The 65,101-nt window shown below is 58.7% G+C and overlaps 2 protein-coding genes and 1 pseudogene across 2 annotated transcripts in view; 2 read left to right on the top strand and 1 right to left on the bottom strand.

Moving 5' to 3' along the window:
• Window positions 1-8,265: 8,265 nt before the first annotated feature.
• LOC119089774 (serine/threonine-protein kinase NLK-like) lies at window positions 8,266-47,338 on the bottom strand. The gene is given in 13 exon segments (XM_037212588.1): window positions 8,266-8,341; window positions 8,891-8,984; window positions 9,523-9,724; window positions 12,074-12,283; window positions 12,588-12,632; window positions 12,634-12,708; window positions 12,711-12,779; window positions 14,739-14,824; window positions 22,880-22,986; window positions 32,152-32,207; window positions 34,292-34,421; window positions 42,907-43,103; window positions 47,017-47,338. Coding segments are annotated over 12 exon segments (1,320 nt in total). The 5' UTR covers window positions 43,077-43,103; window positions 47,017-47,338.
• Window positions 47,339-57,080: 9,742 nt separating this feature from the next.
• LOC119090738 (uncharacterized) lies at window positions 57,081-57,234 on the top strand (annotated as a pseudogene).
• Window positions 57,235-59,143: 1,909 nt separating this feature from the next.
• LOC119089408 (MPN domain-containing protein) overlaps window positions 59,144-65,101 on the top strand; it is a 9,375-nt gene continuing 3,417 nt past the window's right edge. Inside the window, exons 1-6 of the mRNA XM_037212074.1 lie at window positions 59,144-59,181; window positions 60,402-60,624; window positions 62,216-62,362; window positions 62,931-63,036; window positions 63,555-63,654; window positions 64,331-64,503. Coding sequence (XP_037067969.1) covers window positions 60,409-60,624; window positions 62,216-62,362; window positions 62,931-63,036; window positions 63,555-63,654; window positions 64,331-64,503 — 742 coding nt within the window. The 5' untranslated portion in view covers window positions 59,144-59,181; window positions 60,402-60,408. The remainder of the gene's footprint in view (window positions 59,182-60,401; window positions 60,625-62,215; window positions 62,363-62,930; window positions 63,037-63,554; window positions 63,655-64,330; window positions 64,504-65,101) is intronic.

Below are 65,101 nucleotides of genomic sequence, written 5' to 3'. Positions count from 1 at the left end.
TGGTCCGCCCCTGATCTTGGGCCATGCCCTGCCCCAGCGTTTGGTATGTCAGCCGGCATCAGTACACAGACGAACCCGTGCAGGTCCACCCAGAGCCCCACGAACCCCAGCGTTCAGTATGTCAGCCGGCATCAGTACACAGACGAACCCGGTGCAGGTCCACCCGAGCCCCACGAACCTCAGCGTTTGGTATGTCACCGGCATCAACACACAGCGAACCCGGTGCAGGCCACCCGGAGCCCCACGAAATCATGGTGCGCACCAGTCTTCAAATGGGTGACGGACAAATCACACAACACGCTTATAAAATGGATAGGATATCACATGGAAACTAGAGCGATTTGTGATGCTTTTTACGGTTCCCGAATCGAGGATTGCGAGGGAGAACGACGCAGTCAATAGCACGCACTAACAGTAATCAGTTATAATCAAATTCAAGCTGGCAAAAGCCCACTCCAAAGCTTGCGTTGTAGGAGTTGCATTCACGTGAACCCCACTCACACTGAACACACGTTATTTCTCCAAGAATACACCCCAACAGGCTCTCACGTTCCCGTTGAAAGTACTCGACAACGATCCCACCATCACCGCGAATCACTTTACTTCCACCCGAGCATTCATCACGGGAGCCCCCCGGCGGCCGTGACGTGACCGTGACCCGTCCCACACGGTCGGCGGCCGGCTCACCTGCGGGGTGGGTGCGCATGGCCACAGAAGTGGTGGCCACAGACGCCTTGGTCCGACTCGACGCGCAGCAGGAGGCGGCCGGCATGGCTGGCCGACACGGTCAGGCGTGGGCCGAGCGCGCGCATGCGCTCGACCACGGGTCGCAGCAGGCGCAGCGGCGGCAGGTCGCAGCTGACCTGGAACTGCGGCATGCGCGCTCGGCGTAGGAGGCCCAGAGCCGGCGCGGCAGCACTGCCACCGGGATTCGTGCGTGCAGAGGCACCAGAGACGTCTGCGACGCTGCCCGCGCGCGCCGCCGCAGGTCAGCCGCGTTCGGGCACCTGGGGGTGCAGGTGCACGGTACGGCCACACGGCTCGGGGGACCGAGCGGTCACGGGACGTGGCTGGGGTGACGGCTCAACGGCGCCGTCCAGCTCGGCCGGCCGGCCCCATCTCCATCCGACCATCGGCGAAGATCGGAGAGAGGCACGACTGGACGGCCTGGCCGGAGGCTCCGCCGAATAAAGAAGCTGAGAGCCCACAATAACACTGGAGCACTGACTGCTCTAACTCATAGTTAAATGCCCCAAAAGGAACACAATATATATAATAATAAACACACTGATCAAATGAATCAGCATGGCATACAACTGCTCCAAAAAGGCTTGTGCACTAACAGCACTACCAGAGCATCATATGTAAAAACAGGGAAATAACAGGAATATGAAGATGACTGCAGATGTAAGATCAACAGGCCAGTTCCACACCATATATATATATATCTATATATATATATATATATATATATATATATATATATATATATTATATATATATAGCAGGCTATAAGCTATGTGCTTATATATGTAGCATACCATATATTGGATAATAATATACATACATATCTATATATAAATATATATATATATATATATAATATTATATCTATATATATATATATGCAAAATGCACATGATATACACAAGCCAAACATTTAGTTGATTTTACTCACAGACTCTATTTCAAAAGTTAGACATGCAGAGTGTTTCCTGTGAGCTTGATCTTGAGAGATCTGACAGCAGTGCTGGATTTTAAAATGCTGAGTGTTTTTGCCAGGTTGTCTGAAAAAGGTACAGCTTGGTAAAGATAATATTTAATATCAATGCCTCAGAACAAGCAATCAAAGGCAGAAAAGACACATGATATGCAATACTTCAAACTTGCTAAAATTTAAAACGAAGCTACTAGCCATGATTCATCACTTCATACTTAAAAGCTCATCAGACAACCCAATTTACACATGGTGAATATGTCAGTTCACACTAACACAACTCTTACCTGCTTTAATTCTAGATAGATTTTCATTAAACTCTGCAGATACTCCTTCCATATTATACTCATTGAAGAAGTGACCTTGTTGCAATTCACACCACAAACCTGAAAGAACAGACCTTTGACTCAAAAAGACTGATATACTTTTTTGTACATGCAAACTCAATCCACTAACATGTTACCTAAAGGCTATGATCAATTACTGAATGCAACACATGCTACCAGATAATAATCTATTTCAATTTACCTGAGACAGATGTGACAAATTGTTACACCTTAAAGCATTAACCAGAAAGCATGTAAATAACTGATACAACATGCCCAACAATCTACCATACAACAAAGTTACCAAAATGTAAAGCCTCTGCTTTCATATCATATAACAAACCTGGTGTGGAGCTCAGGCTGGATGCTTCCATCACTACAAAATGAGATGAGAAGGAGTAATCCGAAAGGTGCATACCTTTGCAGCTTTGCCAAAGTACTGATAACAGCTGAAATAAGATAAATCATATTACATCGATGGCATCACAACACCCCAAATGGCTTGGATATATGGTTTTAAATGGGTAAAGAGCAGCTAACACTGCTATCCTATGTTCATCACATATCCCATTCTATGTTGTTAGTGCTATCTGCCCATCATTTATTCTATCATCATTACATCATCTTGCTATCAATTTTTCCAGAGACTGTGAGTTAATCGGTACTATATACCTGTTCCTGTTTGGCTGTTCCTGTTAGGCTGTTATTTGCTGGTTTAGCAGTTCATGTAATTGAGCAAGCATCAAACAATGCAGTGTGATTTTTGTTATAATTAAACTTCATGTAATCTATGACTGATTTTGTTTGCAGCTTTTTGCAAGTTTCATTTGCTAGGTTGTCAGGACAAAATTTCCTGTCACCTATACATTAACTCATTAGCTTATTTCCATAAATTACTTTCATTGCAATGGCCATTCAAGCATTCTGCATCATTGAAAAGTCCTAACATTGTAAGCAGCTCCTCACTTGTAGTTTTTCAGTGTTAGCAGCAGGCACTGTGACAGTTTGATGCTAAAAAGTTGTATTCCTTGTTTAAATCATGCTATATGGTGATATATATATATATATATATGTGTATATATATATGTATATATATATATATATGTATGCATAAACATATACATGTACATACATATATATGGTCATGATACCATGTTATATGCTTATCATGCATGCTAACCTATTTGAGAGAACAACATCACATGATGGGCTGGACAGTCCATTCACAGGCATAAATATCACAGGTGCCTTTTATACAAAAATAAGCTATGAGAAAGCTCCTACAATTGTCTTTTTACCATGTATGATCCACAAACAACAACTAATTTGCTTAATTTCCTGTGGTCCACACTTCTTGCCCAGGTGAGCAGCAGGCAATGATATACAACCTCCATCTCCGAATAAGGAACAGAGCCCCATGACAGCAACAAGCATAACTTACAGGTGAACTGCTTGATGCATACTGGCTCAGAAATTTTCCCCCGAAACTTCATTTGCAAAGTTAATCAGAAATTGACGGGTCCCCACGGAGTTATTTGCTTGTCACCAACAAGTCAGCATCACCGCCTTGCTGAGCTTCAATGCCGCAAGGGCATTACACTTAGTATGGGGCTAGGAAGGTTGGTTAGCTCGAACCGTGGATTCGGTCCAGTAATGTAAATAGAAACGAAGATATCTGAGATCGCGAGCGACCCGCAGAACCGAAAACACCCGTATTGCGTTTGTCTGCGCCAGTCTATTTCATTTTTGCGCCAGTTTGGGAAATAGTGGGCAGCGCTACCACATTCTTACGTAGTGCTCCCATTTTTAAAATGTATTCATTGCCCGTCATCATTGAGAGAAAACACACCAGATTAAAAATCACCTTTGCCATTGTCGCGAAGCCATTCATATAGGAACGGGGAGGGGGGGGGGCTATAGTGTTGTTGCAAAACGTGGACCGACAGAGCTGCGACGGCAATAGTTCTACGCGACAACGCTTCAATTGTACTTCAACTGCGAAAACTTCCGCAGCCTTTACCTACAAACGGCACTACTACTGCAGACTTAAAAACAGGGTCAAACTTTGCGCTTTCAGGGTGCGGGGGGGGGGCAAATTCATGGGCCTTATCCATTATACTTTCCAGACTCATCTCTTCGCGGATATCTTTCACTTGATTCGGTGTCATGGTTTGAACCTAATGTCAGAAAAACACTCAGCTCCGGGTTTTTTGGGTGCCACCAGTCCAACGTTCTTATGCTGTGTGAACAACCTACGATATGCCACGAGATACTGGTGAAACGACGTTGTAATGGTGAATAACAGTTATATTAAGCACTGCCAATATAATCATTATTTAGTACTGCTCGCCCACTACGGTGCATTGATGTCCATCAACTGATATTGTGGGAAATAAGAGCTGTGCCACAGTCCGACCCAGCGACCGACAACTTTCACCAAGCCACCGGACAAGGCAGGCCGTCGGACCGGCCCGTCCCGAAAACCTGCGCTCAAGGTCTACGCTCGGACGCCATCGGAAGTGTCGCCGAACCGGCCCGTCCCGGGGGCCGGCGCTCAGGGCTAACGACTGTCCACCCGGAGGGCGGAGGCCTGCCGGGGGGAGGGGGGACCGCGTTCGATGTTACGAGACCCACGCAACTTGCAGCTCAGCACGACCACCGCGTCGCCTCCGTCGGACGTCACAGCGTCCCTGGTAGCAACACGGCCACCGCGTGGCCACTGCCGGACGTCACGGCGTCCCCTGCGGCTTGACACGGCCGCCGCGTCGTGTCATGCGCTGCAGCGTCCGAAGCCACGCGAAGGCGGGCACAGGAGCAGGGCGTCACCACTGAACGGTGGCCCAGCACAGCAACTGCGTCACTCACGCCTGGCGAACAACTGCTCTTCAGCGTCGGGTGGGCTGACACTACCCAACCGTTACCGACCACTCTCCGGCGGTATAAAATGTTTGGTTATAGAATTCGAGTCACTCGCTCTGGCCAGGATTGGCGAGGGCCAGCGCTACATGTGCTGCTGAGACTCCGTGCCTCTTCTAGCATGTAAGGACTTAGGCCTTGCATCCCGGGTTAGACGGGATGAAATGTGACTGTCGATGGACAGTCGGTCTTTGTAGTTTTCCAGTGCTAGTACCAGTGTGTAGGTGTTGATTATATCCCTGAGTGTTGTGAGTGCTACATCTTGTTCTTTATGGCCTGCACAGCACGCTACCATTTCTATCAGCAGTCTTCATCAAATGAAAATACATGATAAGTCGTGTACCAGTATTTCAAGGAGAAAACCGGCTGGGTGTCGAACCACCCTGAGCGTATGACTAAGGGAGTAAGGAAAAGGTTTAAAGGATAACGGAACGATACAGGAAAAAAATTCAAACGCCATTGTGTTCGTGTTCGAATTGAGCGTTGAGTTCAGCTCTCCAACAGCTGTCTTCCCAAGTCAATTCATTGAGCTACTCACGCTTCTGTAATCCTTTCTTCTCTATGTCACTTAGCTTGGACTCTACAGGTTAATAAAAGGTTAAAACTTGAGTAACCTCGCCTTCGTTTATCTGAGAAATCCAAAAAATGAGCATCACACCGATCCCCGCGATATTCACCTTCGTCACAACCACACAAGCTCAATTTCTTGATAAAAAATCATGCTTACATAAAAATGGGATCCAGTGACATTTCTTCGCTCATAAAGGAAGTGCAACAAAAGGGATGTCAGTTTTTGCTCGTGATATCCTCTTTCGTCATATCTGCATTAAAATAACTTCAAAGGTCAAGGTCAAACAAAGCGCACTACACTACCATTTCTTTGTTAACGAAGAAATGCGACAAAAATGTGTCGAACTGATACGACACCCCAGAATTTATTAGTTTACCTAAGATCAACAAAAGTGTTTAACTGGATATGCTCGTTGGTGCCTGGTTTCGCGTCACACGTGCAAAAAAATCAACTTTCAAGGTGAGAGGTCAAGGTGGCACAAACCGCCGTACCGACCTACCATTTATTTGTTTAGTAAGGAGATACAACAATCGTGCGAATATTCATACTCATGGTGTCAGCGTTTGTTGCACTTGCACTTTTTCTAGATGTGACGTAAAAAGACAATCACGAGCACAACTATGATAGACATGTTGTCCTGTGGTCTTTTAACGAACAAAAATGATACCAACGAAGTAACCCAGAACGCGTTTGTGTGAGCTCAACATTTCACATTGACTTTTGAGCTGGTTTTACCAAGGGGAAACGAAGACGGACATCATATTGATCATTTTATGGCCTATGTTGTTGCATATCTTTATAGATAAATGAATATCAGGAATGCGCGTTTTGTGTGACCTTGACCTTCATATTTTCCCAGTAGACAAAAGCAGGGCTAGCTGGAGCATCAATATGATACCGTTTAAATGAATTTTAAGTTAGCGAATACTGTGCCAGAATGCCGTATTTTGAGTGACTTAGTAATACACCCCTGACCTTAGGCTTGTTTTCCACATGTGACGAAGGCAGACATCACTTATATCAATAGACATTATTTTCTTGTATTTCTTGGTAACAAATGCATGCTGGAGTATCGTTTTTGTTACTTGACATTTGACCTTGAAAGCTGTTTTTGAAGTGTGACAAAAGTGAACATCATGAGCATCACTATGCTTATCCAACTTGCTTAGAATGTCCTTTGTAAACGAATACATGCCAGGATACCCCGCGTTTTGTGACCCCGTACCTTTGGACCTTGGGTTTGTTTGCACATGTTCTTGAAGTGGGACATCACGAGCACCAATGTGAAACCCATTTGTCGCATCTGTTTTGCAAATGAACCAACCCCAAGGTGCCACGCTCTTGTGTTACCTTGGCATTAAAGTTACTTTTCTCTAGGTGTCACGAAAGTCAACCTAACAATTTCGCTATGGTTACCTCGCTTTGTTGTATTCATTTCTTTTAAAAAATGTCAATGTACTGCCGTTTTAAGATGGCCTTCATCTTCGACCCCCCCCCACCCCACCCCAGAGTTTTTCCAAGTGTTACGAAAGCGGACATCGTGAGGATCAAAAGGCGGAAGCCCTCAGCTTCCGCCCTTTCCATAGCTCATACCGGCGTCAAACGCATTGTCCGGGCGGATACAAAAGTGTATTAATATACAATGTTTTACATTCGATGGGCGGGTCACTGTGTATCATTAGTCGACAATTGCATCACTTAGCCGTATAAGTGAAGTAACATCCACCGTACTCGTGTGTCCGGTCGAGGATCGTGCAACCCACATAAAACCGTCTAGCCATTTTGAAGCATTTCATCAGACACTATCGGGAGGTTCGCCTCGAGATATTCGGCACCTAGAAGCGGTAATGCACACAATGTACAGCATTTGATTGTAAATTACATCACAGACAATCGTGAAAGTCGCACTTGGGGTCGGGCGTGGAAGCAACTAAACCATTCACACACATAACCCTAGTGGGGAGCGGCGGGGAGCACTCCGAGCGTCCCGTATTCTAAAACCGGCCAGTCGCTACACACAGCTAAAATAAGTAGAAACGACGAAGACGCTTACTACGGAGCACCTACCACGGCGACTAAAAAACGCGCGAGCCCGCGCGGAGTCAAGTCAGGTCAGGTCGGGCTGTGTCGGGTCAGAGGGGCACCGCGGCACGTCCGAGCGACCTATGTACAGATGAGAGGGGGCGCGGCGGCGGCTAAGGCCGGACCGGGCTGACGACTGCCGGACGCCGGGCCGGGCAGCCAGCCGACCGCGGCCCCGACTAGAGGCAGGCTGACTGATATGAGGCGGCCGAGGGCGCGGCCGGCGGAGGGGAGCTGCTACGCGAGTGAAAGACAGACACATCGGCTTCACTGCGCCCGGCGGGCCAGCGCGCGCACACAACACAGATCCACGCGCGCGCGGCGAGGCGCACCATTCGCCCGCGCGCGCGGCGCTGGTCCCAGTTCAACGGCATCATTCACGAGATCCTGGGCCGGCGATCGCGGCCGTGGCGGCGGGGACGACGGCAGCGGCAGAGGCGGGGGCGGCGGCGGCCGCCATTGAGATCGGAGCGCCGAGTCGGCCGGCGCGCGGCGTGGCGCGGCGCGGCGCGGCGAGCCGGTGCGCGCCCGCTCAGCGCACCGGCGCTTATCACCTAACGGCAGTGGAGGCGGCGCTGCCTCGGCCCGTGCTGTCCGGTCCGGGGGAGGGGGCAGGCGGCGAGACAATGCCCGGTCGAGGTCAGAGAGCGGGGCTAGGTCACCAGCGCCGTCAACGCGTCCCACTGGTGAGGCGACGGCGGCAGTTCGCTCGGGTGCGCCACCGTCGAGCTGCAAAGGAGCGACCGGTCAGAACGCGGGTAAAATATTGAAACGAAAATCACAAGGCGCTGCCCTCGGTGCCAGTCCCATGTGCGCTACTTCCAAATAATACATTATCACGATATCCGCTAAGGTGCGTTTGTGCCTTGTGATGACCCAAACAAGCCTGCCACTGTGCTGTTCCACTGTCCAGCAGCCAAGGCAAGACAGAAACAGGGCTGCTGCTGCGTGCGGCCGACTCGAAGTTCAGCCAACATGCTAAACAAACAGCCAAGACAGCGCGCATCTCAACAAACGTCCGCGTTCTCCGACGAGAACGCATTCTCTGTACGGGTTACCTTACCTTACCATTGCCTCATCTTTTTCAAACTGTCTATCTCAAACATAACTTTGGCCGGACGCGGATCCAACGAAAATGTGACACCCGGACGCCTCTCGCACCGCACAACGCGGCACCAGAAAGGCCAACACCTTGCGCAACATTGGAGAGAGGAATGAGCGCAGCGGCCCAACCACAGCACCTGCCAGCGGCCTCGTAACAGAGCATCGCACACTCACCTGGCGAAGCTCTTGTAGGCGGCCGACTGGGGGTTGATGCAGAGCGGAACCTTCTCAGGGCTCATGTGGTTCACGATGAACTTACGCATCCGGTCTGTCGGGAGGGAGGCAGTCAGCCGAGAGCAGAGGACAGACTGAGCGGCGAGACACGGAGATGGGCGCGGCCGCCGACACAGGCGGTCAGTGGTCACACTAGACGAGCAGACATAAAAACCCGGCACCCGCTTGCCGGTAGCGACAGGGCAGCGACGAAAAAAAGACAGAAAGGAGATGCTAGAGCATCGCCATTTTTTCGAATTAAGCCGCACCACTTCATGCGACATTCGTTTGTCAAGCATGTTTGTGCCTTTCAAGCCGCTGCCCTTCCAGAATACCAACAGTGTTTCATCACCAAGAGCGCACAATAGCGCGAACTATCCGAACTAAGGTAGCGCTTATTTGAAATGCAGACGAAATTATCTGCAACGCTGTCAAGAATCAGTTGCGATGCAACATAGTCAAGCGGTGCCTACACATTGCATCCCGCTGCTTCCCAGTTCCACCCACACGCCAACGAACACCGACCAGTGTTCTGCCGCTCGCAGCGCCGCCCGGCGTCGGGCGAGCAGCGCCGCGCGCGCCCCCTTGCCCACCTTTGACCTGGACGACCGAGGTGAGCTCGCGCTCCCAGGTGTCGTCGAACGGCTGATGGGCGGCCGGCTCGTAGTCGGTGGTGTACTGCCGCTGCGGCCCGGACGACCAGCAGCAGCGGCACATGCACGCGTGGTAGCGCAGCCGGCCCTCGTCCAGGTACGGGTGACTCAGGGCGTCTGTCACACGCAGCAGCCGCTTCCCCTGGGAACGACGCGCCGGTCAGCCCGGCACGGCACGGCACGGCACGGCACAGAGTGCAACACAACGCAGCGCAGCGTGGAAAAGCCGTCTCCCTCACGGACTGAGTGCCGACCAGCACAGTATAGCACAACACAGCGCAGTACAGTGCACCAGGAACGCTTAACCCGGAGACAGGGCGCCAGTCTGCATGGCATATCATAGCACGATATCGCATGACATAACATGGCAATGCCAAACACAACACAGCACAGCACAGCGTGGCACGACACTGCGCAGCACGGCAACCGAGAAGCAGTTGAGTCCGCGGCGGGCTGAAGAGTGACAGGAGGAACGGCAGGACGGACGGCCCGGACGGCGGGACGGACGGCCCGGACGGACGGTCCGGCGCCGGCGGGCGGCAGCCACGACCGCCGCTCGACAAACCGTCGCACGGCGGTCCGGCGCACCGGCCGCCGTGTACTGCCAGCACGCCGATCCGCACGGGTCATAAATAACGCACACCGGAACAGCATAAGCGCCTGTCGGGCACGTGTGCACGGAGTAAGCGTAACGGAGCCCACACGGATGCCGCGCAAGGCGTGCTTTGGCTTGACGTCAGTGCGGTGCGGCGTAGTTTTGAAGTGTGACGCGGGCGGTCGGAGAGCTGTCCTGTCCCAACTGCTCTCTGTGCGGGCCCGGTCACGGGTGGTCCCCGAGGCCTTACGGAATCAGATAAGCCCGCCGGTTAAGGCACGTGAAGCGGGTTACGTGAGGCCCTGGCGGCTACATCGGCAGAAGTCGCCTCTCACCGAACGGGCGCACGAGCGGGCCGTTGTGGAGCGGTTGCGCTGGGCCGGCTCCCAGCAACAGAGGAGGCCTTGTGACCTGTCCCGATTGCCTCACGGCCGCGGAGGTGGTCGGGCGGGCCGGCCGCTCCCTGGCGCCCCACCGGCCGACCCCTGGCCAGTCCAGTGCCACGCCGCGGCCGGCCCGGTCCGTCCTTCAGCGGCGCGGTCGTTGCCCACATTGGAAAGTCACGGTCCTTGAGTTGGACGTCCGCTTCCGGAACCGACAAGAACACGATGTTATCTATCGGGTAATCCGTCCGCCAACATCAGCCGGCGGCCGGGCCCGCGCCCGCCGAAGCCTCAGTGTTTTTGTTGCCGCCATCCGCTGCGATCCGAGGTTTCACTCGTCTGGCAGTGTGCGGACGTCACCGGCGTCCCACCTCCGGCCGACCGCGACACGTGCGCGCACGAGGCGTCATTATAGGAGACGGCTCGGTGGCCAGATAGTCCGCACGAAGCGAGCCGGCTAGCCGACCGTAAAGCATTCGCACACAACACACGGCGCGCGTCGGAAGGCACGCCACCTGCCCACCCGTACGGCCGGGACAGGCGCGGCGTCGGCAGCCGCCGGCACAGAGCGCCGCTGGGGGAGGGGTGTCGGGAGGCGACGCCGGCGCGCCCGGACGGCTATCTGACCCGACCCCGGCGGCGGCGCACGGCCGCGCCCCGTCTGGCGTGCGCCGCCGTGCGCGAGAGCTGATCGTTCTCGGTCGGGGCACGGATGGCAAGCTACGCACCGGTGGCCGTCGCCGGCCTCACGCGGGTGGGGAAACACTGGGCAGATGTCGCTAGGACGGTGAGTCACACCACAGAGCCCCGGTCCACCCACTGGACGGGGATGCGTTGTGTCTCGGCCCAGCTGTACAGACTGGGACGAGGCGTAAGCCGTGATATCAAGACAAACGACACACCTGAAGATGAACACACGCACGTGTGGACCTCGCCCACACACATGTGCCCCCCCCCCCCTCGTTATCATATCGACTGGAGTTCAGTTGTCCCCAGAGGGTAATCACTAGTTGAGGTAGCCGGCTTAGCTCCCTCCCGCTCCCCTCACCGGACGCATCGGCTCCCCTGTACCGCTGGCCCCTATGGTCAGCGTGCCATCCCCCACCCCCATCGCATTTGGAGGGGCTGTCGGCACTACCGCGGTATGGCAGCCGCCTGGCCGACTCGGCCTCATCCCCGAGCCGACCGTGCCATCCCCCATCGCATTTGGAGGGGCTGTCGGCACTACCGCGGTATGGCAGCCGCCTGGCCGACTCGGCCTCATCCCCGAGCCGACCGTACGGCGCGCCGCGCAGCGGATGTTCTCGCGGCGGCCACGACAGGCTGACCGCAGGGCAGGCTGCAGTGGGGCCACGCGAACAGGCACGACGACACGCGAACGGGAGCTGGCCACGGCAGAGGATCGTACGCCCCCCGGCCGGAGCTGAGGCGGCACAGCCGGGCGCGCAGGCGAGCGAGACCAACGCGCGGTCACACGGCGCTGGGTAAATAAACATCACCGGTCGCCACTGACCGGGTTGAAGGCGAGCATCTGCGCCAGCAGGTGGACGGCGTCCGGACTTGTCTGGCTGGAGAGGCTGTAGAGCACGTGCAGCGAGGCCGGCTTGTAGGGCCGACGCAGCATGTGCTGGCGCGCGCCCTGGCACACCGTCAGCATGTCGTCGGCGCCCGGCGAGCCCAGCAGGTCTGTGATGAGCTCCAGCTGCTGGATGGGCGTTGACGCCTGCCGATGCCGGGTCACGTTAGGTCAGATCACATTCGTTGCTGATAGAGTCGCTGTCAGGCCCAGTGTCTTCTAGCGCGGACCGATACTAGACGCACGACTAAGTAACGCACCGAAACACGAGTCAACTGAACACAGCCCTGAAACTGTGGGCAAGACCAGCCCCAACAGGGCCCGCATGGGCGTGAGTGTGACGGGGTGGGCGTGGCTTGGCAACCTTCAATGAACACGTGACGCAGGACCTCAGGGACCGCCTCCCACCGTCCGTGTCCGCGGTCCGACAGCAGCGCTGTGCGACGCCCACCTGGAACAGTATCCGGCGGCCGAGCAGCTCGGCGAAGATGCAGCCCTACCGACCACATGTCAACGGCCGCGTCGTAGTGGGTGGCGCCCATCAGGATCTCGGGCGCCCGGTAGTACTGGCGTCACCACCATCCTGGGTCATGTGGCGGCGCCGGTTCGGCTCCTCCACCCGCGCCAGCCCAAAGTCGCAGATCTGCGGCGGACGGGACGGGTCAGGTGCGTCACAGGGGGGGGGGGGGGGGGGGGCGTGACAGGTGGGCAGACTGCTGCGGCGGACATGGGCGCCGCCAGAAACATCACAGGGATGAACACTGGTCATCAACAGCCGCATCGCGAGAGGCGGCCAGGTGCGCGGCTGGATCGTCAACACACCAGCAGCGAGAGCCAGTCACCTGAACAGCGCAGACGAGTCTTTGTTCAGGAGCAGGCCGAGTACGTTTATAGAAAACCGTTCGAAGCCTAGCGTCGCACGTCAGCGCTCTATCACAACTAGCTGAATGGCTTCGTGGTTGATGTAAGGGTATTACGCTCCAGCGCGATATTTGATATGATACATCCCGCCCACCGCAGCGGCATGCACCTAGCCTTTGTTTCTGACAGCACGAGCTCCACGCGGCTTTCTCCGAGCGCCGGCAAATCCCAGCACTGTCAGTAACGGGGAAACGGCGCCCGGCCCGCGACAGCCAGCCGGCCGGCCGTTGACATCAGCGAGGAAACTGCAGGCCGCCCGCTCCGTGGATGACGAGATACCGGCGGCCGCGTTTGGAAAGCGGGCACCGGCGCGCTATCGGGCCCGCTATCGCCGCCGCGGCCGGCCATCCGACCGGAGGCCGCTGCAGAGGCCACGGCGCTCGGCGCGCTCCGAGCGCGGCGCCGACAGAGCGCCGCTCGTCCGCCGTTTTAATAAATCAGCGCCGCTGCAGCAACACGGCCGCCGGCCGTCGCGCGGCCACGCGCGCAATGCAGCCCTTTGTCCACGTGGCGACGGTGCACGCCTCTTTGTGCGGACCGGCGCGACGGAGGCGGTCAGGAGCGGCGCCCGCTGCTTCGTCGGTCGCCGGCGGTCGGCCGGGCTTTGTTCGGTCCGCTCCATTCCCGGTCCGATGCCATCTAAATCTCGGCCATCCTCGCTCCTGCGCCCCGTTGAGTGGTTCGCATGAGCCGATCCAATCAGTCCGACTTGCCGACAAAGACCGGCTGGCGGCAGCTGGACCGACAGCCACGTGCGCTACCTGTCGATCCCATTTCCGAGCATGTCTCGAATTTCCCGGAAGGGCGCCGCGTGAGCACGGTCCATTTCCTGGTGAACGGACAGCCATGGAGCAGGCACGGCTCGTCAGCTGCTGCTGCTGGATCGCCCGGCGGCGTTCACCGAGCCGCCTGAGTCAAAGCTGCCGCTGGCGGAAGGCCCGGCGCCTGACTCAGACCTCGGGCTGTCCCGACCATGACCTAACACCAGACCGTTACACGTGCGCCGGACGCTACACGTGAGTCACGTGACCCGCGTGACGTCACCCCGGCGCGTCATCGAGCCCTACTGCGGACGAACGGGTGACGGAAGATCGGCGAGCGACTTTGCAGTGCGCGTCATAATCGTCAGTGGGGGCAGCTGAGCTCGGCGCCCGCCGACGGAACCGCCGCGCTCGGCGCCCGCTCGTGTATCTCAGTGCGTCCCGTCCCGCTCCCACCCAGTCCGAAGCCAGTTCCCACTGGCGGGCGCCGGAGCCGGCCCCCCGCCGGGGCCGGCCCTGAAACCTGCGGGCGACGCGGCTGGAAACGGCCGGCCGCGAGGACACGGCCGCCTGAGAACCCCTCAAGGGTGACGCCGCCGACCAGCGCCCGGCGCACAATGCGTCGACGGCCGGCCGGCCAGTGAAAGTGCCGCCGACCGACGCGAGCGCACCAAGGCTCGCCGCCGCCTGCCCCAGTTACCGGCCGGCGGAGGGCAAACAGATCGCGGCCTGCGCCGGTCGCGCCGGCCGGCGCAGGCCGACCCGCCGCACCACAAAGGCGGACCGTTTTTGCGCGCGCTTCTTGCACGACCGCGTGGGGCGGGAGAGTGGGTCGCTGCCGGTGTCGGGCGGCCGGGGGCGGCCGGGGCTGCCTGCCGCCGCGCCGCCGCTGAGGCGGCCGGGACGAGTCGGGAGCTCACCTTCAGTACACAGTTAGAGTTGACCAGCAGGTTACCCGGCTTGATATCTCTATGAAGTATTTTGGCGGAGTGCAGGTACTTGAGGCCTGCAAGGCGAGACCGGGGTCAGCGCAGGCGCACGGGGCACCGACGGCGACGTGCGAACACGCCCGTACACATTCGAACGAACACCCGCTGGACAGGCGGCCGTAACAACAAACGCACACCACGCACTCCCGAGAGCCGACAAGGGAGCCGCACCATTATCGAAACGTGCCACGAGTACACCCGCTGTGAACAATCGCCCTCATCACATGTTCGCTTTCGGAAAAAATATGTCAGTACGTCACACGAGAGCACACCCACACCCACACGCACACGCACACACACACACAAGCCCGCAAGAGCCGGCGCACGGCTCCCAGCGTCCCCTGAGCGTGACCAGTGACAGCGCGCATTACGGTGGTGCCCATTCGTTACGATGTCCCAATACACCCGCCCGCATGGCCGCAAACGCAAACAAAGGCGCACGGACAATGCCCGTGCTACCGAGGCGGGGCCGGGCGGGGCGAGGGTGCGTGAGCCGGCCAGGGCGGGCACTCAGCTGGGCGGGGGCCGGCGACGGGCGGCTGGCCGCTGCTATTTCCAACTATTGATCGCCGCCCGCCCTCTCGCCGTGCGGCTGGCGGCCGGGCGGCCAGGCCGCGCAAGGCCACACTACGGCGGTGCGGGGCCGGCGCGGCTCGCCCGAGCGTGTCCGGCGCCCTCACGACCCTCCCTTTCACAAGTCCCACGCCGGCGCGGCCGTGCTCGCCGCCGCCCAGCCGCCGCGGCCCGCCGCCCGCCGGCGTCAGCGGACGCGCGCCTCCGCTGACGCCAACCCGCACGCTGCCCTGGGGAGCTGGGGGATGGGTCGGACGCGGTGGGCGGGACTGGCGTGGGCGGTTGGGGCCTGGTGGCTGGTATGGTTTGGTCCTATTGACTGGTGTGGTTGGGTCCTGGTGACTGGTGTGGTTGGTCCTGGTGACTGGTTGCGGTTGGTCAGGACGGGGAGTTCAGTCCTAACGGGAAAACTGCCGTAATCTGGTGACTAATCAGCGGGTTCCATGAGCGCAAGCGTGCGTCATGTTGGCGTTGGCACTGTCACCCTGGCGCGTGTGTCACGTAAAGCACTGTCATCCCAGTCAGCCCAAAAGACGGAAATACTCCTCAGCTATGTCTTGCGGAAATGGCGATAATGCAAGGAAGCATTCAGTGCATAGAGAGGCAGTCTACTTCTTCCCTTCGGAGAAGCATTCTATACACCGCAACTGATGCAAGTGGGTGCAGCATGAGGACAAGGGCTATTGAAGTTACAACACTTGCCTTCAGAGCTTCCTTACACTTTCCCTCTCACTCCTGCTGGTGCATATCAAATGTGTCCGCATCTCATTGCGGGCAGCTGATCGCAACGGCAACCAGCTTAACCGATCGCCCAAAGCAGGAGATGGGCACATCCTCCTTGACCACCAGATAGAGGGAGAGCGCTAGAGAGAGAGCGAGAGAGAGAGAGAGAGAGAGAGAGAGAGAGAGAGAGAGAGGAGAGAGAGAGAGCGAGAGCGAGAGAGAGAGAGAGAGAGAGGAGAGAGAGAGAGGAGAGAGCGGAGAGGAGAGAGAGAGAGAGAGAGCGAGAGCGAGAGAGAGAGAGAGGAGAGAGGAGAGAGAGAGAGAGAGAGGAGAGAGAGAGAGAGGAGAGAGAGAGAGAGAGGAGAAGAAGAGAGAGAGATAGAGGAGAGAGAGAGCGAAGAGAGAGAGAAGAGAGAGAGAGAGAGGAGAGATAGAGAGAGAGAGAGAGAGAAGAGGAGAGAGAAGAGAGAGAGATAGAGAGAGAGAGAGAGAGAGAGAGAGAGAGAGAGAGAGGAGAGAGAGAGAGAGAGAGAGAGAGAGAGAGAGAAGAGAGAGGAGAGGAGAGAGAGAGAGAGAGAGAGAGAGAGAGAGAGAGAGAGAGAGAGAGAGATAAGAGAGAGAGAGAGAGAGAGAGAGAGAGAGAGAGAGAGAGAGAGATAGAGGAGAGAGAGAGAGAGAGAGGATGAGAGAGAGAGAAGAGAGAGAGAGAGAGAGAGAGAGAAGAGAGAGATAGACACCATCTGACTCGGTCAGCAGTCGTTGCGCCAGCAGCTCCGCCGCACGCGGCCGACGCCGCCAGTTTGAAAGGACCACCGGCGGCGGCGGCGGCGGCGGCCATACCACTTCACCACTGGCATCTCCGCCGCGTCCGGGGCGCCGCCGGCCCGGCAAGGTCAGCGGCGCGTAGATCCGCCTGACCTCCGGCGGTTAGCGACAACAGCCCCACTGTCAGCGGCCGTCGCTGATCCCCAGACGACTGGAGGAGGCTGCTCTGCTCTGGCCGACACGTTGCCCCGACGGACACCTTTCCCGCCGCAGCCGGCCGGCGGTCTTACAAGCGGCCGGCGGACGTAGATGCGGCGCCATTCTGCGGTCGCCGAGCCAGGCCGCGACACCAGCACCACTAGCCCGGACCGGCGCGGGGACAGTCGGCACCACCCGGCGCGGCCGACCGACCGACCCGGCCGAACGCCCAGCGCCGCGCCGCCAGGTCTTCCTGTCATCACATGTGACGCCGCAGCTGGGCTCGAGTGCCGTCCGAGGCCGGCGCTCAAGGAACGTCCGGCCGGCGGCGGGCGCCGTCCCACGCGCGAGCCTGGCGCCCCGCCGCCGGCCGTGAGAAGCCGCGCTGACGAAAGTCAACCGAGGCGGCGCCACTCGGCGCACGCTGACCAACGCGGCGGCGCGTTCTGCCCACACGTTACAACAGCCGGCGGCGAAGGGGGCGGCCCGCGCACCAGCGCTCAGCCGGTTAGGGTCTCGGTCCGCGGTCCGCGGAGGGGAACGGGCGCTCCCTTGACAGGAGGCGCCACCAAGGTCACAAGTCCCGCACAGCGAGAAGACATACACAAGACCGGCCCTGTGGCAGACACTGCAGAGGCCATGATAGCCGACACAGTGAGGAACGCTGCGCGCCGCGACGCCAGCACCTCTACAACAAAGGAGCCCTCGTGCAGTCTACGGACGCCACCAGCGGCCGAGCGTCGGGCCGGCCGGACGCTGCCGGCGTCGGCGGCCGGCCGGTTTCTCTGCTGTCGACGCCAGGACGCGCCGCATTGTTTCCCGCACGAAAGCGGAGTTCGGTGGCGACAATGGCGGAGACGGTCTTGTGCTGCCGCGCGTACATCTGTCACAACAGCCGCCATGTGAATTCGCGGCTCACGGTCGTCGCTGCCCGGTTTCTCTGCTGCCACGCACTTTCCACGGCCGGCGGAAAGCAGGCCGAACGGGCGCCGGGCCGGGCGCGCGGGGCGCCGGGCGCGCGGCCGCCGACGGGCAGCGTCCCCTCCGCGGAGAGCGTCCCCGCGAGACCCGATCCGGCGGCCGGCGACGCAGAGGGCAGCACGGGTCGCGTGCGCCCACCTGCTGCCCAGAGCCAAAACAAGACGCCGGTACGCGGGGGAGCCGGGCCACATGTCGCGCATCGGCGCGGGTTCGGTTCGGTTCGCCACAGCGGACCCTGGCTGCGTAGCCGGCCCACTGACCACCGATCGGATTACCAAAAGGCGGCGCGTCGTCGAGTCACAGGTCTCGCGACCAAAACAGCACCAAACCCAACGTTTCAGAACGGGCCCTTACGTGACACTCGCCCGTCCAAAGCGTCCCGTCCGGGGACAGTCCCCAGCAAATCCACGTGGCACGGCCCCAGTAGCACACGTAACACATGACCTGTTTCCCCGAGTTTAGTAGGTAAAGTTCAGGGCCGGGCCGGCCATGGGCGAAGCGAGGTGGGCGGCGCGACGGTGGCGCCGCCGGCGGCCGGCAGCGCAAGCGGCCGGTGAAAGAGAGTGAAGCCCACACGCGGCTGGATGTGGGTCAAGTTCTCGCGCTGCCTGAACGCACGTCGGGTTTACGAAACCGGCGATTGCCTGTGAGAGCGGGCGGCGATTGGGCGCAGCAGTCTGTCGCCGCAGCCGGCCGTGTCCCCAGGACGCACCAAAGCGCGCGCCCGGCCTCACGCCGGCCCTCCGGCACGGCCTCAACCCACTGACGATACCCTGCCCCCCTCCCCACTGACCGGCGTCACGCACCGGCGTCCGGCACGGAGCGGGCCCGACCGGCCGCGGGTGCAACATCCGGGTCAGAGCGGCGAACCTTCGCCAGCCCGACCGCGGTCCAGCGCCGCAAGGCCTGGTGTGCCGTCCACGCCTCGGAGAGCGCCGCAGAACACCGCGCATGAGCGCTCTGCCGCGCGTCCCAACGGGCGAGGATTCGCAAGAGGACTCCGCCAAGGCGGCAGGAATGCTACTCGAACAGGGCGACCGATCCCACCAAAGCAGAAGTGATTCTACCACAGCCGAACGATCACTCCCGCCAAGGGAGGGTTCCAACCACGCCCGGCGTGCCGAGGACATCGAGAAGAGGGTTCCAACCACGCCCGACGTGCCCAGTACATCGAGAAGAGGGTTCCAACCACGTCCGACGTGCTCAGTACATCGAGAAGAGGGTTCCAACCACGTCCGACGTGCCCAGTACATCGAAAAGAGGGTTCCAACCCCGTCCGACGTGCCGAGCACATCGAGAGGCGGCCGATTCCCGTGTGGTGGCCAGCCTGGCCGACACAGGAGCGGCGACTCGGCTCGCACCGCCGGCAGACGCTCGCCGCCGCTGGGCCGACGGCCAACTGCCCGACACGGTCGGCGGAGCATGCGGCGAAGGCCGCCGGGCGGCGACAGGGGCCGGCCGCACCGCAGCGCGTGTTGTGTGGTCACCCGCCGCCGGCACACGCAACCGCGCGCCGCCCGGCGCCGCGGGGCCGCGCGCCGAGGCGCCGGTCGCCGTCGCCGAGCCCGGCCTCGACCGGGCCGCAAGAAGCCGGCGGTCGGCCGCGCGGTGACGGCGCCTGTCAGCGTCTCGCAACAGAGCTGTCAGCGCGTCGCCGGACGGACCCGTCCCTGTCCCGCGCGGCGAAAGGCGGCGGCGAGGACGGGCCGGCGCCGGCCGCCCAGACAAAGCCGGACCAGGTGACACCAGACGTGACGTCACTCCTGACAGCCGGGTGCCGATACGTTTGGCAACTTGACCCACATTGTGAAGACAGTTGCATGTTGAGGCACAGTCCAAAACTCGTCTCGACTATTCCAGCACCGTGGAAACTTGCAAAAGCCGGTCAGCCGGCGATAAGTCATCCCTTGCACAATAAAAATGACACTGCTGAAAGCTGTCGAGAAATACAGGACGGCAGCCTGGCTATTGCAATGGACACAATGGTTTCCCAGCATGTGGGAACCTGGCGCCCTCGTTTCATGTCGTCAGATGGATCTGTCTTCACGCAGAACAGTCCGCGGGTCGAAAACCGGCGGTCGGCACTCGCCGGAATGTGTTCACCCTTTAAAGAAGGCGCCGTGCTGACCTGACAAGGGTACCGTAAGCACTCCTCCAACCATGCACGCCAAACATGCGAGTCTCCATTACGGCATCCGACTGCGGGCCAGTTCGGACGACTCGGACTGGTGCACGAGCCAGTTCGGATGAGTCGGACTGGTGCATGAGCCAGTTCGGATGACTCGGACTGGTGCACGAGCCAGTTCGGATGACTGGGACTGGTGCTCAAAAGCGGCCAGATCGCAGGCCAGCCACAGGGTCAAGCACAGACAGGTGGGCACACACCTGGAACGACCAGCGTTCGCTGTTGGAAGACCGCGACCAACGCCAGAGGACGGAACAATGCAGTTCTTGAGATTTGAATGTTGCAAACCAGAGCTGGCCTCCTCATGGAACTACGTGTCAATTTGGAAAGACTGGCCTGTTAAAGCGTGCTGAAGTCATGTGAGAGAGCGATATCATTTATCTCTTACAACTCATGATTGCATCCAATTAACGGCAACCAAGCAATTATGCCGCATCATAAAGGTCCCTTTAGGGAGAAACAGCCGAAGGAAAACAATTTACCCGTTCCGCATCGACCAGCCTTGACACAAATAGGTGGCGAAATGCTGGCCAGCTTTGCGCCAGAGTGTGCCGCGCCAGCGCACACGCCGCCCGCCTGAACCCGACCGGCCGCCACGGTCGTCACCACGTGCCGGGTACAGGCCCACGGCGCGTGTCGGTAGGTCTGTGACGACAGCACCCACCACGCGCGCGGCGCCGATGAGCTCACAGCAATGGAGCGCACACTGCTGGGGGTGCAGAGGAACCTATGGCGTCACGGGCTGACGTCGTGCGTTTATCTCGCGTAACGTGCGAGAACGGCAAGACAGCCCTCGTTTACCGAGGAGCCCAGCACCGAACAACACTGCCGCCAACAGTCGCCAAGCAGCAGCTGGCCCCACTCGTGTGACCATGTCTGCAACCAGCCGTGTCACACACACTGGTCACACGGGTGACCGCCGAGCTGGCAAACGGCGACCGGCGAGCGCCGCAGCCGCCGGTTTTCCCCGACGCGAGGAGACAATCCCGCCTTCACCGCGAGCGGCCGGCTGGTAACGCCTGGCCCGCCGGAGGTCTCTCAACGCTGCCGGGATGGCAGACGGGAGCGGAGCGTGCCGCCGTTGGGACCACGCGCGTGGCGAGGTCGGTGATGACCGAACGGGACTGTCTAGCGACGATTCGGATGCTGATCCCAAGGTTCCCCGTCAAATTGGACGCCCGACTAAGACAAAAACTAACACAAACAAGGGTGCTATTTGGCAGCCCATGTCGGGACAGCCATAGCAGACATTCCTTTGCAATGGTTCATTACAATTGCCGCCTAAAGCACGACCGCACCGCACATGCCGCCTTTCCAGCGTTTCGCGTATCTCGGCATCAGTAGACATTGTACAACCATCAGTTTACACGACACATCCCGCGAGTCCAGCGCCGTCGGAACGCCAGATCCCGGAGCGCGCCTCGGTCCAGCGCGAGCCGTGCGACGCCGGCAGCCATCGCAGCCGGCAGACGCGCCCCACCGAGTGCGGCCAGCGGGCGCGACCCGGCCCTGGCGGCGGCCGTCCTCCGACTCCGCTTCCCCTACGCTGTTCCGACGTTGTAATCAATCACAGGGAAATCTAACCGACGCCGAGCCGCCGGGGAAATGAGCCGAGCCCACAGCGCCCAGCAACTGCCACGTATCCACCATCGGCGCGAAAGCTGCTGAGAGGGGAGGGGCGATGAAGAGGGATTGTGTATCAGAAAAGGGATCCGAGGAAGGCGAGCATGATGTGCGAGATAGGGGCCAGCGCGGGAGTGCAGGCGGCAAGGCGACAGGGCTGCATCAGGAGACAATGCGAGGCGGGAGGGCCGACCGGGAAGGCCGAACGCAAGAAACAATGCAAAAAGATCATGTTCTGTAAAGATGAGCGCAAAAAGCGACCGGCCGGCCAGCCCGTACAGCCAGCAAGAAAAGCAATAGAGAATGGGAGTGATCAGGGCATGCCCATGATCGGAAACGGGCCCGGAGCCTGCAGGGATCCACCAGAAAGCGAGCCGAGTGAGCCGACAGAGGACGGAGCCGCCAGCCGGTGGCGGGAGAGAGCGACGGTGTGCTGAGGTGACCCGGGACTGCGTCGTTGGCCAGCGCCGGCGAGAGGGCAGCAGTGGGTTGCCGGGCCGGTCGTCGCCATGCCACAGGGCTAGAATCGATAGGAGCCGAGCTCGCGAGTTCAATCTGCCCTCCCCTCCCCCGGTCGGCCGGTCTGGCCCGGCCCGGCCGACCGGGCAACGACCGAGCCCGCCGTCATCAACACACAGACACACACACATACATAAACACACGCACAGACAGACAGACATACTCACGGCCCGCCGGGGAGAGGAGCAAGCGTTCGGACGGGCAAGACAAAGCCGGCCGGTCGGCAACGGCCTAGCAGGAGCGAAGCACCTCCGCCTCCACCCCCACCCATCCCCCTCATACAAACGGTCGCCGGGGTCCACACACAGTTGAACTATCAGAACTATCAGAACTACCAGCCGCCATAATTGAATAGCTTCCGAGCCGTTACTCAACAGCATGACCTTCCCTCAGCCGACCCACCAGAGCGCGACAGACCTTAGACCAGACCAGACCAGACCAGACCAGATCAGACCAGACCACACACCAGACCAGGCCAGGGTATCGGATCCAGCGTCGCACTCACCTCGCAGGATCTGGTAGAGGAACACCTTGACGTGGTCGGCCGACAGATGCTGCGGCGACACGATGATCTTGTGCAGGTCGCTCTGCATCAGCTCCGTCACCACGTATCTGCACGGCGCCTGGTCAAGGAGATCGCACGGCACGGCACGGCACGGCCGGCCGGTGGCCACCAACACCCAGAGCCGGCGGGCGTGTCATGCCTCAGACCATACAGGTGGTCGTGTCCTGTCGCGGCGAGCTGACCTGGTCGCTCGATGCTCCCAGGTCCCGTCCCCGGCCGGCGGCCGCCCAGCGCAGCGCCCCCCCCCCCCCCCGCCAGCCCGTCAGGTCCGTCCGCGACCATCCGCCCAGCCGACTGCCACACGCAAACCCATCATCCAATACGGCAACGACAAGATTGACGTTATATTACCACCCCAAAGCCTCAAGTGTCGTCTGAGTGTGGCCACGGCCAGAGCCAGGTGGAGCGCCACCCGGCTGGGCGGCAGCCCACACGTGCCACGGGACCGGCCCGCCAGCCAGTCGGCGCCGGCCGCGGAGCCCTGCGGCTCACCCCTCGCAGCTGCACCGTTACGGGCGTTTTACACCACCGGTTGCCGGCGCCGAGTCGGGGCAGATTAGCGCCGGCAGATCAATACCCAGAGAGAGCGAGCCTGAAACACGACCGCGGCTGGCGCTCACAGGTAGTGACGGCGCCGGTCCAAAGCCGGAGTCGGCCGCCGCGGATCGGTCTGACGGCCGGAGCAGCGCCGACCGCGGCTGGCGGGCGCTACCGAGATCGGCGACTGATGACAGCAGCCGTCATGCTCCCCCGCGGCAGTCTCTCGCTGGAGCCGGATCGGCACGGCCCAGAGCAGGCAGTCTCTCGCTGGAGCCGAATCAGCGCGGCCCAGAGCAGGCAGTCTCTCCCTGGAGCCGAATCAGCACGGCCCAGAGCATGTTTACCAGGTTTCGACAATGTACGTGACGAGCACGATTAAAAAGTGGCTTTCGAGGCGTGATTCATCGCATATCTCAGCCAGGCCCCAGCTGTCGCGGTGCGGTGGGGGAACTTCGACACCGCGCCGAACTTAAAACTAGCCTGCTGACGAAAATCTAACACAAGATCTCTGTGTTTTCATTGTTCTCCAAGCTAGACGTTCATCTGACAAGTACTTTTCCTGGGAATGGCCCAAGATATTCCGCCTCACACAAACGTATCACAGTTGGAATGGACGAGCGATTTCCCTATATGCAGTTTGACTGCATGAGCGATCGCTTATCGCCAACCATATCACTAACCCAATTGCCAATCTTTGAAGACAGACATGTCCAATTTTATGGACGCTAATACAGTTCACTTTATCAGCGAGAAGCACAAGTGCTAGCGTACTAACCGCAGCCCGACGCGCCTGGCATTTGCACAACACGCAATGGTATCTGGGCCTCACACTGCTCTCCAAGAGCAACACAGACCACAACCAATTGCTTAGGGAGTTCGCTTACTTCAAGCTGCTTCTACCAGTGAACTCAGCCACGAAGCTCAGTAAACACAGCGAAATACCAACACGAACGTCATTAAGCCCAACATTACGGCCTGGGTGTTTCCCCCACTCCTATGACAACTCGGTTGCCATAGCTACCAGACGCGGTGCAGTAGCGCCATCCTCCGCCTCGGGCGCACCCGTGCCGCTAGCATTATCCCTGAACGCTGCGTAGCTATCGGCGGCCTGGCATTGGGTGGCAGCGGCGCTCCTGCGCGCGGGCCGGGGAAGCGCCGCCGGGGAAGCGCCGCCGGGGCCGAGCGCCGGCCGGCTGGTGGGCCGGACCGAGGGAGCGCCGCCGGGGCCGAGCGTCGGCCGGCTGGTGAGCCGGACCGAGGGAGCGCCGCCGGGGCCGAGCGCCGGCCGGCTGGTGGGCCGGACCGAAGGAGCGCCGCCGGGGACGCGTGGTCGGCCGGCTGGTGGGCCGGGCCGGGCTGCGGGCCGCGAAGCCAGGCCGGGGACGTGTGGCCGGCCGGCTGGTGAGCCGGACAGGGCTGCGGGCCGCGGAGCCAGGCCGGGACGCGTGGTCGGCCGGCTGGTGAGCCGGGCCGGGCGGCCTGGTCCATCAGCCGGCCGACCACGCGTCCCCGGCCTGGCTCCGCGGCCCGCAGCCCGGCCCGGCCCACCAGCCGGCCGGCCACGCGTCCCTGGCCTGGCTCCGCGGCCCGCAGCCCGGCCCGGCCCACCAGCCGGCCGGCCACGCGTCCTCGGCCTGGCTCCGCGGCCCGCAGCCCAGCCCGGCCCACCAGCCGGCCGGCCACACGTCCCCGGCCTGGCTCCGCGGCCCGCAGCCCAGCCCGGCCCACCTGTTTACACCGCTGAGACGGTCTGAGGGACGGCCTGCCCAGACCGGTCCTACGTCCCTGCCTCTGATCTAGTGCCCTCTCTCTCCGGGCCGGGCCGGGGCCGCGGCGTTATAACAGGAGGCCCCGGCTCCCCACTGGACGAATGGAGCAGTGGCTCACCGTCGTCATACCAGGCCAGCGGTGTAGCCGAGAAGAGCAAAATACTCTGGAGCCCAAAAACCCTCCGCTTCTCGAGATTGCGGGGGCACTATGAGTCCGAACGCCAAGTACTTCTTGCCTGCTTAAGATAATAGTACGGCTTCTAGAACATAAAAATGCGCCCTCGATGCATCAAAATCAAATCCCGAGGCTAAAAAGGCTCCCGGGTCCAAAAACAAACCTCTGGCGATGAAGTGAAGACCCATTGGACAAAATGGCTCGTATGCCATAATTTGGTTCCCTGCTGGGCGAAATCCTGGCTACGCCACTGTGTTCGGCAGGGTGGCGGGGCTGCAGAGCCGACGACCGTTCACTACGCCACTGTACTGGGCAGGGTGGCGGGGCTGCAGAGCCGAGGACCGTTCACTACGCCACTGTACTGGGCAGGGTGGCGGGGCTGCAGAGCCGAGGACCGTTCACTACGCCACTGTGTTCGGCAGGCTGGCAGGGCTGCAGAGCCGACGACCGTTCACTACGCCACTGTACTGGGCAGGTTGGCGGGGCTGCAGAACCGAGGACCGTTCCCTTCCAGACAGCGAGCCTGCCGGTGTCCGTACGACTACGGTAGAGGGAGCGGGCTCTATACAAACTTCCTCGCAACAGAGCTGGAACAGTATTGGTTCGAATAGAGGGCAGCACGCAATTCCCGCGGGCGGGTTCTTGACGGCATATCATGTAACTTTCTGGTAATTATCTTGATCACAAGAAACAAGGTAACAGCCTCTTTGTTCGGTGACTTACACAAGCCGCCACGTTTTTGTGAAATTGAAAGTAAGTCGTAACATACAGGGAACTGATCATTTACCTTCTGTCAATCACCAGCGAAGACTCAGCTATAATTGACTAATTAAGACCCTCATTTGGGCTCAGAGTCATTATGGTAACTTACATTCGCCAGGAGGTAATGGTCAAATATCGTCAAGAAGAAAAAACTATTTGCATTGTAAATACCGAACGTCTTAACCTACGGTTATGATCACGAGTTGATACGATTAAACAAAAAATACATTATAAACCAAGATACGTAAGACTACACACTAGACAATCACACTGCGAGCCTGCGCAAATATTGTCAATAAAAAGATATCAGAATCATCCGAGCTCCCACATCCTAACACCTAGTACAAGGTCATGCACCAAGGAATGCACAAAACACGGGCGGTTACGTAGTGATGTCATGATGACCCATACTGAGCAGCGCCTTAGCAGCCCTGAGCAGATCTTAGCAGCATCGTGCACTGGGCGCTAGGACATGAATACCCAGTATGGGTTACCGTAGCCTTTCGGCTCAGTTGCCCGTATCTCATGCAGCCTTTGGCGTACGGCCGTGGTTCGGGCGTCGGGATGTGGAAGCTCGGATAGTCTATTATTTTGATAACTTCATGGTGACAGTGTCTGCCCATATTCGGAGCATTTTCTGAATTCACGTGTTGTGGTTTTTAACTGCTTCTTTTTTGTGTAAAACGCCATTAACTCGTGATTCAAACTGCATGCTGAAACGCGGAACATTGGCAACATAACCAACATTCGCTGGATAAGGTTGTTTAACTAGAAGCTCTAGGCGCATTGAAGGTCTTTAACTGTCGGCATATTCGGCATTAAGAACCCTGAACTCATAATGTCGAAGAGCCAGGAGCCTGGGACAATTCTTTCCAACATCATCTGAAATACCTTTTACTGTGTCACGTGCGACTTTGCAGCAAGCAAACAAAAAAGTTCGACAAATATAGCTGAGCAGCTCATCATCCCCTCTGATATAAACTATATCTCGGGCCCAGTGTCTGGACAGTGTGGTGAGAGGTGCAACAAATGAGCGATTCATTTCGAACAGAACAAAACACTCAGTTGAGCACGATCATCTGCAGCGTTCGTCTCTGCCAGACAACGGTTCCCTCGCTATCAATAGCCCATCCGGCAACCGTGGCGCGTCGATAAGAAGTCAGCAGAACAAGGCTTGCACCGATACGGCAAATGAGATCACGGAGAAAAAGCGACAGATGTAACAGTTGATAAAAAGATCCACACGGTGCGGAGACAGCTAACCATGATGAACTGCGCCCGACAATCGCCATCCACAAACACAATTATCGAAAGCGCACCGCAAAGACCCTGCTCCGCCCGTCGACTCCATTAATCGCGCCGGTGCCGCACCGGCCGGCCGCCACAAAGACCGCCGAGGACGGTGGCCGAGCCGCCTGAGACAAAGGGGTCGACCGGGTCGGCGGCGCGCTCTCCGCCGCAAAAACCGCGCGGCGCTGACCGGCGGCCGACGGCGGCGATCCTATCGGCGCATACCGCGCGCTGGCAGTAAACAGCGCCGGACGCCCCTCGCCAGCCCTTTAATTTTTAAATGGCGGCCGTTGGCGGCGCCAGCGGCGCCCGGCGGCTGCAGCGACGCCGGCGTGGGAACGCGCCGAGGCGGCGGCGGCGGCGGCAGCGGCGCGCCGGCGACAGATGCAGCGCGCGGCCGCCTATCGAGCGAGCGGGGGGCGTCCCCCGACGGCCCCGTCGGACGCCGCGTCGGTCGCGACGGGACGAACAATGGTGACGGCGCGGGGCGCGCGCCGCCGGTCGATACAAATAGGGGGAGCACACGCGGCGCAGGGGGCACCGACCGGCGTATCCGGCAGGTGCTGCGGTGCGGTTTAAATCGCCGGAGCGGGAGCGACGCCGACAACGGCTCGGTGCCGCCCCCCCCCCCCCCCCTACCCTCCCGAACCGTCCCCACCTCCGCGTGCAGGCGGCCATATCTCCAGGCAGGATACCGCCGGCAGTGGCCGGCTCCGGCTACTGCGACCCATGGCGGCGGCGGCGGCCGTCCGCCTCCGAGAATTCGGCCCAGTCAATTAGCGGCCGGCGGCCTGCCGCTGTCGCGGTTCGCCACAACAGGCCGGCCGTTCTCGCGCACCGCCGTGCCGCTAACACGCTGTTTGCGTCGGTCAGGTCGGTCCCAATCTCCCGCAAACAAGGCGCTCGACCGGCGACACCAGCCCGGCCATGAAACGACGCAAGCGCGCCATCAAACGAGGGTCGAGAGGGACGGCTCCCGACCGGAACGCGGCGAGAACCGACGAAGGAACGCAATGGCATTTACATTCGAATCGCCCGGCCCCTGGACGACCGCTCGCGACTGAGGGGGCTGCGCGTCTCTTTGAGCGGTCGCGGCGTGCCAAACAGCCGGCCGGTGCCCGCCCTCCCCGCCGTGCTATTCACCTGCGCGCGGCACCTTGCCCCGCCTTCAGCACCCTTTCTCAGCGGCGCGGCGGGAGGGGCGGGCGGCGCACCACGTGGAGGGGCGCCGCTCCGCCGCTTTGTGTCTCCGGGGCCAGACCGGGGCCGGGCCGGGCCGGGCGGCGTCTGCGCCGTCCGCCGCAGCCTTGTGGAAACAAGGACGGCCCCCGTCATAACTCGTCGCCCGCGCCGCGCCCGACGCCACAATGGGCGCGCGCCTTTGTCGGCGCGGCGCCGATGGCCCGCCCGTTTTTGCCGCTGGTTCGAGCCGCAGACCCGAGACAGGGGGTCGGACGGCCGGCCGGCGGCCGTGCTGCAGCGGTGCTCTCCGCCTGCCCGGGCCGGGCAGGGGCGTCCGTTCCGCCGCGGCCTGGGCTTCGCGGCACACTTCGTCCGGCCAGCACCGCCAGCCGGCCTGCGCACCGCATGCGTGGTGTGTCTCACACGCGCTCGTCACGTTACACCAGCCTCGATCCAGTGTGATTTGAACAAAACTAGCGCGTGGCATTGGCACGTTTTGAATTGGAGAATACCCGGGCCAAATCGTAATGGGGTTGGGCGACAGAGCCGTTGTCATGTTCGTCACCTGACAGCGTCACTGGTCCGCCCGACCTCTCCCGCCCATCCGAACTCCCGAGACACATCTGACCCCTCCAACTGGCCTCCCCTGTGTGGCCGACCTTTCTAGTCCGACTGGCCTTCCCGCGCCGGCTGACATGTCTGGCATATGGGGTGCCGAGCCTCCGGGGAACATCCTGACCTCTGCTGCGCGTCCCGGGTCCCTCTGACCTGCCAGGACCGGCTGTGTCCTTTGGGACCAGCTGACCTGTGCGGGTGCCGCCGGCGCCCGGAGGGAGGGGGCGGGAGCGACACGCGTCCGTGCCGGCCGGTCCACAGGCGGCCACATCACAGGAGCTGGTGGGCGACGCCGACAGCCGCCCGCTAATCGTCTAACGGGGTCCGGCCGGGCCGGGCGCACGTGCAGACGGAGAGCGCGGCACGGCAGGGGGAACGACAGCCTCCCCCCCCCCTCCCACTGATGCAGGCCGACGACTAATCAGAACAGATCGGTCTCTCCGGCCGAGCGGCACACAATCAGACGCCATTTTCTGGTTCATGCAGCAGGGAGAGGGGACAGACAATTAAGCCCCGCGCTTTCGCACACGTGCAAGGGCCTATAGCAGGCTAAAAATCGCTATGTGTTATTCATGTGGGGGGGGGGGGGGGGGGGGGGGGCATATGACGCAGCTAGCAAGCCAGCGGGGGCGGCGACAGGCGACATAGGGGTGCAGTGTGATCCAACCATCGTCAGCCCGCTAAAAACTCCGAACAGCGGCGATGGCTGGCGCTCAAGAGCTGCCGCCGCGCTCCGGGACGTCCAAAACCGCTGCCTTCGCCAGTAACAAGGCGGTGTCGACGACAGAACCCGCTCGCCACGAAAAAAGGAGCAGTCACCAAAATGCTGCGTTGGCTGTCGGCGCCCCTGCCCCCTACTGTCCACCGCACTCGACATCCTCAATCAGCGCCGCTGGCGGTCGTGCGGCGGCCGTGCGGCAGCGGAGGCGGCGGCGGCGGCGCGCTGCAGAGGGCGGCGCGGGGGTCGCGCGGCCGCTGACTCGACCGGCGCCCGGCTGTTGCGTCAGCGCCGGCCCCGGCCGCCGGAGCGCAGCGCGGTCACCGGCTTCGGCCGCGCACGCGCACGCACCTGGAGTACCACGCGCCGCCGCCGCCGCCGCCGCCGCCGCCGCCGCCACGTGACGGCCGGCCACGGGTCGGCACGGGCACACGGGGCAGGGCGAGGCGGACGAAATGGACGACACGGCTCAGGGATGCGGCAGCCCGTCCGGCCGCGCTCTGACGGAGCCAAACGGGTCAAACACATCGGACGTTTGACCTGGTGAACGTGAGGCAGAACAGCTAGACGGCCGTCACCATCATGTGCGGCTTCCAGGTCCAACGGGACGTCCAAGACAACCGCAGCACATTCTCAGCGTTTGCCCGTCAAATCAACAGGCTGCCATTCGCAGAGGCGTTTACGACCCACGCAAGCCCTCCGCCGACGGGTGGTGTTCACGCATCTGGACGGCGATGTCGCCGTGTTCGACGCCGTGTTATGATCGCCATAAGCCGTCAAACCGTGCAGCCCGGCCGGTCGGTGTCGGTGTCGCGTCGGTGCCGAGGGAGTGCGAGGCGGCCGCCGCCGACCGGCCGGCGTCGGCACCATCAGATAACACGCTCCAGTCCCCAATTACCTCCGCACACGGCGCTTGGACGCTCATCCATATTGAGCGAGCTCGGTTACCCCACGTGATGTCCGCGCCAACTCGGCGCAGCGGGGCGTGCCGATCGACTGGGCGAGGGGCACCGGAGGGGGAGGGGGAGAACGCGAGCCGGTGCCCGGCAGTTATTTAGTGCAGGTCTGCTCTGCCGGCAAAAACTCGTGAAACGGCCCATCAGCGCCGTTAAGATATTCTGTGATGACTCGTCGTATTAGTAGGGCGTATCAGAAAATTATCTCACAACGCACGTAAGCGCTGTAACGATTAGCGTCAAAAACGCTTAGCCCGGCTGCCCCATCAACAACGTGGCAGTCCGCGCCGATCCACCATCAACCACGCACCCTCCAGATCAATGCCGCCATGAGCTCACAACACCCCCTAAGCCCCGCGACAACAACCAGCATAAACTAAACGTAACAAAACCCCACGCAAACATCGTGGCGGCTGCGCGGGGCGCGACCCTCAGGCGCAGCCGGCGGGGCGCGGCCGTCCGCCGGGCACCGGCCGCCTGCTCCCGTGACCCGGGCGGCGCCGGCCGGCCGCGCGTTTGTTTGTGACGCAGCCGGCGGCCGATGATTGGTCAGCCAGCAGGTGCGGTGACCCCGCGGCCGGGGGAGGAGCGGGTGATAGCGCCCCGGCCGGCGGCCGCCGCCCTCCACCCGTGCTATTGACCCCCGCGCCGGGCGCGCACAGACGCACACGAGCGTGCGGCCGGCGGACGGCGGCGGCGCGCCCCGTCGCCCGGCGCCGCTCTGCAAAGGCGGGCTCGGCTCGGCTCGGCTCGGCTCGGCTCGGCTCGGCTCGGCTCGACGCGCCGCGTCCCCTCTCCCGACCTCGTGCTGTCGGTCTCGAGCGCTCGGCGCGGCGCCCGGACCGCGATCCTCCTCGCCCGCCGCTGACCCGAGCGTCCCGAGCCTGACCGGGAGCCGGGCGTGTCAAACAGCACGCCCCGCGACCCCGGCCCGCGGTCCTCCTCGCCCGCCGCTGGCCCGAGTGTCCCGAGCCGGACCGGGAGCCGGGCGTGTCAAACAGCGCGCCCCGCGACCCCGGCCCGCGTCCACTCCAGGCATCCCCCGCCACAGAAGGAACCTTTCTGCGCGCGGGTGGCTCAGCACCCCGCCCAAGCACCACCCTGCCGTCTCGCTCCACGGCACGGACGTCTGGCCAACTTGAGCACTCATCCCTCTGGACGGTGCCCCCTGGCCGCGCGCCCTCAATCCGGCGAGAAAAGGATACATCTCCTGGAAAAAGTCTATGTGCGGCGGCTGCAGAATGTCCAGCGCCGAGAGCACCTGCAACAGACGGTTGGCGTCAGACGACAGCGGTGCATGCGCCTCGTGCTATCTTGTCGAAGCCGAAAAGCCGCTGAGGCCTGCTTTTGACGATACTGTCCCAGAGTGCACCCATTTCCACCCCGGTAAGTCACAAATGGTGAGTCATTTTCTGGTGGCGCTTTATTCCTCAGTCAGGGTTTTCCTTCCAGACCCCTCCTCTCCCCTGATCACAGCTGGTAGACCCGGAGGCCGCCGGACATGATGTTGGCCAACCGCACGATGGGTGGGGGGGGGGGGGGGGGGGGGCAGGCGCCGTACCGATGAGCGGTTTCGGAGATGCGTCACAAAAGGTGTCGAATGTTTTCAAGGCATGTCATGCGCTGGCCGATCTCCCACGACTTCTCCCTTCGGGAGCAGCTGGCAGCCATCCCTGACCTCCGCTGGGGTCAAACCACTCCCATTATGAAGAGCTTCATGAATCGTACAGAAACAGATCTCATTTGATGCGACTTTAAAAGTCAGCGTTGTTGACGATGTTGAGATGCGTTTGATGAAAACAAAAACGGTACAAGTCCAGTTTGATAACACGGACAGGTTTTCCGTTTTATAGCATTGCACGGGCATTAACATAGGACGGAAACAATGCCTGAAGCGTGAACAGAGGCATATCCATGTGAGATTACAGGGATAAGTTCAGGATATCGAAGCTGATCGGCTACGGCCACCTAGGATTGCACCAGACACATTCCAAGCAGCACCAGCCACCGCATTCAGTGGTGCAACAATGCTACAGGGCCTTCCTCGACCCGACATTTTGCCGGGGAGTTGCGTAAGGCAAAAAGACAAACAGAAGGTTGGTGTCGCCTATCGTTGCAAACTCCACCCGGCAATGAAGTCCCGTCTCCCCCCCCCCCCCCGCCAATTGAAGTGCAAGTGGGTCAGAATGATCGTCGTGCGTCATATCCGTCAGTTGCGCTCCACAGGACCGCCCCGCACGGACCGACACACGGTCACCCCTGCCTATAAACACACATCGCCGCCAGTACACTTCAGATGGCGGATATACCAGCAGGCCAGCCTTGAAGGCACGGCAGGCTTTACTCCGCGTCACCGGGGCTGCAAGGTACAGCCAGAAGCCTCTGTTGTAGTGGCGTCCCATTTCACGGACAGAAGTTTTTTTTGTGGGACCACAATCGGCGACAAGAAAGCAGGAAAGCGGGGCATCGGCGACAAGGAAGCAGGGAAGCGGGGCATGGGTGATAGGGAAGCAGCGGACGCCTGGTCATGGCTTCCGCCAGCTTATCAGCTGATTGCTGGGGCTTAACAGCGGCTAGCAACAAACTGGCCCTCGCAAGGCCCACCGGACAACGAACCTCGCAGCTCAGGCCTTCCACGCCAGCACACGAGCTCCATAATACACACCAAATGCACACAAACATCGGGTCATCACAAACGCGCGCTGCTCGGCAGCGAGGAAACCCGCCGTGTCTATTATGCTGTTATTTTGCAGATAACCCAAACACGCGCCGGCAGACCGGAGCGGCACCACATCTCATCGGCAGCCCACCCAGCTCGACGCGGCGGCGTGGCCACATCGCGTCGCGTGGCGTCGCGCAGCTGGGCCGCGTCGCCCGCTCGGCGGCGGCGGCCAGCCGGGCGGAGCGCGATCGGTTCAAGGACCCGGCCGGCCGTGTCGGGACAAAGAGCCGACATGTGGCGGCCGGCCAGGCGGCGCAGCTGGCCGCACGGCCGGCCCGGTACACACGCGCTGGGCTCCTCCGCCGGCGTCAGGACGGCTCGCCGCGCACAGAGCAGCCGCCGGCCGCCGGCCGGCCGTCAGCTGCTGCACAGCAGACGCTGCCGTCGTCCAGCAGGCCTGGTCTGCAGCGACAGCGCACATACACAGCGCGCGTGCACAGCACGGGCATACGAAGCACGCGCGAGGCCGGCGGAGAGGCGGACCGTAGACCCGCTGGCAGGCAGCGCGCGTCGCTCCGAGTGTCGACACGACTTCGGCGGCCGCGCAACATGCCGGACGGGCGCGCGCGACCCTGGCGCGCAAGACGAGTTGTCGAGCCTGGGCGGCGGGCCCAACTACTCACGTTGTCGTGTTTGAAGAAGCACAGCATCTTGAGCTCCCTGAAGACGCGTTTGGCCGACACCAGAGTCTGGAAGACGTTGGGCATTTTCTTGAGCGCCACTCGTTTGCCGTCCCTGGGATCTGTGACGGCCCTGAAACCGACGACACTGACGTCACATTGGGCGCCCACTGCATGATAACCACGGCTGTAAACATGCGCTGACTGGAACATAGTTTCCTCTTCCGGAGAAGCGTTCCGACCATGCACGCCACGGGCGGGATCACAATACTCCGCAGGACGTGACTCGCCTGCAAATGACGCCCTCCTTCTGTACCCCTCTCTTCCTCTTCAGTGGCGGCGAGCGCAAGCGCCCGACCAACGCCCCCTCCGCGTCGGTCGTCCACCCGCCCAGCATCCACGCTCTCATTCCGATTCGCCGTCCCGCCAATGCTCGCACGCCATACAAACACCAGCGCACGCGGGAACAGACATCTAAAATTAGATCGGGAGGTGCGCGCACAAACACGCCCTGCGTCGCGCACGCGCGGGCGCTCGTCGTGCTGCGCTCTCAACGCGTCCTTGGGCCGGCGTGCCCGGCGGCGGGCTGACCCCGCTGACCTGACGCCGCTCCCCCTCCCCGGGCGGCCTCCCGCGTCGCCGGGCCGGCGGGGAGGCACGCCGCCAGCGCGCCGAGGCTGGCGGGCCCGCCGCCGCCGCCGCCGATGACGACGACACCCCGCACGACCGACGAGGAAGTGGCGACACTGCACGCCGGGGCAGGGGACGCCGGCCCCGCGCGGCGCGCACCCAAGGCTGATGCGGCCGATACAGGCCGTTTTTCGGCGCCGGAGCCTTGATGTGGCCGGTAAAAAGCGGCGCCGCGGAGCCGGGCTGCCGGTGGCCAAGGTGAGTGGGGGCAGCTGCGGCGGGCGCGGGCGCACGGCCGGCAGCCGGCGGATGACCCTGGGACGGCGGACGGCGGACGGCGGACGGCCCTGCAGCCGGGCGCCGGCGGCCCTTCACCGCACGCCGCGCACGACCGGCCGCCGGCCAGCTGCGGCGCGACCGAGCGCCCAGTTCCGACGGGCGAGGCCCGACCCGGCCGCCCACAGCCCCACAAATGGCTCAAACTGCCGCTGAGAACACTGGCAACGTGACAGAGACCAATGGCGAGCGTACGACCCACCCGTGCGCAGCCGGTGTGATCGCCATCGCCCGGATCGCGGGCGAGACAATCCATCCCGAACCAAACTGTGCGCAGTGGGCCAGCTGGCGACCCTCGAGCGCGACGCCCCGCCTGTCGGCGCCGCCAGCTGAAGGCCGGTCCGCGTGCGGCCCGCCGACGGCTCGGCTGGCCGTCGGCTGTCGGCGCGTCCCTGCAGCCGGCTCCACCCGGCCGACGCCGACGGCGAGCGAAGCCGTCCGCACGCCGGCTAGGGTTTCGCGCCGCCGCCGGCCGCGCGGCGCGCCCGGGCGGCGGCGGGTCGACGCCCGCGGTCGACATCCGGCCGCCGGCGACGCTCACCCCGTGGCCGACCCGAGCCGGCGCAAGGGCCCGGCAGACCGTCGCTACGCCAGCCAGCCAGCACGCACGCCGTGCCGTTGGCCGGTGGAGAAAGCGGCCGCCTGCGCCGCGGCGGGACTCGGAGGCGGCCGGCGGTGGCGGAGGCGGCCGGCGGTGGCGGTGGCGGCGGCCGCAGCAGCCGCGACGGCGGGCAGCGCCCCTTCCTGTGGCGGCCGACTGCGCCGTCCTGAGCCGGATGGCGGCGTCAGCGGCACGGCGGAAGGGCCGCCCAATCTGGTCCATTGCCGCCGCAGGGACGCGGCGCGTCCTGTGGTGCCGGCACGGCGGGGCCGACGCCACGTCCGCCCACAGCTCGGTCCCCGCCGGCCGGGCGCCGCCGATCGTCAGACAGCTGGCAGCCTCGCTGAGCAGCCCAGCCCGACTAGGGACGCGGGGACGCGGCACGTCCCAGCTCGGCCCCGCCGGCCGGGCGCCGCCGATCGTCAGAAGGCTGGCAGCCTCGCTGAGCAGCACGGCCCGACTAGGCTGGGCTTCACGGCGTCAAGACCGCTGCACGTCAGTGTATAACTGACCCAGCTGGCCACCAGGCAGACGGCGCCGGACAGTGCCAGTGTGTAACTGACCCGGCTGGCCACCAGGCAGACGGCGCCGGACAGTGCCAGTGTGTAACTGACCCGGCTGGCCACCAGGCAGACGGCGCCGGACAGTGCCAGTGTGTAACTGACCCGGCTGGCCACCAGGCAGACGGCGCCGGACAGTGCCAGTGTGTAACTGAACCGGCTGGCCACCAGGCAGACGGCGCCGGACAGTGCCAGTGTGTAACTGACCCGGCTGGCCACCAGGCAGACGGCGCCGGACAGTGGTGCCTGATAACCATGTGGGGGCCGAACTGGAGTGGGGCTTTTCCCGGAGCCCCCTCCCCCCCCCCCTTCCGCCACAACCAACGTCGGGACACAGCTGCGGTCGCACAGCGTGCAGGAAGTAAGGCACGATTACTCAAATGGTGACGCAGTTGGATATATAGACCCCCGGCGATCCCCAGGGATTACCGGCGCCACCTACCGCCACCGAACACACGACAGGACGCAGCGTCCCAGCCGACGCCAGATTGGGCCCTGTCAAGATGACCCGACCTCGACGTGTTCTGCGTTTTTAACCCGTTGGCGACCGGGGTCGGGGTCCGACCGGACAAGCTGCCGACCGATCTGACCCTGACCAACTCCCGGCGACATGGACCGGTCTCGGCGCCCCAAAGGCGACCCGCGTCCGTAACCTACACCTCCTGTAAGTTGTGACGCACCGGACTCAGCCCCCGCCTTCACCTGGGCTTCACACGTCAGCGCGCCACCGCACTCCCCGGCAGCTGCGCTATGTCACCCGGCACTCGCACGATCTATCGACAGGCAGCCGGGAAAACCCCCGCTGAGGTGGTGCGGTCGCGCCAGCGATGGACACGCCCTAGCCACACCGCCCCCGAGCTGACCCGGACGGACCGAGGCCTCCGAGGTGGCGCCGTCAGCCCCGGAGGCGGCGCGCGAGCATCGCTCTCCCACGGTGCCGGCCCGGACATGCCGGCCGCCGCTGGCCCGGGCGGACGGCACCGGAGCTTTTTGCGAGCCGCGGAGGGCATCGGCCCCGCCCGGGGAGGCGCGCGTCCGCAGCTCGTGACGCCGGGGTCGGGGCGGCGAGGCGCCGCAGATCCCGCCGCCGCCCGGCTGCCGGCTGCCGGCGGCGGCAGGGTCTGCGGAGAGAGAAGGCCGGCGCGCCGCGCGGAAATGTCCGGCTCTGATTCAGCGGTGCCGCCGACACACAGACCGGCCGTGAACCGGCCGGCCGGCCGCGCCGCCGCGTGGGACCGGCCCGTCCGCCCGAGCGGCGGCCAGGGTACGCCGCCGGGGAGGGCTGAGACCACCAGCTCCTACCCTCTAGAGACCGCACCGGTACCGCCGCGCCCGCTGAGGAGCCGCGCACACGAGCCGGGCTGGCTCGCGACACAGGACGAGGGCTGCTCTCTCGTCACGTACGGCCGGTGACGTCACACCGCCGGCCAGGGTCTGTCGCGGGGCGCCGAGCACCGTCATCGCCGCTGGCGGCGGTCGGTCGCGGCGCCACCCCTGCGCCGGCGGCGGCCACCGTTCCCGGCGGCGTCCGCCTGACCTTGCGCCGCGCGCCGAGCCCTTTGTTCAGCCGCGATCCCGAAAACCAGTCCGGCACGTCAGCGGCCGGCCGGCCCGTGGGAGCCGCGCGGTGACGTCACGCGGCGGCCGCGCGCGCGCCAATTACCGTCGGCTGGCGTGCATGCTGAGTCTCCGGCCGAGCGGCACGCCGCCGGAGCAGCGCGCCGGCTCATTCATTGTCCACGGAGCGGGCGTGGACGCGCGGTCGCCGGCGCCTGCTGACCCTGAAGCGGCGGCCATCAGATCGCGTCCGGCGGACATTCCTGGCCAGCGGCCGCGGGGCGGCCCGGCCCGGCCGGTTCGCGCTACACGACGCCCCTCCGATTCGGCGGCGGCCTTATAGAGATACTCGGTAGCGTCTCCGCCAGGGCTTCCCGTGCACGGACGGGCCGCCACAAAGACGGCGGCGGCTGACGCGCGCCACCCGCCGCCAAAACACGGCTCGGTCACGCTGCCGCGCTGCCCGCGCCGATTCCCGGCTTGTCACACCGCCGGGAGGGGGGGGGGGGGGGGGGGAGACGCTCCTGCGCGGCCCGCGCCTGGCCCGCCGGGACCGCCAGGAGCCGCTCCCGGCAGCCAGGCACGGCACGGCTCCCAGACCGCCCGATTACCGCCGGCTGGCTAATGGGGCGCCGGGGCCATTTCGGGCGAGCGGGCGGCCGACCGGCGCGGAGACGACGCACGGCGTAAACACGGCCGCCGTGAGCGTGGGAACCGCGCCGCGAATCAATACCGCGAGTGGCTTCATAACAGCTGGCTATTTACGGCGGCCGATGCGGCGCCACAAGGCACCGCGGAGAGCGGCGGCATTGACGACGGCGTGATCTGTCAGCCTTCGCCTCCGAGAAAACAGTCGGCCCCGCTCGGCGGCCGCCAAGCGTCCAACAAACATTGTGGCACCGCTCTGAACGGCGCGAGGGACACGGTGGCACCGCTCTGAACGGCGCGCCGGACATGGTGGCGCCGCTCTGAACAGCGCCAGAGACACCTAGAGGGAGTGGTATCTGATGGTCGGTGCCGTACACAATGAGCGCGTTCAGGCCGGATGGGGACATCACGACAGGCAGCTAGGCATGTCGTCGACAGGCTCCAACGACCGAACAGGAAGCTAGATAACAAAGACCCGGCCGGCAAGCAGCGTGTGGAAAGCCAGGTGAAGTGGCGCAGCGATGCGACCGGTCCTCTCTCCTGTCTCCGGCTGCAGGCTCCGGTCTCGCTGGAGGCTCCGGTCTCCGGCTGGAGGCCCGGTCTCCGGCTGGAGGCTTCGGTCGCAGGCCGCTCTCGCTGCCTCCTCCACCGGCCGCTGACACTCTCGTGCCGGCGGCTGTCGGCCCGGCCTCTCTCCCGTCCTCGACTGTCAGCTCCCGCCTTTTCTCCTGCCGTCGGCTGTCGGCCGCAGTGCGCCGGCCGGGCGCGCTGGCCTGCTGCCGCCGGCCGAGGCCGCCACGACAGCGCGCCGCACAGCACCGGCAGGTGGTGGCGCCGCCGGCGGCGCGCGCACACACCTGCCCGTCCGGCAAATGTCACGGAGCGCAGGCCGGCGCCCGCTCCTCCGCACACAAAGCGCACAAAGCGGCCGGGCGCGCCGGGCCGGCCGACAAGGGGCGGCGCGGGCGGAGGAGGCGGCCGTCGGCCGGCCGGAGGTCAGCACGGGGACACCACGTGGGCCTGTCACCGGCGTGTCAGCGGCGGACAACGCCCGATGGTCGGCTGACGAGAGGCAACATGGCTGCAAACGTCCCGTGGGACACTCCATGGAAGCGACGCTGGAGCAAACTGCGGACCAAGACGGCGTGCGATATGACGAAATGTTTCATAAGCGAGCACTTCCAGCGAGTCGCTCCGGGCGTCCATGCCACGTCAAATTGTATCGTATTGTCAAACAGAGCCAGGCCATGCCTAATCAGTCATTACTCAGACGGACTCGACCCGCGCCAGATGGAGAGACGAAATCCGTGCTGCGCCAGCACGGGTAGGAAAGAGAACAGAACAACGAGCGGGAGAGAACAGAGAGGAAAATGGCGCGGACAGGAGAGCAAAGGACACCGATTACGGAAAGTCGGTGGAAACAACAGAAAAATAGCCGGAAAGGAGCCGCCGGACAGACAGTAAATGCATATTGGGTGAGGAAACTATGCAGGGGATCGGCGGAACAGAAGCGCAGACACCGCAGGCGAAACTGATCCCGCCAGCGCGGACCCGTCACGACCTCACCCCACCGGCCGTCCAACGTCACCCCACCGGCCGTCCAACGTCACCTCACCGGCCGTCCTCGCCTCGCCGGCCGTCCTCACCCCACGGGGCGTCCAACATCACCTCACCGGCCGTCCGGACCGCCGCAGACCGGCCGGCTGGCGCAGCAGCGCAGCCGCAGCCAGTCGGCCGCCCACCAACTGGGTTAAGCAATCAGGGCCACCGCGGCGGCGGTGATTCGCATGTCGGCGTGCGTCGCACCGGCGCCAGCCAACGCCAGTCCGACTGGCGACGACCGGCCACCGGCGCCGTTCTCCCCACCTGGCGCGCCATCGGCCCTCGAAACCCTTCACTCAAGAGCCCGGCTGGGTACGCTCCTCATGCGCCGTGCGTGGCCACGCTCCGGGCCGACCAGCGGGCGCTGCTGTCCAGCCGGATGGAGCTTGAGAGTCAGCGGCGTGCGTCATAACCGGGCGCCGACTCACTCCGTGCGTCAGCGGCGACGCCGGCCGGCCGCGCCGCCGGGCCTGCCGCGGGTCCGGCCGGGTCCGCGCGGCCGCGTGGCCGGTGAAACTGGCCGCCGCCGCCGGCCGCTGCAGCGGGCAGTGCAGCTCGGTTCGCACCCAGTCGGCCGCGTCACAATAGGCGCCGCTGCAGCGCGGCAAGTCTCGAACGGCTCCCGGCGCCAGCAGTGTCCGCCGCTGCCGACGCCCCAGTCACCGGCGACAGCTGCTCGTACATCTGGTCCGCGCCGGACGGCGCGCCGCAAATAGGGCGCGTTAGTCGCGGCCATGGCGCGCGCGACCCCACTCCAGCCTCTCACCCGGGCGAGGGGCGCGCGCCCGTGCGGGCCGCACCACCGCGTCGCGCGCGCGTGCGCCCGCGACCTCTCTACCGGCTCGGGCGGTCGGGAGTTGGTGGAACGACGGGCGGCGCTGGATACACCCCAGCGACGCCGCCTTTCTCCGCGGCCCGGGCAAGCACGCCTCGCCTTTGACCCAGCGCCCGGCTGCCGGCCGCGAAAGCGGATCGTGGCCTCGCGTTCGATAAGGGGGCGTGCTCGGTTAGATGGTCACGGCAGCGGCGGCGCTCATCTTGTGAACCGATCGAGCGCCAACACGCTGCAGCGCTCGGCTCGTGTCGACAGCGGCAGCGGCGGTCGGAGGTCGCTCGGCCGACCGCGCACCGCCGGCGAACGCCGCCTGCCCACCGCCCGGTCTTTGCGTCATCGGTCGGCGCCGCGCTGCAACGCGTGCCGCGGCATGTGGGCCACCGTAGACGAGGCAGCGACCGGCGGCCAGCCGGCGCCGGCGCCGGCACGCGGACGCCGCCGCCGTCAGGGGCGGCAGCGAGTGAGCCGTTCAGCGAGGCGCGAGCACAACTCTGGTCCGGACCAGAGACGCGTCGCAAACACCACCCGCGGCCTATTTTCGCCCGACGGTCGGTGGGTCGGCCGGCCGGGCGCGCGAGCGGCAGATGGCCAGTGCGGCGGGTCCCGACAAAACAGCCCCCGTGGGGGCTGGCCGGGCGCCACCGGTCCAGAGGGACGCAGCGGCCGAAGCCGCGCACACGTGCACCTCCAGAGAAAGTCCGCCGCGGCTCTCCCTTTCCGCCGATCGCCAGTTGGCGTATGGAAACGAAGTGGGTTACGAGGTCAGGCGAAGCGCTGGCAGTCAATGAAAGCGAAACCCGCGCGAGCGCGCGCGCGCGCTTAAGCGGGCTGCTGGCGGCCAGCAGGGGGCTCGAGGCAACCCCGCATGGTTACAGCGGCCGCCGCCGAGCTGCAGCCGCAGTAGAGTTCGTGTCAGACGGGACGGCGCACCTCCGCCACCAGGAGGGTGGGGGTGGGGGGGGGGGGGCACTCCGGCACCGGCAGCACCACCACCCGGCGGCAGTGAACGAGCCAGCCGCTTTGTAAGGCGGCGTGGTCACCTGCGCTCAGCCCGACGGCTGCAGCGTGCACTGTCCACCGCCGTTTAGTTCCACATCCCGGGTCCGAACGATACGGGGCACTGCCATCGGATGGAGCACGTTGTGTAACGTCGTCGCGGCACGCTGGCGCCGCGACAGATCGCCGGCTGCAGCCGGAGCATCTGTCGCGGCGCCAGCCCAGAGCGGAGAGCTAACGTGGGCCGGGGCCAGGGCACGGCCGTCTCGGCGGAGGGAGTAGCTTCTAACAGGTGAAAGGTCACAGCTGACCTGGAAGAGCCATTTCCGTTCAAACGGGGGTCGTGCTGGCATAATGATGGCTTCGTTTATACGAAATCAGCGACATTTATTAATTTGGTGTCGCTCGTTATTGAACCTCAGCAGAGCAAATCAATACCCGACGACTGTCATCCGTTCCCCCCTGCCGATGCGAGCCTTGCCAGCTCTTTCTCCCCAGCCGCCGCGCCAGTCAGTGAGCTGTAATCGCTCCCCGCGAACGCCCCACGCCTTGCCGACCACCCCTCCCCGACGGCGCTCGCTCCCCGGGGAGTGGAGCCGGATGGGCTCTCTTCGCCGGAGTTCATTCAACCATACATTGCCTGCGTCGTCGAGGGATATTACCTACGGCAGCATCTCTCTTCTCCCACGAACGTGCGCCGCCCTCGCCTGCGCACACGCCCCGTTCCGTCCTCTCCCGCCCCGCGTGCCTGTCTCCTGCCGTGCGGCGGGCGCGCGTCACGCGACTGGGCCCGCGGACCGTCTCCAGCGGTGCTGCCCCGTCCCGAAGCCCAAGTGGCGGCCGCGGTACTCACCAGACGACGCCGAACGCGCCGTAGCCGATGGGCCTGTCCGGCTGGGCGTCGGTCGGCACCACCGACGCGAACATGGGCTGGGCGGCGGCCAAGATGGCATTCTGCGGGCCGCTGACGGCGTGGAACGCCATCATACACTGCCGGGAGCTGCGGGTGCCCACCACGGCCATCAGAGGCGCGGCACGGTGCCCGCCGACCTGCCGACAAACGAGAGGTCAGATCACGGCTCGGGTCACGGGTCCACACAGACCATTAGACAGTACAGCGCTCGCCGACCTGCCGACAAACGAGAGGTCAGGTCACGGCTCAGGTCACGGGTCCACACAGACAATCAGACAGCACAGCGTCCGCCGACCTGCCGACAAACGAGAGGTCAGGTCACGGCTCAGGCCACAGGTCACACAGATCATCAGAGGGACGGCACGACGCCCGCCGACCTAACCACAGCCGCCAATCGAGTCACAGGTCGGGTCATGGGTCATTAAAGGGCCGGTGCCATGCCCGCCCGCCTGCGGACCAATACAGGTCAGGTCACAGGTCACCAGAGGGGCGGCGCGCCGCACGCCAGGCTGACCAGAGTCGCCAATCGGGTCACAGGTCGGGTTACATGTCATCACAAGAGAGGTGTAATGTCCGCCCACACGTGGACAGATGTGGCTCCGGTCTAGGTCCGGTCACGGGTCATAAGAAGGGCAACACAGCGGACGCAGACGGGCAAGTCAGTTCACAGGAATAACTGAACTGACTGATTCGTTGCCATTGCTATAGACGGTGTCTTGTTACCTCTGTTAGATCCCAATTATTTCACTTGATAATGCATTCTGAAAGAGTTGACTCCTTTGTTGATCCCATAACTTGTATTTGATATTGCATCCCGAGAAATCTCCGTAGTGAAAAGGGAGTTCGAATACAAATAAACGTAGTGAATACAAAATGTCGGTGCCGAAATATTCTAAATTAGAGTATATTTGTGGGTCAAATCGCTCTCAATATCAAAATACCGCGATCATCAACAGGCCACACCCCAATGTCGTCATTGACAGACAGCTAAGGTGAGCTAGTTCTTTTGTCCAATGAGCGCACCGCAAATACCAGCGCTCGAACAAAACACATTTACACGTCAATCACGCCGAGATGTTTATTGGGGAGCGAGGACGCGCGAGCCATCCTGACGCGGCCGCTGCCAGTTCCGGGGCTGGAGTACGGAGCCAGCCCAGCAGGCGCCCCCATTGCCGGCCGCCGCCCCTGGTCCCCACAGCACAAGCCAAAGCACACACACAGACATACATCTACGCCAACACGCGTACACACGCCAGCCAGCTTTGCAGGTCTGCCTGCCGCAACAGGACAGGATGACCTGAAGAACACTGAAGGGTGAATGTTGCACAGGACAGAAAACAACTCAATGCTGTGACTTCATGAGCTTAATGGCCAAACCATCTGAGTTTCCAAACAAAGTGGCTTGCAACAGCAAATCTGTGCAATTTGGCATCGCTTCAAACTTGTGATAAAGAAAAAAACACTGCAGTTCAAAGAAGCCACTGCACCCATCCCTGTTGTCAAGTCGGTGGCAAACTAGACATATGGCCACTGTATAGTAGGCAGGTGGGTTTGTGTTCCAGAAACTACGTATGGCAAAATAAAACTGATGCCCAGGTGGTGATTGGCCATGCCAGCCAAGCCGACACTGGGTCTGTGCCACACCAGACAAGCAGACACAGGGCCTGTGCCATGGCTCCAAGTTCCATATTACAGAACATATTTTTGGAAACTGTTTTTGAAAAACAACTGCTTACTGTGATGGTGGGATCTAAACTAGTGGTCTGTATGTTTCCAACAAGCCACTAATCTTTGAATTATTTATCTTCTGTATGTTTCCAACAGGCCACTAATCTCTGAATTATTTATCTATCATTTTATCAATGGCTGACTAAAAAATTGGAGTGGCAAGCATCAATTTCATGCCAGGCCACCTGCCTGTATCTTGGTAAGCCAATTAAGGCCAGCCAGCAGGCATAAGAAGTGAACCTATATCACTATTATGACAAACATTTGATGATTATCACTAGTATCCCTTTATGTGCCTGCACTGCAAGGGTGGATCCAGGATCCTGTATGGTTCCATGTTAATTGGCTACAGGGATTGTTTGGGGGAGGGGGCTCCAACAAAATGTTTACAAATATGATACCTATCTGACTGATAAAGACTTCCACTAACTTCACACTAAAAAAGCATAACATATACTAAGCACCAATATCTAAACAGCACATTAACATTCTTTTTACATTATCTTCACAAAGGCTAATGCCATACCCAAGAGTTTGCAACTAGTGATAGCCTGCTATCATGGGGAAGTTTCCAATGGGCTGTCCCAGACTGCCTGGTAATAGCATCTGTCAAGCTAATTAGTGCCATCTCCTAGACCTTTGGGAAGCAATCTTTTGAGTGGGCTCCTAGTTGAAGTATTGAATGAAATGGCTTGGTGACCTGGACTGGACAGTTGCTCAAGCCTACTCCTGGAAGATAAAGCTGAAAAATAGCCGAAATTCCATTGTCACATGTGCTGCTAATGCTTCTTAACATCCTGCCACAGGACTATCAGCACTTAGTGCAAAGGGTCACACATATCTGAGTGTATGAACTCCAGCAGAAATGTAAGTTGCCAATGAGATACTTCAGGCAGCTTCAATGCCTCACATCTTGAGCCGCATCACTGACCCAAACTTGTTTTGTGGAAACCTGCCATGGTTGGCATGCTAGCACATGGGACAACTTGAGCAACTCGGTGTCGCAACAAGCAGCAAAGGCTGATAACCAGATTCAGGGCAAAACAAAGAATAGAGTGTAACACATCAACCTTACATTGGCCTGGCATCATAATTGCATCTAGGTTTTATGGGAAAGCAGTATCTAATAACAGTTTGGTTGCAAACAGCCAGTTTTGGGGGCCACTTTTAACTGACCTGACTCCAGTGGCTTGCTGGTTAACTGATTTTGTGATGAACTGATGGCTGATAGCTTCATAACTTAATAATCCAAGAATCACCTTTTTGAGTCATTGTAGTTTTAGAACAACACTAAGAATGCAACATCTTAGGATTACATTTGACCCAATTTCATCATAATGCAAATAACATGAAAAGCACACCCAACATTCCATGACATAATTAAAAAGATAAGATACCTAACTGATAATACAACAAATCAAATGATTCCTTAAAGGACCCCAGTATGAGTGAAAATAAGACTTTTGTTGCTACTTCCCTGCTTTTATAAGCCTACAATTATAGTAGAATGGTTAACAGTGGAGTTAAATTGTCATAATACAGCTCAAATCTCTGCACACACATTTTGCAACAGTACCTCAGCCTCCTAACAGATTGCGAGATGGACCTAACAAGATGAGAAACTAACCTTGTGACATCAGTGTTCACATAATGTGCTTAAACCAGTAGACACCTACCTACCAATAAGTAAAGGCAGGCATCCCTGCCAGCAAAGATAATCTTCTATGCGGGATGTTTACAAGACATTGATGAGCTTAACTGTGTGCTTGCAAGCATCAAACTCAGGTCAGGCCATTCTGCACTGAACTATCAAGTTATTGTGTGTGCAACACTTTCAAACATAACTGCATGGCATCAGTTTTGAAATGGCACAATTCCTTGGAACTTGGCTCACTATGTGCTGAAGTTGGTGGTAACCATGCATCAAACTCTGAGCACACAGATTACCACTATACATGTAATAAAATGTTGGCTGATTGATGTCACAGGTGCTGCTGCTGCCAGTAAAATGTGCATTTTTGAAGCATAGCAGGATTACCAAGTAGTGATATGACCAACATCAACTAAAGGTGCGGCCAGATGTGGCTTTTGACAGGCATTGGTGATGTTACAGACACCTACACCATGACATAAATATCATGCCCCAATGTGAAGGAAGAAAGCCACAGTTCAACTGCTCTCATAGGTCTCCACTCTGTTACACATAGTAAATGCATCATGGATACAGAGAGCACACATTGGCATTAAGTGGCAACCAAAATGCAAGGTCCACGAGGCCACAAATAGGAAATATAACACAGAGTATCAAAGATCAACACTAACCTGCTGGTGATTACACGCTCACGCTTCTCAGACTGCACAAAGTGGTCCGACTCGAGGTGGTAGATCTGTTCAGGTCGCAGGGCAGACACCGACGATCTCAGCACAAAGGGAACTTTCACAACGCGCCACGCTCCCACGGACGAGCACCAGCAACCATCCACCGCTCCAGCACAAATGCCTCACCCGAGCGCGCCGCGCACCTCACTCCCCTGCTCCCAGTCAGCCTCTGGCTCTAAGTGCGGCGAGGCACCTTTTCCCTGTCTCTTGAACCCCCGACGGGCTAACCCAGGCGCCGCCACTGACAGCGATCACCACTCCGGAGGAGTGGACTACGAGTAAAGTAAAGCAATCTCCGCACCGCTGTGGATAAAACTTGGCGCATGCGCAAAGCGCAGATTCTACGAAGAACTGGTGTTCGGCTCTGGCTAATGCGGCTACCGATCGGAGAAAACTCCGCCCACCGCAATCACATCATGAAGCAGCACGGCTCTTGCCAAAAGTACAGCCGAAACGTATTTGCTTGAATGGTTGTAATCACATCCCATTTATGAACAACAGTTGGTATGCGGTGGTAATTCAAAATGACTTCCATTGTTGATGTGCTGAAGACCAAATGGCGCCTTTATTACGCAGTGCAAAAGTGTTCAGTAAGACCGCGCTTTGCTAGGTCACAGCAGTAGTCATCCACTACCACAGAAAGTCTGGCCACTGTATAGCTAAATAAGTGTGAGACTTCACGATTTAGAAGATTCATGTATTTCTTTGCAAAGGACGTCACCTTGAAAGCTGTTACGGCACGAACTACGAGCAACGTTGTTTCAAGGTTGGTGAAAAAGGATCCTACATGACAATCTTGGTAGAGTAACATGCAGGTTTAAAATTACAAGTCTCTGATATATTTCACGACGTAAGTGAACAAAGTTTCTTATTTTCGTGAAGTTACTTTTTTCCTGAGATGTGAATTTTATACAACGGGGCTTCAGTTGCAAAATTATGTTAATAATACGAAAATGAATAAGTTATAGGCTACGCAGCTGCCATGACTAGATGATTATGGCCAGCATAGGCACCAATTTCTCACTTCCACTTGGATCGCATGCGTTCCTTCCTCTTTCATCAAAACAATTTTTTGTTTCGAGACTGATGCCATCATACGCCAGCTTTGCAAGCCTTGTTTTGTTATGCAGCAAATTAATTTTGAATGGCGTGATTAGATCAGTCACGCTTCAGTGGTCTTGGGTCTTTGTTTGGAGTCAGGTTGGGGCACTGTGGTTCAGACCATGGTCACGTGGGTCATGTGTATCTAGACAAGATATTGACTGGTCTTCACCAAAATGCCTGTAGGGGATATCACGGACATGCCCTCATTAATGCTCTAGACATCCTGGCTGCCTGTGGTAAATACCAAAAACCAGTGTCACTAAAGGGACTTAAGCATATACGGTGCTTTGTTACCAGTGGTCATGCCACTAACATGAAAGAATGATGACGTTTTTGTCCATTTAGCGAAGATGATTTTATTGAGATCGCCCTACAACTTCCTATCTAACGCAACCGGTTGCTTGTCAGGATGGATTAAACGTTTTTTTTTTGCCTGCATTTCAGGATGTCTCCTGCTGACCCGTCATTAGGAGCTGCATGGCTGGCAGCACGTCATATGACAGAGGTAGAGAAGTGGCATGCCAATTCCAGAGTCCGTTCAAAGAACTTCAAGCCTGAAAATCATTACCACCTTCCGCCGACGGTCGCCGCTCCTCAGATGCCGCTGCTACCTCAGCATGGCGCGCCGCCGCCGCCGCCTTCCACCAACGGTCGCCGCTCCTCAGATGCCGCTGCTACCTCAGCATGGCGCGCCGCCGCCGCCGCCTTCCACTGACGGTCGCCGCTCCTCAGATGCCGCTGCCACCTCAGCATGGCGCGCCGCCGCCGCCGCCTTCTACCAACGGTCACCGCTCCTCAGATGCCGCTGCCACCTCAGCATGGCGCGCCGCCGCCGCCGCCTTCCACCAACGGTCGCCGCTCCTCAGATGCCGCTGCCACCCCAGCATGGCGCGCCGCCGCCGCCGCCTTCCACTGACGGTCGCCGCTCCTCAGATGCCGCTGCCACCTCAGCATGGCGCGCCGCCGCCGCCGCCTTCCCCTGACGGTCGCCCTCTCTCAGGTGCCGCTGCCACCTCAGCATGGCGCGCCGCCGCCGCCGCCTTCCACTGACGGTCGCCCTCTCTCAGGTGCCACCGCTGCCGCTATCAACTTCCGCCGACGAATGCAGCGGAGACCCATCTAGTTTTGTTGCCGGGCACACAGCTCAGGCGGCACCGGATCGCCGAAGCGGACCATCACCGGTTCGACGGGTGCCCCCACCTCCAGCACGCGGATACTGGGCTCGGTTGTCGCCCGCTAGGCGGCGAGTCGGGCCGACCGGCAGGTGGCGGGCCAAGCCGGTGGACTGTCGCTGCGGCCGCACACGCCGAGGCCCAGAAGCAGCGCGGTAGCTAGGCGATGCCAGTGTCGCCGTTGAGCTCCGGCTCGCTGGCGTGGCCGGCCGACACCGTTGCTCCCGCGCCGCGACAGCACCCAGCGCCGGCGCTGGGACTGGGACCGGTGGGCAGCTGTTGGGCCTCCAGCAGGCGGGCGCAGCCTGGCCAGTCGCACATGTAGGCCCACTCGGTGCTGGTCAGAGCGCAGCAGGGTCCCGCGCCACCTGTCACCACCCGGCAGCTGTGGGTGCCATATGACCAGGGTAGTCGGCGCGCTATAAAGCCCAAATCGTCATCATCACCGGGCAGCTGTTCAGTGGGCAACGGCTCTGTCGCTGCCCCATCCGTCACGACCGTATGCTGCAGACGAGCTGGCACGCGAACATCTCTACGTAATTCGACAGCTCGGCCGTGACTGAAACAAATTGCCTGCACATAAATGGTACAAGGAACTTGCAAGGAGTCGGTTGCAAAGGACTGGAGGTGATGTGCATACTCTGTGTGGGTGTGCTACATATTGCCTTGCCCGTCTAGCAGTTTTGCACATCGTTCTTTGCCTTGCACGCATGCTTTGAGCGGAGTAATGCCTTGCTTTTTCCTGGTATCCACTGCAATACCGTAAAAATTCTTAAGGAATGCACTTACTACTTCGGCGTGCCCTGAAAGCGCTGTGACGTCAGGCTGAATACGATCTCGCTCAATACCGATCGCCTAAAAGTTAATCAAACAATAACACCATCGAACATGCACTTTGAACTAGCATCCTGATGAACAACGAAGGCCGCCATTTATGGTCAGCATGTGAATTATCAAAAAACATACAGCGCCTCCCGCTGCGAACGAACGACCGTGTTCAAAAGGCTGCAAATGTTATAAAAAAGGCTTCTCGGCCTCACGTAAGTAGTTCACTCTGAAGTGTCACGGCCTCTCGAATTACTTATCACCCAACGTGACTTGATATATCGGAGGGGTCACTTGACGATACACCCTGAATCGTTGAGGTGCCATTGCTGATGTGTCCCGACAGCATGGAGTTGTCCTTAAATCGTGACAGGTCACATACCGATGCGTCCTCCCGGGATCGATAGCGATGTTTTGAACTCACAGCTCACTCTGGGATGTGCTTTGACCTCACGTGGTGCGGCTGACTGGTGCCTCCAGAGTCTGACCACGTGCGCCCTCCCCCAGAGTTTGAACCCGTGCACCCACCAACTGACACGCACTGAGTCTGACCTCATGCAGGGTTAGTGACCGCTGAATTATGACCTAAGATTGGGACCTTTGACCAATCTGTCCGAAGTCACGTGGTGTCACCGATCTCCGTTTCTTGACCTGGCGAGGTCACTGACCTGCCTGGGCGGCGGGTGTAGTCCAGCGGGGTGTTGCCGTCGTTGCCCCCAAGGTTGACGTTGGCGAACTCAAGTCCGGAAAAGTCCTCAACGCACCGACTGCTGCAGTGGTCGCACAGGTGACTCATTGTAGTCTGGTGGAAAGAGTGAGGTCGCGCTATAGACTACCGGGGGTGCACAGGTGATTCATTGCAGTCTGGTGGAAAGAGTGAGGTCGCGCTATAGACTACCAGGGATGCACAGGTGATTAATTGCAGTCTGGTGGAAAGAGTGAGGTCACGCTATAGGCTACCGGGGATGCACAGGTGACTCATTGCAGTCTGGTGGAAAGAGTGAGGTCGCGCTATAGACTACCGGGGATGCACAGGTGACCCATTGCAGTCTGGTGGAAAGAGTGGGATGGCGCTACCAGGGATGCACAGGTGATTCATTGCAGTCTGGTGGAAAGAGTGGGACCGCGCTATAGACTACCGGGGATGCACAGGTGACCCATTGCAGTCTGGTGGAAAGAGTGGGATGGCGCTATGGACTACCAGGGATGCACAGGTGATTCATTGCAGTCTGGTGGAAAGAGTGGGACCGCGCTATAGACTACCGGGGATGCACAGGTGATACACAGTGCAGTCTGGTGAGCGAGGTTCGCGCTATAGCCTACCCGGCAGTGCAGTCTGGTGGAGCGAGGTCGTATTATGGGTCGGCTTCCGTCGCCGCATAGTGTTTCGTCTCAGTTTAATTTACGACCGGTCATGAAGCCGGTCGGAACTTCATAACTCAAGGTTGAAAATAAACAAGCTGTAGTCTCGTGGTTATCCTGGCTATTGAATTGTTCTTTATTGGTCTGCATTAAAGGCTTTCGCCTTAGAGAACATCTTAAACGGTGCTCGTTGCCTGTAACTGGAGCGCACTGATCAGAAGCCCCACTCGTTTTGAAACTTTTGTCGAAATGTCCAGATTTCCGATCAACTCCTGATGCATTTCCAGAATGATTTCGAATACCACCTGAAAAAGTGCGAAGATTGGAACATCTCCCACGACCTGTGTGAAATCTTTGTTCTTTTGCAGAGAGAGTTGCGGACTGTTCAAGAAGAACTCCCATAAAGGCCCATGCTTTTTCTCCTCTGGGTATAGGTTCTTATTCAGTCAGGAGGCTCCTTCCTCCCCCCCCCCCCCCCTCCCCAAACATACCGACGTCGGCTGGACTTCGGATATATCCGCACATACCGACGTTCAGCCGACGTTCAGCGATGTCTAGCCTAGACATTTACCAACGTCCAGCCGCCATACACATTGGGCTCTCTCTCCGCTGTCAACCCGATGTTCGCCCGCTCTCCAGCCGACGTACGCCTGCTCTCCAGCCTGACGTGCCCCGCTCTCCAGCCGACGTTCGCCCGCTCTCAAGCCGACGCGCCCCGTTCTCCCAGCCGGACGTTCGCCCGGCCGACGTGCCCCGCTCTCCAGCCGACGTTCGCCCGCTCTCCAGCCGACGTGCCCCGCTCTCCAGCCGACGTTCGCCCGCTCTCCAGCTGACGTGCCCCCGCTCTCCAGCCGACGTTCCGCCCGCTCTCCAGCCGACGTGCCTCGCTCTCCAACCGACGTTCACCGGCTCTGTAGCCGACGTCCGCCCGCTCTCCAGCCGACGTGCCTCGCTCTCCAGCCGACGTTCGCCCGCTCTCCAGCCGACGCGCCCCGTTCTCCAGCCGATGTTCGCCCGCTCTCCAGCCGACGCGCCTCGCTCTCCAGCCGACGTTCGCCAGCTCTGTAGCCGACGTTGGTCAGCTCTCCAGCCGACGTTCGCCCACTCTCCAGCCGACGTTCGCCCGTTGTCCAGCCGACGTGCTCCGCTCTCCAGCCGACGTTCGCCTGCTCTCCAGCCGACGTGTTTCGCTCTCCAGCCGGCGTTCGCCAGCTCTGTAGCCGACGCTCGCCCGCTCTCCAGCCGACGTTCGCCCGCTCTCCAGCCGACGTGTTTCGCTCTCCAGCCGACGTTCGCCAGCTCTGTAGCCGACGTTGGTCAGGCTCTCCAGCCGACGTACCCTCGTTGTCCAGCCGACGTTATTTGCCCTCAGTCGCGTAAATCTGCCTGTTTCCACACTATAAATGTATTCAATGTCTCCAAGGCTACAAAGTTTTTGACGTGGTCTCACAATATTGTTGTCATGCCTGGCGATATTACAACACCTTTACATAATCCCAAAACAATCCATTAGCAATGCTCTGTATTCCAACACCTTATCTGCAGATATCGCATGCCTCCATCATGTGAACAGCTTAATCTTGCATAGCCACCCAGAATAACGTTGGGGGGGGGGGGGGGGGGGTGGGAGGCGGGGTGTCGCCGCATCAGCGCCCGCCTTGTTCCCTGCGGTTTCTGTCGTTCACTGGAGTGCGGTCTACCCACGTTATACAGGCATTTCCTCCCTTGCAGTTCGTCCTGCGCGTTGTCTGCAGAAAGCTTGTCCGTGGCAGCTTCTGAAGGCATCCATGATGACATAAGTTAAAAAAAAAACATTAATGCACAGAGAGCAAGAGCATGAGCGACAGGAAGAGAAAGCATGCTAAAACACGACATGAACCCATTATCCATCTTTCATGCTCCAGAGATTGACAAATTGAACTCAGTACCAAAGTCGAAGTACCCCATTTGTCCTTAATTTTCATGAACAACTTTTTGTGAGTATTTAACATGACATTGGAAACATCAAAATTAATGACATATCCGACACAACAGCAATGGCTAGCTCAATGGAAGGGTATGGATATATGAAAAGGTCTTCTGTGTGCCTTAAAAACCCAGATTTTCGGATGTTACTCACAGAACCCCTATACAAATCCCATGGCGGCCAAAAAGTAGCTTGGGACACTAAGTCCGGATCGTGGCGACCGATCTGGCATTTAAAAACGAATTAGCATCATCATTGTTTTTAATCGTGATATCGATTCAAGCCGAGGTGTTGAGATGGTAAAAAAATGCAAAGCCACTGTTTTGTTCCGTTGTTCAGACAGACGGCAGCATCACTGCAATATGCCGACCGCTCATGAATCAGGATTCGCTCGTCACTTATGGCCAGCAGCTGTTAAACGCTCATGCATGTTGACTGCTCTGTGTGGGTTCTATTTGGTGGGATTCATCCACTTTAGATTTTGAAACTACGAAAGCTGAAGACGAACTTAGCTATGTCATTCATAGCCGTACCTAACCGACAATTTCTACGAGTGGACCACATGCATCGAAGGTCAGTGAGACACAATGTAACACATTTTGCACTGACTGCCTTAATTACGGTTTTCATGTAGGAAAAGGCACGCGTAAGACAAAAAACAAACAAAACACAACGCTTCCAGCAAAATATTACAATGGGTGCGTCTGGCTGTTCAGCCGTCCTACTCGTTCAGTTATTTAGCCGGTTTGAGGAGCCTTTCTGTCCGCATCTTGCCTGCCCCTTGGTTCTGATAGGGGTGCCTGTGTCCAGCCCTAATATGCTATATGTGTCAGTAAAGTCGCGCTGTTCCTTTGATTATATAAAATGCTTTAGTACACAGACTGCCGACGGCAGTCACTATAACGTTGCGGAATTGCACTGTCTGTACTTTGTTCAAGTATATTGTTTTTATCAGAACAAAATGTGTGCGTCTCGTGCTTTATTTCACATTTGCTGTCGGGCTAAATAAGGCCGGGTTACCTAGACTTCGCAGACATTTCTTACATTACTGCCGTGTAACATTAGCCGGGTTAACGAAATGCATCTATCATTTCGCTTGTGCGCGGTATTAGAAAGGCAAGCCTAACGAATTTTTCCCTGGCCTGCAGTCAGAAATAAATCCGCACGTGGCTTTAGATCGCTGGACCAATTTTTTTGTTGTCCACTGGTCTCATGACGTCAGGAACAAACAGCGACCACCGGAACGGCTCTCGCCCACCCTACCCGGCCGCCGCGGACAGGAGAGAGGAGCTCAAACCAAACTGAGCTGCGCAGGCGGATAGCCGTTTGACGTTAGTAGAGTGAATGCTACCAAAGTCAATTGCCCTTTCACCCCCGCCTTAAAACGTCCTTTTGGAATAACTGACCCGCAGTAGATCAACTTGGGATGCCCTCATCGGCATTGGTTATCAGTTCATTTCGCAAACATTTTGGCGGATTTCTTCAAAAACTATGGTAGCAAAAGCGCCATCAAAATGTCACATCACTTTTGAAGCTTAGGTCTTGGGTATGACTGCTTCGTGGGTGGGTCAAATAACAAAAAGCGAATGCCACAGCGAGTCGAACCCGCCCACCTCAGCCAGCACGCTCATTTGGATACCACATAGGTCTCAGATGGCTCACATGGGCTCAGATGGGCAACGGACTTAGCATGGGCAAGAGACTTGGTTTCGAATGGTGCCATAGGGCTGGCCATCATAATTTAAGCGCTCATTAAACCCTATTATGAAGCAAACGAGGCAGCATTTTTCAGAGAGGCGACAACCAGACACTGTTAATTCAATTCACACAACAGCATTTGATTTCTATGTAGGTGGGCACCAAGTGGGCTCCACATGGGCTAGTCACACCTCTGGCCCATGAGGCAAGGTAGAGAAGAAAGCTCTGTTTCTCAGAGTGTGGCCGGTGGTGTTCTGAGGGCGCAGCGGGAAATGTGGCGCAGGGGACGTGACGGGATGATGGGACTCTGCCCTGGGCACAGAGCCATCCCACCTCTCCTCAGACCACATCCGGCCTACGTAGGCGAGCTTCTCGGCTTCTATAATGTGACTGTGCCTCTGTGATCCTATATATTGATGTTCATAGCACGTTAGTTTCGTCTAACCCCATCCTGGGAAATATCCGCAGACCTGGCTCTCTCGTATCGGCCATTTCGTTGTTCATCTCACTAGGGTACATGTCATCTTTTCGGGTAAAATTTCTACGGAGACCCGATCTTGCGGTCTCACCCTGAAATACTTATGAATTTAGGGACCTGCGTCCGTCCGCCTGCGAACGGTTTCATTGTTTCGGAGACCTGACCCTTACACCGGCCTTGATGGGCTACAGGGATGCATCAAGGATTTTCTGAAGGGGGCACCTAAGTAAGCACTCAGGGAATCGAGGGAGGACGAGGGCATCGAGGGAGCCCTCTATGATGTTTAAGCAAACAATGCGGACGGCCTAATGGGGATCTCCTGACTCCGCTGCGTCCCTGCCGACCTCCCTTGTTTGCGTTTCATCATGCCCCATGACCAGGGGCATAGATTCACAAAATGAGTTGGAGGGGTTGCACAGTGAAAAATGACCCAACCTACCCTCAAGTACGCCAAAAATCAGTTTTCTCCCCAAATTTGGCCCATTTCCTTTCAGTTTTTTTGTTAGGAAAGGGGGGGGGGGGGCTGGAGCCCAAGTTAACCTCCTCCCGAACTGAAAGGAAAACTACACCCCTGTCCGTGACTGCCGGCCCCGCTCCCGAGAACGTCACGCTCGATCAGAAAGTGCGACAGCCGGACACGCGTGCCGCTCTGGGTTCAGGCAGCGTCCGTCAGGGTGGCGCGTTAGCACATCAACACCAAGTTTTTTTTTTTAATGCGTCGGAGTGCCGCCTGAAACGTTGCAAAACATTGGTACAAATGGATCATTGCAACGCTCCAGGTATATTGGTACTGCTGGGCAGCATAACATAATCGCATAGAGATTGTATTTAACAGGATTGTTGGGTTTGCTGAAACGAAAAACTTTGCTGTGCTCATTACTTTTACGCTTGTTGAATTCGTCTTAATGCCAGTTTTGCTCAAGTGTAGCGCGGTGCTATGCAGAGCCATGCAGTAGCGGACAGCGCTCTATTGTGACGTAACAGTTGTCTTTCGATTACGCTCTCTACGATAGGTGTCGATGTGCCCTTCAACAGTGAATCCATAATTCGGGACTGACGTCATCGCAAGCCTCACGCGCGTAGGCCCAGCGAGCGCAGATCTTGTAGAGAATCTTGATCAGGTCTTGTGAGCGTAGGCGTCGTAGGCGTAGGGTCCAGTGAGCGTAAGCCTGCTGGGCGTAGGTCTTGTGCGCGTGAGGCCCTGGTTCTGGGAATCGTGACGGTAAATCGTGTGCTGACACGTCCCGACTGAGTATATCACCGTTGGTTCGGAGCAATGTTAGCGGGAGGAAAGCGCCTGGAGAAAGTGTCAAATGCGAAGTAAGTCAGTAATGGAAATATCTATGATATTAAATGAATAGCACACAAAAGGACTTCAGCGGATTTGATAATGTTCAATGTAATCGTTATTTTAGCGCAGTGTCCACATTCCGTTACATTAAGGGGACCAGAATGTTAAACTGATTTTTAAACATTGGTAGGGTTACTGGAGCTTGCTCCTGCCCTGCCGCGTGTTGGCCTGGCATTGCACTACAGCCAGGATCGGCCCATTTTATGCTGTCAGCAGTGTCAATAAATCAAAATGCTATAACACATATATAATCAGTATGTGTTTCAATAAAGGGACGTGCGAGTCAGGGAGCGCAACACCTGTCATTTGCCCGGTCGCAGCGAGTCGAAATGCTCACTGCTGTCTTCTAACTTGACTCGAATTTTGTAAATTCGAGTCCAGGCTAGTTTTCTAAACTTAAATTGGACTAAAAAATTATACGAGTCCAATTTACGCTGTCAACGCCTTCCAAGAGCACTAGGCCTATTCTCCAAAGTCGCGCCCATCACCGCCATGACAACCACCGCGCGCACCTCTTCTGGTGCGAATAGACGAACCTTCGTGATTGGTCCAGCGGGGACGGTTTGCGCCTCTTGCGTCCCTTGTCGGAAGCGCCCGGCACTGGGTCAAGAGGGCCGGTAGGGGCAGCCGACCCCGCGGTGTCGGGACCGTCGAGAACAGCCTCACCGGAGCAGGCGGAGGTGGACGCCGGGGTGCAGCGTGCGTGGACTGAGTTTGCTCAGTGGCTCATGGGCATTCATGGGCGCTCGCACAATGGCTGATCCGTACTGAGAGAAGGCCACAGACGCCTCCATGCGACAGTGACACAACTCCAGCGGTGCCGGTCGGCATGCTGTCCGGGTGCCTGCAAACCCGAGGGAGAAACGCCACGCGCATCGGCGTTCAGCCAACGGGAACGCTGCACCACCATTCTGTCAACCTCCGTGGCCGGGCCCGTGTATCCGCTGGTCGGTCGGCCAAAATGGCCCTAACTGCGGGGCGCGATTTACGTGCAGCGAATGGCCAACGAGCGGCTGCACCTCATAACCTCGCCGAGAATGAGGCACTGCAAATCGTGCCCTTGGACGATGGGACGATGTGCGGCAACTCGGACACACAGCGGCCCCTCTCTTAGTGGCGGGCGTCTTCCACGGGCTTGTTTGCTGATATCGATTTTGTCATGACCGTGGTGGAAGGTAGCGGCTGACTAGGCTTCTTTGGAATAAGACGTGAAGCGCGTAATGCCAGGCGTTGTGAGACGTGCTGGTCTATATCGAGAAAGGATAGTATGTAAGTGCTGCTGTTCTGGCGTCTCGTTTCCGGCTCACTGGTACATTCATCCAAAGGCACTTCAGTATTTGATACGCGTCACAGGCACTCCACAGTCTGTCCCGCCGGCGCATCCGTCCCCGCGCCGGCGGCTCTCTGAGTCTTCTCCTTTGTCTTCCCTCTCTCCTGCCCCCCCCCCCCCCGTCGCATCCCTCCCCTCCTCCTGCCTGGGGCAAGAGAAGGGGAGGGATGCCTGGAGCCTGGGGCAGGAGGAGGGGAACGCGAGCGCCTAGAAGCGGCGCTCGCCAAACTAAGCAAACATTCACTGGCAGCACATAGGTGTTCTCTGACGCTGTACAAGTTCTCAAGTACAGCTGGGCAGCTTTCGTTGGGCCCCTACGCTCATTCAGAAGCTAATTGACGTAAGATGTCTATGGTAAAATGGTCTTTCTGCGTGCGTTTATGAGTTTATCTCGCTCTGCTCTCTCGTTCGCTCTACACATGGCCAAATCTTGAATGGCTTCGAGCACGCGCGCACCTCTGAGAAAATGGTTGCGCCTGGCGGGTATCATTGGCGGCGGTGGGGGCCGAGCCTGGGCCACCAAACTTCAATAAATATTTTCCAGAATGGAGGTGACTGCAACGAAACACAACTCGATTTTGTCCACCAGGGACGTTTTTCTGCTACCGGAAACAAAATACACAGAGGATCTCAGTGATCTAGAACTCGGAGGTTTATCTCGAGATATTTTGTCATAAAAAGTCTCTAGCGACCGGTCACTAGTGCGCACTTTTTTGCCGCGTGTTGACGATGAGTGGCGGTAGTGGTTGTTTGGGGCGCTTGCAAGGCGATCTAACTTGCTTGTTTCGTTGTTGGAGGTACGAGCAGCGGTAGTGGTGGGAGGTAAGCAAATAAATTCGGTCAACGATAGTTGTAGATACATCGGTGCGCTTATTACATGGGTAATGAATGTGTGCTGTTCGTTATGTCTGAAATGCCACCATTTGTGACTGATGGCTCGCGGGCACATCACGGGGGTGGAGGTGCCCTGACGTGCCGGTCCACGATCCGGACTAAAAGTGCGTGGACCGTTGGGGGGTGCTCGGTTAGCGGCAAAACTGCGTCGAATATTTCCGTGCATGTAAGCTGTAAATCCAAGTGCCTTGAATTTGCTGAACATCTGCCACTAAGTTCAGGGCATGGGCCAGTCTTAAAAATTCATTAATTTTGCTTGGCACTTATGTGTCATTGGTGTGCTGAACTTTATGCTTGCATGTGCAAAAACCATGTAATATCTGGTTATGTGAAACTCTTACACATTTTTCATGCAGACATGTAAAAGGTGTTTTTGCCAGAAGCACCTTGACACATACATTCTACATGCAGTGAAGGTGATGCTGATCAGTGATGCCTACTGATCAGTGCTAGGATTTATGATGCATCCATTATTAAATTGTTGCAGATGTTTTTGCTTTACCAGACATGTTTGGTGAAGGTGTATTTTTCGCAGTCTGGTGCAAGGGAGACGTGTTTCAAGAAAATATAATGCTGTAATTATGATCACAGGCTAAAAATAGATGTTCGGCTCTAGCCCATTTGTGCTTTAATAAGACTGTTGAGCTGTGGATTATGCAAAGGCCACTGGTTTCTTTCTATAGTGACAATTATATTCAATTGCTTGTGACACATCCTTAGAAACCAAATGTAAAAGGCTATTCATCCTAATAAAGTTAAGTTATGTTCTTATTATGCATGCTTTCATCTCATGACATTGTATTGAAGAAAGTTACCCTCACTAGTAACACTTTACTACTATGCAAATGTTTACAGCTACCATGCTCTGTGGATGATTGTCTGTGGAATCATAAGGCTCTCAGTCAGCTTTTTATAAACTTCTCCATCTGCACTTCAATTTTGTCACGCAGCAATGCTTGTCAAAACATTTTTGACCGATCATGCAAAAGGTTCTTCTTTTTACACAACATCCCCACACTCCAGCATTGTTCAGATCAGCATCACATGTGGCAGCAGTACCATACCACTATCAACACAGCCAACCTGATGGTCTCTTTGCCTCCACCAGCATTTACTGCTCACCTCTGACCCCCTTTCCCCCACACCAGCTGGACAATGTCGGTCACTGGCGAGTCGTTGATCGACGATGATGACGCGAGTGTGCTGGAGGAAGAGGATGACCTGCAGTCGACTGCTGACTCAGACACGCTGCCGTCGGGCCGGAGCGCACGCAGCCGCGGCGGCTTGGCCAGCCGCGGTGTCACGCTCCCGCTGCTCATGAAGGAGGGGTTCCTGGAGCCAGGCGATGGTGCCATGTCCATCGACTACCTGGTCAGTGGCGGCGGCCGACGGCGGCTTCTGCAGGGGTGACTGTACACAGCCCGTTTGTGGGATTTGGTGACCCAAGTCCCCAGGAAGTTGGATGGTGAAACATGGTGAAACGAATGGCACGTATCAGGGCAGAAATGAGGGCAGTGAACCTGTGCCATGAATGCAGTGCTGCTGTCAAAAGTAAGAAATGCATTGCCAGCAAGTTCAGAATTGTTCAGGAGACCATTTTTATGTTGTTTTGGCATCATGGTTGTAAATAAGAAGCATTAGATAGAAATTGTACACCAATCAGGAGATAAAACAATTCCCTATCTTGCAATATACAAAATTAAAATAACTGGCAATAACCAGTCTTAACTGCTGAGGATGTCTTTTGGCATGGGAAGACTGTATTGAAACCAAATGGTGGTCAAAACCAAAAGGCATATCTGGGCAAAAATGTGTATATGATAGCATTTGTGTTTTGTCAGTGGTACAGAGGGACTCAGCAATGTCTCGTATCTCGGCAAAAACAAGTATTTGCACAGTTACGCGTTTGTCGTGCAGTTGCTACGCATCGTATGGGTGATTGAACTATTCCATGAAACCAAGGAAGGATGTTGTCATGTCCCGCACTTAACCCATTCAGGGTCGGGGACGTCTCTACAAACGTTAACCATCTGCTAGGTGTACTGCCAGACGTGGAGTCAGGCGTACCCGTTATGCATGGCAGAACGATGATGGTTCTTTGGTGGTAAATAGCCGTGGTCAAGACCCACTGTTACTGGATCTACCCCTGGTTTAGACCTATGGTATAAACACACCGAAACTGTTATCCTTCTAGTGTATGAAAAAGACGAAAAACACGTAACTGCTCAATTTCCAACGGTTCCCAATGACAAAACACGTAACTTCACAGATACGCGTTTTTGACAAGGTACTGAGGTTGATCGTAAGTGGCCAAATCGCGTATGTAAGCGGATACGCGTTTTTTACCTTGAACGCGGAGCGCATGGGAGCAGTTGAGTGTTTCACAGATACGTGCCAGCTACTCGTTTCTGTCTTTGGAAATCTTACAGGTGCTATTTATATTTGAATCTACCAACCTCATATCCCTTTTAATTCTTTTCAAAATCATGAACATACACTTTTCACGTGGTCAAAGTACGCGGCTCTTTGAGACGAATCTAATGACAGCAATAACCCAATTTCGAGAAAAATGTTAGTTACGTGTTTCTGACTGGACGGCAGAATGCAGGGCAGGCACGATGACGAGCTGGTTTGTTGAATGTACTCAGGGAGTGTTGAGGTGAGCTGTGTTGAACAAATCAGGGTCAACATTGAACTGCCGTTGAAGTATATTTTCACAAGTCAGCGCCACAGCACACGTTGTAGTCATCACTAGCGGATGATTTGCCATGAGCAAAAAATCAGCGCAAGCCAATCCCTCCCTGACGTTGAGCGGGCTATGGTCCATACTTAAACCAGTCCGTTTTGGGGGTGCACTGACAACTTCCATGGCCGAACCGTTAAAGCTGGTTCAGATGAGCGTGTTCCGCTGACATGCGCGTCTCCAGTGTCTGACAGCGTGTGCCTGCGTGTCGTGATTCAGGGCCAGAAGTTCCGCGGTGACCTGCTGGCCGACGGTCAGATCCGCTCCCAAGAGACCTCCGAGCTGTTCAGCTCGCCCAGCTCCTGGGCCATACACTGCAAGAAGATCGTCAACCCGGAGAAAAAGTCCGGCTGCGGCTGGGCTTCGGTACGGGCAGTCTGTGTCTGCCGCCGGGGTCACACAGTCGGTCGCCGGGCTGTAGTGCAGGCCGCTGGGGCTGCAGCTGGGCTCCGGTGCGGGCAGCCGGTGTCTGCCGCCGGGGTCACATAGTCGGTCGCCGGGCTGTAGTGCAGGCCGCTGGGGCTGCAGCTGGGCTTCGGTGCGGGCAGCCGGTATCTGCCGCCGGGGTTACATAGTCGGTCGCCGGGCTGTAGTGCAGGCCGCTGGGGCTGCAGCTGGACTTCGGTACGGGCAGCCGGTATCTGCCGCCGGGGTCACATGGTCGGTTACCGGACTGTAGTGCACGCCGCTGGTGCCCGCGAAAATACACGCGGCGTAGCGCGACATAGCGCGCTTGGCCCTTTATTTGTGTTGTTTTCTGTTTGTTTGTTTTTGCCGTTAAATGTTTTTTTTTTTGGCCGCCTACTCTTGCAGCACCAATTGGGGTACTGTTAGGTTCAGGGGAAAGGTTGACGCTGCTCAGGGTTTGTTCATGCAATGGTTCCATGGTTATAATTCAGGTCAGTACCATAGACAATGCTCGCTTCTCTTACAGGTTAAGTACCGTGGAAAGAAACTGGACATTTTCAAGAACATGCTATTTAAAAGGCGACGGGAGAGAGAGCGTGAGCAAGGAGAACAAGAAGAGGAATATGAAAGTGGTCAGTGTAACACCGGCAGTGTTCATATGGACATGTCGTTAGATACGTAGTTGGTCAAGGAGTTTGGTCATCTGCCATGAGTACTACGCGAAGGAGCTTTGCAGGCACATTTGGTTTCGTGGGTCATCGGGTAATAACCTTTGAAAATGTAGCATCTATAGTGTCTGTGCTGTTGAATATTTGACTGGAATTATGGGCCTTTTAAAATCGTAATGCGTTTAGTTCGAGGTTATGGTACCCTGCGTGTCCAGCCGAGCATTTGTGAGCCAGGCCCGCTGCTCGTGTGTTCCGTGGGTCCAGACCGATGAGTGATCGTTCGTGGCTATGACTGTCATATGGTCCTTATGCCAAACCGCAGTTCGTGTGTTCCGTGAGTCCAGAACGATGAGTGATCGTTCGTGGCTGTGACTGTCATATGGTCCTTATGCCAAACCGCAGTTAGTGTGTTCCGTGGGTCCAGACCGACGAATAATCGTTTGTGGCCATAACTGTCATATGGTCCTTTTGCCGAACCGCAGCATATGAGGATGAGAAGAAGGATCTGCTGCTGAAGAAACGGGCCCTGATCCAGAAGATCATCGTCAAACATGAGGTGCTGGGCACCAGGAGCGCAGACCAGTAAGTCTGTCTGACTGCATATATTTGCGTACTCCTGTTGTATCGGATGACCCATCTTACCATTGACGCACCGCGCACCGGAGGCGTGCCTCAGTGTCCGCACGTGCCACCCGAGCCAAAGCTGACTACGTGTGACAGTCCCCGCGAGCGCGCAACGAGTTCGCGTCGACCGTGTGTTTTCCGAGCAACTTGCATGTGGTATTCGCCACCATCAGACACTCCCCGTCTTCCACTGTAAACGCTCGGGCCTTAAACGGCACGCCCGTCGCTTGCCTGCGGCTCAGATGAATCTGTTGTGCCGTGTTATCGCCATGTGTATCGTCCATGTGTTTTCACTTTTGTGTCCAACGTATATGACATGGATGCCGGAAAAGCCGTGTTGTGAGGGATCCTAGGTACAAGATATACCTTATATATATATATATATATATATATATATATATATATATATATATATATATATATAAATATATATATATATATATATATATATATATATATATGCACATCTATCTATCTATCTATATATCCTATGCACCCGACCACGCTGCACGGTTCAGCACGTGTTCGTCTTGCAATAGGCCGAGCACGCCGCTTGAGCCATCAGCGCTCTGAGCGAGTGCTCCAGCGGTCTGAACGCGCTACTGGTAGTGCTCAGCACGCGTCTGCGTTCCAGTGACCCGAGTACGCTGCTGGAATGCGTGCCGTTCAGCGAGCTGGGCAAGATCCAGCCGTTCACGGTGACGGTGACGAGCAGCACTGCGCTCACCGTGGTCGGCTTCCACTCTCACCTCACCGACTCAGAGGTAGTCGGATACCTGGCCGGCCGCTGGGACGTCAACACGCACGGTCAGTGGGGAGGAGCACACGTCGGCACAGGCGGCGCCGCTGGAACACTAGCACACAGGGCCACCAGCGTCTCATGATCATTCATGTTTATGCGCCAGGTGACCAGGCCGTTAAGCCCAAAACGTCATCATTATAAGCTCTGGTGGCCCCTGTTTAGTGCACATTGCTTGTGTGATCTTACGGGATACTGTTCAGGGGGAGGGGCCGGAGGACGGCTGGGTAAGATAGGGGCATACTGTTTGGGAACCAGCTGATGTGTGCTGGTGTGCGTTTGATTGCTGCAGAACAACAGAGTATACGTAAAGTCATATGATGCAGGCTCTTGGTGTCGCTCGATCCGCACATAGCCTGCGGCAACGCTGCAGGCTTTCATTAGATTGGAGAGGCGTTTCGTGATTTATTTTATTAGAAGAACAGCGCGGGAATCATTATGGCACGATGCAACTTTGAATGCTTTTGTGTTTGTGAAACTGCCCGATGTGTTTAAGTATTTCCCGCCGTATGGCGTTTGATTTCACCTCTTTACATTGTGAGTTCACCCGCCACAGTTGACTCGTAGCGATCAAGCGCGCCCAAAATATTCCGCGCATTTCTCCTG

The sequence above is a fragment of the Pollicipes pollicipes genome, unplaced genomic scaffold (genome assembly GCF_011947565.3).
Source record: "Pollicipes pollicipes isolate AB1234 unplaced genomic scaffold, Ppol_2.1 Scaffold_3087;HRSCAF=3621_pilon_pilon_pilon, whole genome shotgun sequence".
NCBI classification, from domain to species: Eukaryota; Metazoa; Arthropoda; class Thecostraca; order Pollicipedomorpha; family Pollicipedidae; genus Pollicipes; species Pollicipes pollicipes.
Note: the sequence above shows the minus strand (reverse complement) of the source record. Positions and strands in the feature narration are given on the sequence as shown.